Below are 72,089 nucleotides of genomic sequence, written 5' to 3'. Positions count from 1 at the left end.
TCTTTTGAGTTACATTTAGAGAAGGTAATAAAAAAAATAAATGTCACTTTCACAATCTTGTTCTACATTCCAAGAAAGAAACCTAGAAAATTCCTCAGCCTAGGCTATATCCAAATAAATAATATACACAAGGGACATGAGAGACACCAGAAAAAAGGCAGAGCTGCATTATCTCAGAACATTTTTATTAACATAATGTACAAACACTGCTCTTTCCCATCATGATCCCACATAATTCCAGTATTATAAAGCAACACATAAAAATGACTATCAGAAAGAAACAGTGGGGTAAATAAAACCTTTTTGGAATGACTTCCTACCTACTCTACCAACCTTCTTTCTCCAGGTTTGGTGTGATATGTGTGGCATGTAAGCAGAGGAATCTCTTTTTTTCAGTGCTATTCTGGGAGGGGTGTCAGGAGGTGATAAATCTGTGCAGGGTCAGAGCAGGGGCCCATCTCTGGTACACATCAAGGCAGGGAGAGGGTGCACAGCTGGTTCTGGGAGTCAGCAGCTTCCTCCTCCAGACAGTGCCACATCTCTGCACCCACAGCTGCCACTGCTTGGAGTGGGTCAACAAGGAGAGAGAAGACATCACCCATTTTCTGATGGCGTCTTGTTCATCACCCCTCAGGGCTGCTTTCCCTCAGGAATGTGCACAGACAGAAGGGATACCTCCTTATCCCATCCTGTTCTCTGCTGAGGAGGGCACCCCTTGGAACAAAACCCACTGAATGTGGAAGGACTCCAGTGTTTGAGCATGATGATTACCTGTGACATCTGGGTGAAGACTTGCATTACGTGTGCACAGTGAGGATCAATGGATACTGACATCACCTCTGTACCTGCTCAAAATGAACTAATTGCTTGGTCCAATTATTGCTGAGGCTTAGAAGAAAGACTTCTCATGATGCATCAATTTCAATTCATCAATTTCACCCATTATATGCATTCACAGACAGGTAAAACAACAAAATTAGTTAACCAAACATCAGAAGGATTCAGTGTTTCCCCAAGAGAACTAGATAGTCACCACTCCTGCAAATGTTACAGTCAAGGAGACTGATTTGGTTTCAAAAATGGTCTTGAGCTATGAACAAACTGTTTGAATTACAACTTTCAAGCAGATGATAAAGTTAAAGCAAAACCTGTGGTACATATAACACAATATAAGGCTGTGGGACTGCAGAAGAAACATTTATAAAATATTTTCTGAATATTTTTATATGGGCTGATGTTACACTAAGGATTAAAAAACTCCTTAAGATTTCACCATAGAAAAGTTTATGGAGTCACCTGACAGAGAAGCTGTGCAAGAGCAAATAATGGGAAATTGAGGCAGATAATTAAGGAAAATAATTCCTTGAGTTTTATTTCATCATTCATTAGAAATTAAGTCTACTTAATATGATTAAACCAGAATTTTGCAGTAGAGCATCCTGTAAATTGCAATGATGCATTGACTATACCCTGGTTTTGAGTAGTTCTGAGCTGAAATTTTTTTCTGAGTAAGAAATCCCTGAACCTTTCAATAGAGAATGTAGAGGAGAGGGCTGTTCAGCCAAATACAGTGAACAAACACTAAGAAAAGCTTATGTAACGTGGAAAAGAAGGTGCAACTACCAGGTCAGCGAGAATATAAAGATTACACTGCCTTTGTATTGTTTAGCCAGACACTCACCATAAAAGGAGCTGACCTAGCAAGTATCTAACACAGATCCAGTTTTGATTCCAGTTCAGCAAAGCATCAAAGTCCTCTCCTTAATTCTTATACTTAAACACATGCTTTAATACTTTTCTGTGCTTCAGCTATTTGGATTAATATTTTGTCCTGCCACATCTATTTCTGCAAATATGCTGACACCAACGCCACATCTTTTCCAAACTAGGCCAAAGATAGATTTGAAATAAGCAGTTTTGGTTTTAGGTTTAATAGCCACAGAGGTAGTTTTGTAGTCAGTTCCATGTTTGGATCTAAGTATCATCAATAGGCAGAAAAAAAATAAAGATTGGGAAACCATAGATGGCATGGAAAAAGGCAAAAATTAGAGTTTCTTGTTCAGGAGAAAATGTAAATAAGTGCTTAGTTTTATGGGCTTAATTTGGACAATACCAGTGTCTTTAAAAGGCACCGTCTTTGATGTATTTCTGGGTGGAAAATTTCTATGTGAAAGTTAAATTTCAGACACTTATATAAAAAATATTTTCACCCATAATCTGCTAGGTACTGGTACTTAATGTTTTCTCTTTCTTTGAAATGCACTAACGGGTCTCATGTCTAGACACTCTGTGCAGAATCCACCTATTTGGTAAGGATCCTGTGCTGTAATTCACATCCCCAGAACTGAGCTCAGTGCTTCACAAAAGTGAACTGTACCTGGTGGAGCCTCTGTGCACAGCTAAAATCCATGTTTATTTTCAAATTAAATTTTACAGTGCTGACATTTTCATTCTGATTTATAGCAAAGTAGTTCTTTTTAGAATTAAATCAACAATTCACCAGGTAGTACAGATACCTCTTTGCTTTATGCTATAGTTTTCATTGGATTATTCATTACACTGTTTCAGGAGCTACTCTGTAAAGCTTTTTGAAGCTTCTGCTTATATATGAAAAAAATCACTTAAGACTATTTTGTCTACCCACTCTCAGAATCATCTTCATTTCAAAGAATATTAAAATCTAACAGTAAGGACTAGGAGACACTGTATTTTTCTGAGCCATAGAATCATAGAATATTTTTAATTAGAAGGGACCTTAAAGATTATTTACTTCCAACCCCCTATGCTGTGAGCAGGGACACCTCCTACTAAATCAGGTTGCTCAAAGTGGTCTTACAATCATTGAAGAAAATCTAATTAAAACAAACAAGTGTAATAAGTAAAAAGTATAATCTCTGCATTCATTTTGACAGGTGATTTTATGAATCATAATATGGCAGACTGATCTGATTAAGGTATTATATATTGTGGGAATAGGAAGACAATGCTGTAGCAACTAAGGGTCATATTTAAGTTTCTATTTTTATGTGTATTTAAAAATGATTCTAAAAAATAGTAACCAAATAATTCATCTAGTTCAGGGAATAATCAGCAACAATTAATTTCACTGGATTCATGGTGAGACAGTGTCTCAGCCTGGGCTGCTGTTGACAGGGAGTTCTGCATGTTTAGCATCCATCCTGCTCACTCCCAGAGGTCTCCCCAATGGATGGGGACCAGCGGAAAAACGTGAATGTTGCTGGATGGTGGCTGCCTCTCCCCAGACACCCTCCCTCCCTGGTGTAGGCAGCACAGAAGAAAACCCTACTGCAAATCCAGCTCTGCTAGACAGCCTCAGTGCTGCAGCTGCCCAGAGCCCCAGGGAGGGGTGGCAGCCCTGCTCCACTGGAGGGACCAGCATCTGTGGGCATGGTCCTGCTCAGAGGGGACAGAAAGGAGCACGTGACTCTCTTCTGCCACTCAAAATGTTGATATTCTCTTGGTCAAAAGGCAGGCCATCACAGGCTCTGAGCATTTTTCACTGAGGTATGCAAAACATATTGCTGAGATTTGCAGCTTGGCATCAACAATTGTTAATCACTGATTATTTCTTTATAAATTATTTATAACCTTAATAATCCAAGTTCCTACCTCCAAATCCATGCCACCAAAGGAGCTTTGTCTGTAATGCACAGAAGAAAGCAAAGCTCTACCTACAGCTTGATAAACTTGGCAATCATCATCACCCTTCTCCTCCTCCTCATTGGTGGCATCAGGCTGTTTTTCATTACCATTTACAAAATCAGTATGTTCACAGGCTGTTACCAATTACATGGTGCTGCTACAACATCACCACCCTATACATATCAAGCAGATCTCTTGTTTTGGGAGGAGGTAAAACATAAAAAAGAGGCAGGGATGACTACTTGAACATAGTATAAATCTTTCCATCATAAAAGTTACTGTGGATGACCAGCTCTGTGAGACTCCATAAATTGTTTTAATGAACTGTCCTTGAAAGAAGATAGTAATATCTGTTATCATTTTCCAGTTAAAATGTTTGAAGACCTTGTAAGGAAGGATGAAGATATTTTGCAAGAGGAATCATTAAGACACATGACTATTTTTAGAAATAGACATTTATTCTGTTAGTCTTCTCTCTTTCATTCAGCCCTGAAGCAAAGATAATTCTTTAAAATTGCTGTATCTCACCGTACATATTTATTATATGGCTCTATACTTCATCAAAAATCATTGCAGGAAAGATTGACTATTCCAATGCTAGATGTGAATTGTCTCACATAAAATATCTGGTTAGTTCTTTTTGTAATAAACAAAAATCTCCATCTTCAAATAGCCCCAGTTTCTATTGTGTCAGTTGCTTGTGCCTTGTATGTACCCTGAGCAGCTTCTGAAGGTAAAACCATAAAACCTCCCATGTCCTCTCCTTAATTTCTGTATCTCCTGTCTAGTTTTCACAGCAAGATTTCTGTTATAAGCAAACCACTTTCAATCCAACCACCAAATTAACCTACTTATAGCTAACTTTAACCTCTGGTCCAGGCCTCTTTTACAAAAGAGCGTGCAGTGGCATTCTTTTGGTTTACAGACATGCCCAGTTAAGTCTTCTGAGGCTTTCTGAAACAACTGTTTGCGTTAAAATACACTAAAATGAAAAATGATAGAACTGGGACTAATAACATCATTTGGACCAGTTGTGCTAGAGTGTGATACCCAAAGGAATCAAGCATTCATTACTTTTAAACAAATTACTGAAGCTCAGAACATCCAGAAGTTAGAAAAGAAATTATGGCATTAGAGTACTTGCTGTATATAAAGACTGTTGTAACCTTTACTTGACTGCAGGCAGTACATTTGATGACTACATTCTGATTGCTTCTGGGTTTGAACAGAATCAACAGGAGAGGACTGCTGCCTGTAATGCTCTGAACAACTCTTCTGAGGAGGGAAAAAATAACAAATAATTAACAACTTGAAGATGTCAGCAGCCACAAGCACAAGTCTGTGCTAAGGGGGTCATTTTGCCATAAAACAATCTGCCTGGAGCTGCTGCCAGTTTAATAGCTGTGACTGAGCCTCTCTGCAGCACTGATGCTTTGCATGGGGCTCTGCACACAACATCTGGATTCCTGCAGGGTCATCCAGCCTCTGCAGCACCAGGAGCAGAGCCCATTGCCCAGCAGAGCAGGCACTGGAGCAAGGCTACTGCCTTCTGCTAAAAACAAGGAACAGCTATGGTGAAACCCCTTGCAATGCCAGTGGAGAAGACACACTGTTCCAGAAAGAGGGTAGGAACCAAACAGAGCAGCGAGAGTTTGGTCCCCCACTCATCATGAGGGAGAACTTTCTGCTCTCTTTCCTCACTTGGTGGCTTTAATCTCTCTGTTATCACAACTGCACAGTGAAAGCTCAACCTTTTAACAGCAGTCATTACCTAGGAGTTGCTCTCTTCCTCAGATAGGATTTCAAAATGGGGCTGTGTAAGGCTTGGCAAAGCCTGGGTCCCAACAGGGGTGAAAAACATTTAGAAAACATTCTCAAAAATTAAAATCTAATTACTTTCTCAGTATCTGAAGGCTCCTTTATTGTAGAGCTCTAGCATATGACTCAGCAACACAAGCAGATAATAGGGATCAATCATCAGTGTAACCAAGTGTTGAGGCAAGGTGCTTAAAGCACCATCCTGAGTCACACAGATGAGGACAATTCCGCTTTATTCTCAAGCTGCCATCATGGGTTGCAGCTCCCTAGAGAGTACAAAGCAAGCTGATGTCAGAAAAGCCTGATGACTGAAACTCCTTCAGCTCTCTTTATTAAATAAAAGATTTGTCGAGACAATAAAAGTGTCAAACTTCACATTCAGTAATGTAAAAGTCAGTTGGAATACTGACTAAAAGTCAAACTTGTTGACATGGTTGTATTTCTAAAGATATGCTGGAATGTGTGTGTCTTGGAGAAATAAAAATCAGGGCACTGAAAGGGGTCCATGCCTTAGCAGCAATTGGTATGACACCTTTAGAGTTCAGCCAGAAATTAAAAGAACTCAAAATCAGTTAAAAGTTAAGTGTGCCAATACTCTTTCCAATCCAAATTTTTCCTGATCAAAATATGAAAAATTTTTAAGTATGAACTGGAAAGTGTCAATTTTGATCACAGGGGTTTGCATTGCTTACCTTTTTTTTCCAGTGGGTAATTTATGTATTTTAGAAAACCAGTAACATCATTATGATGTGTCTCATCTTGGAGACTGCCAGCTATAATGGACTCAGACATCATATTAGAAGGAAAACACTTGTGAACTCCTAGCTATAAGTAATTTCTCTGTATTTTCAAATTCTATTAGAGCTATGAAAAGGTTACTCTGTTTAGTCCGGAAATATTGCACCCAAAGGAGAAGTTTAAGCAGCAAGAATAAAACCACTGGGATACAAAGTGTTCTTTGAACAAAGTATTCTAAACAAAGTATTCTCAAAAGCAGGTGATATATTATTTTATGGTGAGCAGAACAGTATGCAATAGTAATGTGTCTTTATGAGTAAGTTTGCAGAGCAAAAAATATCAATCAGACTGTGTGGCATGAAGTAAACACTGAGCAAAATGACCACAGGGACTTCTGCATTATTTTGGATAAAGTAGGAAACTTCTGTTAAGTTACTCTCAAAAAGCAGCAGGAAAAAGGATATTAAGAACCTGCTCTCTGTGCTGGCCCCGAATGATGTGCAGAGGCCCAAAGCAGATACATTAATGCATCACACGCAAGGCAGTGTAGACCCTGATCAACCCTGCAGAGCTGCAGGCCCCATGGCCAAACACTTTCCTCTCCTGTCAGGCTGCACAAGAAGGGAAGGTCAAGCTGGTGAGATATCTGCTGACACAAAGACAATGACATATCCAGCAAGATTAACAGGTGTCCAAAGAAACCTCACAGAAAATGAAGGGGGAAAAAAGAATTATTCTTCCTTCTGTGGGAAGAACTTCCCTGCACAGATCAAGTGTGAATGAACCAGTTAGCAGGCAGCAAACAGGTCATCAAACTTGCTTCTCTCCAGGCCATGGGCAGAGATCAGACACCCTCGGAGAGCAAATGAAAAAGCAGTTTTGTTCCACAGACTCTCAGTGGCACAGTCATGCGAGAGATTTTGTTAGTAAACCGAGTTTCTTCACATTCAGTCATTGAGGCAGTGATGCCAAACTCTGCTGAAGGTAGCTACTGAACTGTTATAACGTTTTGCCACTCATATATTCTCACATCCAATATTATTTTAAGATAAACAGTTCTTGTTTTTAATTGCTTAGATTTCACTGCTGATTTCAATACATTGAATACATTTCAATGTTTTTATATACCTACTCACTAATAAGAATAGGCTTTGAAGACATTCAAAGAAGTTGATCAGAATTAATTTTTAGAGTAGCTGATTAAACTAAACCAAATCATTTTGGGAGAATGTTCTTTGAATATGAAATAAGGTAAAATGAATTAATTTGGCTTTTGCATTGGAAATAGAATGCGGTAATTTCATTTCGGTATGACGTACATACATAGTGCATTCAGACTGACCCACTATAAATTCTCACTGTTACTCAGTACAGGAAAATTTTCCTAATTTGCTACTCAGTGCTAGACCCAGAGAACCTGATCCCCCTGTACCATCAATCACCAAAATGCTGTGTAGTTCTGAGCAGTCAAAACACAGGCAGTTGGTCGATATATCACCTCCTCTTTTTAAAAGGCAGTAAGTAGTACTAAAAAGTATAAAGTTCTCTTTCCATTCTCTGATTTGTCTAAAAAAATATGAGAAGGGTCATATTGAGCAGCAAGATTATTGTATCTTGGAGCATTGAGAAATGGAAGGCATTTAAAAGAGTATATTCTCTCTTCTCTGAAATATATATCCTTTATCCTGACCTTTAAACTGAAAAAAAGATGGAAATGATCATTTGAGACTGTAATTTACATCTTTTCATGGTATCACAAGAGTGCTGTCTGCACCCTTATTTGTGATTAGGCCAAGTTTCATCATCCCTCTTTTTCCTGGTTGTGGTGATAGAGGCAGGTGCAGACAGTCCCATTGAGAACCCTTACTCCTGTGGTCAGTGAGGTAACTAATTTCTTTTGTAGTGGCTCAGGTGCTTTTCCTGAGCCTTTGATACTGAATGCAAATTGAATCCTTTAGAAACTGCTTTTCTCTGCTGTAGAGGCTTAGATTTTCAGTGACTACACAAATCACCAAATACTGTCTGCACACCGTTATCCTGTAAGATAACTCAAAATTTAAGCCTTACTTATTTTGATAAGCACTAGCCAACTAATTCCATTCAATCTAACTACTTAGATTACTTAAATTTAAAGCCACTACTAATTATTGCTCTCTCTATGTCAGCTATTATGTCCGTTTGCTTGTCTAATTATAGAGAGAAACCTTATCTCATCCCACACAGTACTTAGAAATTGTAAATTCATACTTGTGACTACATATAGCTGAAAAATTGAAACTGTATATCCAACTGACTTTTTTTGTTAACCTGGGCCAAGCTACTTGTAGTGAATACAAACAGGGAGGTTGGTGCTTTCCCTTTTCTTATTGATTTATTTTATAAGTGGGCCCTTGTAAGAAGATAAGCTATCATCCTTTGAATGTCAGAAATAAAAGCAGCAAATAGTCAAATGACATACTGTCTCTCCTCATCAATTCTCTAACTCACCTGCATCCATGCTTGGATCAAATAAAACTGCAATTTGTATTCTAAATTCTGTATCCAGTGGGACTGTGCTTGCAGAATAGCCACTTGACCTTTCCACTGAGAATGTCAGAGCAAACCATACCTCTTAAAGATAAAAACATCCAGGAGCTCAGCTAGACCACTGTGTATTTACAGTAGAACATACAAACTTCAGACTGTTTCTGAGGTTTAATAAGCCTTAGAGACCTATTTAAAACACCATAGCAGTGTTGTTATCTTATTGTAAAAGCTCCATACCTTCTCAGTGATTTCTCATGGACATCTTGCAACACTTACTCCAACTTCTTCTTCACAGCACAACCAACAAATGCAAACTCTCCTCTCACACATTCTCTTGGGGCACAGTTTAACAAGCTTTTCATATCAACAAATTCATGCAAACCTCCATCTACCAGCTCCCAGCTCGTGCTGCTCTTCAGCCCCAGCCAGGAAGGGCATTGCGCTCACTGTGGGGAGTGGGCTGCCAGTGTTCCCTTCATGCTTGTAACTGGAAGCTGCTCTAAGCCCACAGGACAGCCCTGCTAAAGGGCTTTGGGCTATTATTATTATTATTTGGGCTATTTAATTGATTTCCTATATCAATTATTGTGTCCTTTTAAATGTTCAGGCGCAATTTTCTTCCTTTGTCCTCAATTTTCCAGAGCTGCAGAAAATGTTTGGAGCTGGCTTTAAAGTCCCAATAACAAATGATTGGTACAGAATTTTGCACATCTTGAGGCCTTTCCTGAAATTTCCACAGTAAGCTCAGAAATTTTCAGCAAGCTCTTTGTTCAAATCAGAGCTGGTCTTTCTGGTTTTTTTCTCTGGCAGTGCCTAGCACTGTGAAGATGAGGGTAGCTGGGAGAGTTGCTGTCAGATTGCAGACAATGCAGAACAATTATTCACGGTGCTGTTGAAGTAATTGTCGACATTTCAGCCTCATGGATTGATCTAAATTACCATCTGACCTATGTCATGTTCTACAGTACCTAGCAGAAGTGAAGAAGGATTTCCAGCAAATTGCCTGACTTCTGTGTGCTCTACTCCACTAAAGCAGCTTAGACCAACTTGTCCTCATAGCTGTAGCTGAAATAAAAATTATCCTCTTTTTATTCTTCATTTTTCTCTCAAGAAGCCCTCAAGTCATACATTTTTTTTTGGATGGGATGGATCAAACTTACATTACCAACTACTCAAATTTATTTCACTTGTGAAAATATGTGAAAACATATAGCTAAAATTTTAAAGCTTTCATTTCCTTGTATCTTTTCCCCTTTTTCAGGTGAAGGATTACAGCTTGATATCTATGAAGAGCCTCTACAATTAAGAGACAAGTCCTCCTCCTAGAAATAGCAAGTTATGAGCACAAGGAAGGTGGGCACCTCATAATTTCAAGATATGTTTCACTAATGCACTCTGAGAGATCTTTCAGTCTAACAAAATGAGGGTCTAGAGAGGGTCAGAAAAAGACAAGTGGTCTACAATATCCCTTACTGACTCTTATTTTACTTATGTCTGGGCCATTTCCAATACTGGGAGCATTAAGTTTGCAGCAGTTTCTTGCAGGCACTAGGAAACAGCACAACACTTTAATATCTTGAGAAAATTAAAGACAGAAACCCTCACTCCTCTAAAGCATTTTTTCAAAAGGGAGGTGTATATATAACCACAGCCTGATTACAGCCTCTACAGATTTCTCAAGTAGATTTTTTCAACCACCAGACTGGTTAGGGAGAGTATATCCTGTCTCCTTTTTTGTTTTGTTGTTCTTGTTTTACCCATCTTTATTTTACTTTACTTTTACATCAAATGGTTTGTATCTCCAGTTTGGAGTTGCTGATCCTTTTCTCATGAGGAGGAAGTCAGGCTGAATTTCCCCAGAGACGTCATTACAATCTAAGTAGGGGTTTTCCAGGCACAGCAACACCTATGGTGCAGCTGGCAGCAAGAGGATTGAGCTTAACCCAATGCCTCTGTTGCATTCCCAGTCCCAGGCTGGACCTTCCAGGGCTCCATGCTCTCCTTCAGCTGACTCCCAAAGGCTGAGTGCCTGTGCAGAAAGATGTGGCCACAGCACCACAGGCATGATCTTCCCAAGCCTTTGTTGTTGCTTTACTCCCTCTTAGGGAAATAGAGCTGCCCATCCTAGAGCTGGTTTTACCCTGCTGGGTTGGTGTGTACCCACTAACCCAGATGGTTCCATCCTTGCCTGCCAAAACTGGTGTCTGCCAAATCTAGTGGAGAAAGGAAAGCTGCATAGTCAGGCTGTGCAGAATCTACAGCACCTGAACCTCCAACATGGCATGGAGGCATGGAGCCTCTTTTCTTCTGCTTTAAGATTTCATCAGCCTGGCTTGGTCCCTAGAGCTTTTATGGCCTTTGCCAGCACAAATTCCTCATGGAAAAGAAGAAGAGAGATGTGAGGACAATGCTTTTTTAAAAAAAATGTCCCACAGTTTCAGGATTTGGGCTAGCATTAAACAAAATATTGGACTAAATATTAATCTTAATATTATTAATACAGTTTGGCATTTTCCTCAGAAAGCTTATGTAGCAGCAGAGGTAGGTAAGTCTGGTAGCCACAGTGGCTGCAGGAGGCTACAGCTAGCAAATTCTGACAACAGCTGACAATGACCACCAGGTCATTTTCTCCAGGCAACAACTGACAGAAGCAGAGGACGCAGTCTCAAGCAACACCAAAGGAAATATAGGTTGGATACTAGGAAAAGGTTTTTTACAGAAAGGGTGATAAGGTCCTGGAATGGCCTGCCCAGGGAGGTGGTGGAGTCACATCCCTGCATGCGTTTAGACAAAGACTGGATGTGGCACTTGGTGCCATGGTTTAGTTGAGGTGCTAGGGCTAGGTTGGACTTGATGACCTTGGAGGTCTCTTCCAACCTTGTGATTCTGCATGATTTTCATATCAAGCTGCAAACAGAATGAAGTATCCTAATTAATAGCCTTGTGGACCTTAGCACAAAGCACAATGATAATCCTTCTCAGGCACTAAAATATTCCCATTCATTATAAACATCTAAGTGCAAAAATACCCCAAACACTTTTATTTCTATCCTATTTATGTTGGGGTTTTGAAAAAAACCCATTCAAATTAGTGGAATTATTCTTCCTATGTGATTTTAAGGCCAGGATTTTAAGATTCACTCAGAAACTGACAGACACCTTGGTGCTTAGGTAACTCCTACTGCACTCAAGTAGTTGCTCCCCTGCGCCACCCTTTATGTGGTATTACTATAACAAACCCACATGTCAGTTAGGTTATACTCCCAATGATCTGCAGGGACAGGAGGATTTGAGGCCTTAGGAACACCTAGGTCCTCATTTTTTTCCTGTGCCACAGTATTCTGAGTTTCCTGTGATCTTTGGTAGTAAAGTACAAATGTTTGCATGTACAGAAGTAGAGGTAGGGGAATTAAAGTGTGCAGTAGTTTGTACTTCTCCTTGGAGCTAAGGACAGAGCAGATGTCTGGGACTTCACATGTTTACTGACTAGCAGAAGACACTTGTATTTAGCCACAGAAATATCACTGTTAGGGTCCTCTCTGCTTTCATGTTTCTACTATATAATCTTGTTATGTGTTTGCAACTGATTGTATCTTGGCATCTGTATCCCATTCCATCTCCTTTATAAGGACCACAGTCTGCAAAGGAAATTTATGCAAGAGTTTCTGGGGCACAGGAAGAGCAGTTTACATGCCCAGCTAGCAAAAATAAGGGGCTCTCAGGTATGTTTTCATCCTCTATAACTAACTCCAAAAATCAGATTCGACCAAGAGCCTTCAAAGAGCTACAAAACTGTTTCTTAAAACTGCAAAGTGCTGTCTCCAGACACTTTGTTTGGGCTGCCAAGAGAACTGCAAATTCATCTGAATGGCAAAATTTTGAAGACCTTTTTTCCCACCTTTTACTTTTGAATTATTTTTTATTTCAAAACAGAACAAGCAAACAGCAGAAGATAGTGCAGAAGAAGGATGTCAGAATGGGGGTTGAAAAATCACTAACTTTGAAGTTGAATGCCTTTGAAGTAGTACTAAATAGGAGCAGTTCATGCCAGTATCTAAATAATCACAGTTGTTTAACTCTTCATTCTATTTTTGCTAGCAAAATTAAGAATACAGGCTGCCAAGGAACATGCATGCAAAACTGTGCTGCTAAATACTGTTTTCTGTTTTTTGTCCCATCTCAATTCCCCTTAATTTCTCTTTTAAAATTTGAAATGATGCTATTGTTTCATGGCAGCTGTAATCTTTTCATGCGGCAATTTTTCCCTCCATTTTCCAAAGCAAGCACATAAATTTCTAGTTTTCCACTTTTTTTTCCCCTCTTTAGTTCATCAATATTTTGAAGAAAATACATTTTTACAGCCAGTATTTTCAAAGTAAGCTTGGACTGATAAATATGTGAATTCAGAGGAAGTCTTTAAGGACTATTGACAACCCCAACCTAAGTGTCAAATCAGATGAAACACTGATTATTGTATTTCTGTGGCAAAGTATATATATATATATAAAATAAAAATACATAATTTTAAGATGCATTGGACTTTTAATCACAGTCAGTACAGGTGAGAATAAAAACTACAATGGTCTAGCTATGCTAGACTTATAAATTTTATTCCTAGTACAAAAAATATATGTAGAATTATGCAAAAGCAGACCATACAAAATTATTATTGTGGCTTTTAACATTATTATTTTGAAGGACATATTACTGGAGGTAGCATCTTCATTCTTTCAGCAATATCATATAATGTTTATAAAGCCTCAGTTGTTGAATAAAGAGACTGCCTGATGATCTAAGCTTTCAGAGCATTCAGGAAAGATTACCAGTTCTATTTCATGAACATCATAGTATTTGAAAAGAAGAATTTGCAAATATTGAAATATTATAACCTATTGTCTTAGAAACTCAAGCATATAAAACTAACCCATCATTTTTTTGCTGTTTCAGACTCTTAATTTTTTGCATAAGTATTGATTTAGGTGCTTTATTTATGGATTTTTTTCTTCAATTTCTACAGGGAAAGAAACCCCTACAAAATATGACTCTACATCTCACTGTTTGGTCCAGGTTTCATGTTCTGTTTTTGATGAGATAGATGACACTTGTACCAGAACATGGTATCTGAGTCTTTTGAGCTTAGTAATAAACAGTTTTTACCTAATTCTGCACTAAGCAAATTGTACACAGTTCTGACAGCTTCTTAATTTGATTCAAGTATGCCCTTAAGGAAAAGATAGCAGGCTGTGCTTGAAAAATATGATTTAAAATTTATTTGAACATGAAAAGGCCTCATTATCTCTGACATGTGTTTCTGAGTAATAATGGTTAAATAATAAATCACTGAAGTAATATATTGAGTTGATACTCAATATCCTGCTTAAAAACCAACCTGTTTTCCTTTGTGAAGACATTTATATACATCTCTACTCTGCTTTTGTGAGACCCCACCTGCAGTACTGTGTTCTGTGTCCTCACACATAAGAAGGATATGGGCCCTCTGGAGTGGGTCAGAGGCTGGAGCACCTCTTCTATGAAGACAGGCTGAGAGAGCTGGGTTTGTTCAGCTTTGAGAAGAAAAGGCTCTGGGGAGACCTTAGAGCCCCTTCCAGTACCTGATGGGGACACAAGAGAGCTGGAGAGGAACTTGTTACAGGGGCCTGGAGTGACAGAACAAGGGGGAATGGCTTTTAACTGAAAGAGAGTAGGTTTAGATCGGATATTAGGAAGAAATTCTTGACTGTGAGGGTGGTGAGGGACTGGAACAGGTTGCCCAGAGAAGTAGTGGACACCCCATCCCTGGCAGTGCTCAAGGCCAGGTTGGATGGGACTCTGAGCAACCTGATCTAGTGGAAAGTGCCCCTGCCCATAAAGTGCCCCAGGGAGTTTGAATAGATGATCTTGAAGGTCCTTTGCACACCCAAATTGTTTCAAATTATTCTATGGTTACATGATAACCACTACATTAGAAATTATGCACATTTTCTCAGCAGGGTTTGTAAGATCTACTTCTCACTTCACTTAAATCTGTAACTAAACTTCATTGAGTTTCACAAGTGCAAGTCTGATTTTCAACCTATTATAATGTTTGATTCTTCTCTTGTTAGCAATTTTATGTGACTGGATTTCTTCCAAAAAAATATACAAAGAATGTTCTAAGAAATTGAACCATTTTCTTCTAATGAGAACCACTACTTCACTTCAGCAAGACTGCTGCTATTTGAAGAAAGGATTTGAACTTTGTTTTTTGTGCAAGCAACAGATATAACTTGTCCACAAAGGCTGAAAATCATCAGAATTAGTTTGGTTAGCTTGGACCTGCCCTGTGGTGTCAATTTATTTCCCTTCTTTCATTGAAGAGACAATTTAACTGAAGTCCTCATCTTTCAGAATACATAATTAAATATTAACAACTACTGCACAAAGGAAAAGTCTCATCTCCTCCTTGATTAAGGCTCTCTAAAGCAGGAAAAGTGTTGATTAAGTTGTCCCAAAGCTCGTTTTCTAGCTTGACCACAAACTGTCTGCAGCTCAGACTCCAAAGGAGGTTTATGTCCACCAGCCCAGCTCCTGAGCTGACTGCTGGCAGTGACAACTCTTGACATTTTGACCTTGGGGATAAGCTGCTTCTGCCCATTGAAAACCATCTGGAGATAAGTCCCCACATGGATTAGCTGAGCCTGTAGCTACACTAGACCCCTGGTCCTCCTCCAGGACAAGTGGTTTTCAGTGTCAGAAAGCCATGACAATATTTACAACTCCAATAATAGGACAGTGTCTGCAAGCATGCAAGTGTTCAACATTTCTTATAAGCAGAATGGCAAAATACAACAGCTCTGTACAGTTCTAGGCTTGTTTGTTGGGTTGAGGGGTCTAAATAATATTTTTAAAATGTGCCTGGTGCCTTTTCTCAGCATCTCCATAAAAAAATCACTTGGAACAGAGGCTGCAGAAATAGTGAAAGTTATTTTGTTGCTGGTAACAGAGAGAAGAGGAAAGAGCATACCCTTACCAGTTTCTCACTAAGAAACATCTCCAACTTTTATCAGCCAGACCCAGGGGTAGTTACATGAATTGGTCAAAACAGCTAAAGTTGGAAAAATATGTAGGTTGTGATAGAAGAAAATCCTGGGTGTCTGCCCTGGGTGTCTGCCCTGGCATTTGCAAAGACCCTCCAGCTGCTTCCACTGTGTGAACAGTGCTAACAATGGGGAAATTTCCAGTCTTGCCCTATTCCTACAAGTCCCTTTGACCTCAGATGTTCCTCCTTCTTCTATTATGTCTTTCCTATGCAAGCCTCATCAGCAACTGGGAGCCCAAAATGACACGGTTTTCTGTCTCCTCTGCCTTCTCAGCATGGTTTTCCAGGGGTTTACAGGGAGCCTCTCTGGGCTTCAGTTGCAGACTGGATATAAACTCCAGGTTTACAAGAAAACTAAGCAAGTTTAGTAAACAGAAGGGATTATTTATACCATCTGTGCCTTAAATGTCATTTTGAGTGTTTCAGGAAAGGTCACCTAGGACTGGCAATCCAACACCAAGTCTATATGTAGGTGAGCAATCAGTGCATATGTACAGGAGAAATCAGTGAGGCAGAAACAGCTCCTTCTCAGCTGCTGGGCTGGGCATTCAGCCCCCCAAGCTTTGGGGGGGATTTCCATACTCATTGCTTTTCTCAGAGCTACAAAGGCAACTCAGCTAACCCAGACTCAGCTGAAACTTCTCTCAGCTGAGACACAGCACCAGGACAAGTTCCTCAGCTGTCCTTGGGATCAGTAGCTTCCTGCCCAGTAGCCACAGCAGCAACAGAAATGGGGTAGGGGTGTGGGAAAAAATTTTTAGGAACAAAGAAACTGAATACAATTTTAAAAATATTTTTTTACAAATATGTTTGGCCCAAATTTGTGTCAGAAGAATATTTAGACTGACCTTTGCTGTGAATGGAATACTAAGGAAAGACTTTTTAAAATTAGTAATTACAATCAGCCCTGGATAAAATCTCACCAAGCATCAGACAAATGCACTTGTCTTTGCATAGTGGGACCACATATAGCAACCCAGGGTCACATCCATAGCTTTTCATTTTTCATCTTACCTTTCTTTGCATATATAACCAATTCCTTTGCCTTTGTTCAGCTCCCAGGAGTGTCTTTGCATATATAACCAATTTTATTGAGCTGAACTATTATTGGCCAGAATATGCCTTCTTTTTTCTCTAAGAAAAATCAATGTCAAGTAAAAATGAGAAATCTTGAAGCTGAAAATTCTGTCTGATATTATCAGCTCTCAGTTTGAGCTCAGCTGGAAGCTTGCATCTTCCTTGAGAGTGCTCTGAAAAGTCACAGAGGGCTATTGTTAGCATCATGTACTAGCTACATTAGTTTGTGTTTCATTTCTTAGCATGCTTCTTTCAGAAATAGTATGTGAAAATATTCATGCTCAGATTTTATTTTCACTATTGCATCTAAATACAGACATTAGTAATTCAGAAAGATGTATGGAGAAATTTTGCCAAGAAAGTTAGAACTAGTGATACCAGTTACAGTCCAGTACAGAAAATGTATCTTTTATACACTGAAATTTATCCATTTAAAATAACTTCAGAAACTTTTGTCAGAGACTTTCAGAGGCTTTCAAAAAGAGGTGGTAAAGAGCTCTGTTCAGTTCATTCTAAAGATGAAGTAAAGCAGCTGTTAATTGATGTCCAGAGACCACCTAGCAAAAGGAGGAGAGCTTTGTTCTCAGCATGTCTGGGGTAATCCAGAACAGCTCACAGCATGGCATCATTCACTAGCTGTGTTTGAACAGGGCTCATTGCAGCTAAATACACTAAATCCACAACTTTCATCTGAAAGCTGCTCACTTTGACATAACATGCCCCTGCTGAAAATACAGCAAGGCGGATAAAGGGAAATTTTTGTTTGTTTAGAAGTTGTGGGAATTGCAAGGTGGGTATCAGGGCGTTCTTTTTATCTTCCCTGATAATAACTAAGTGAGGGCTAGAGCTGCTTTATAAATAGCAACAGAAAAGCATTTGGTCTTGGTATTAACTAATATGTCTTTCTTTTTCTCTCTCTCTCTCGGATGATGACAAGATCATAGTTTCAAAGCACAAGTTTTAATTATTCAGTTGCAATACAGTGAATCTTAGTGGACTTCTGTCATTCCCCAAAGAAATCCATATGCTCTGAAGCTGCTTTTATGGACCAATTATTTCTGACATCTGGCAAGGCACAAGCCAAACAAATCCAGAAAACTAAAGCATTCTCTCACTTTTAACATTTCCAAGAAATGTGCTCCACTGGTGGAACCTGAGGCTAGGTTCTTTGAATATGTTAGAGTACATATTTCATCATTATATAACTATTTTTAGAAGATAAAGCTGCTGATTTTCCTTAGAGACACATTACAACTTAGAAACAGCCAAATAAAAAAGGGCTTGTATGCCAGAAGTTCATATTTTTTACCCAGCTGTCTAAAACGAGCTACTAAAAGATATTATTCCTCACAACCCAACCCCATATGATATGTGCATAATATCATAACATATGATAAATGCACTTTTTGAAAGATGCTCACAACCTCTACCTGCAATAAATCTTTACGCATACAGGCTATGTTAGGGCTTTTTGTGAGGGTACTTTGATCCTTCTGGCTGGTGTCTGTAACAACCAAAATAAACAGGGAAGAGGAGGACAAACTCCTCCTGGTTTCTAACAGTCATCTAGGGAGCCCCCAAACACCTTGTCATTTCTAGATGTCATTCTGGCATACACAGTCATAAGCCAATTATTGAGTTAATTATTCTACAGCCACACAGAACAGGTTGTTATGTGGAGACTGTCCTGATTGCTTTTAAGCATTTTTTGAGACAATTCCCCACACCCAAATTCATTTCAAGCATCAATTTCAACATTTAGGGTGTCTTTGACCGTGGCTCTGCAAGGTAAATGTCCTTTACAGGCTGTAAATTTACGTTAAATTTTCAAAAGCAAACAATAAAATCAAGTCTGATTCTGTGCACAACTGGTCCCAACAAATTTCTAAAACACTTTTCATTCAGATAGAGGCAATAAATCGATATTTTAATATGGATGGATGGATGGATGGATGGATGGATGGATGGATGGATGGATGGATAGATGGATGGATGGATGGATGACATTCTTGTTCTTTCCCTGTGCCATGTACCCTCCTCACCAGCTGCAGCAGAGGGTAACAGCATGTGGAGAAGTGCAGCCGCTCGTCACCAGCTGCTGCTTTCCATGCCCAGCATGGGCACCAGCCGACATAGTACAACATTTCATTGCCCTTTAAAAAAGTGGTTTTGGGAAGACTTCCTGCACCATAGATCCTTTTATCCAAACTGTACCAATGAGCATTGCAGGGGCTGGAAATCCTAGTGCAGTTAGGTGAATGGAGTCCCTTTTTAACATGTTAGAAAAACTTCAAAATGTGCTCATTGCCATCAAGCTCGAGCAGATCTGGGTTTTTTGAGGCATTAGAACTCAAAGTCTCATTTTTAAAATCTACTTTTCACTGTTTTCTGTTTATACCATAGTGTCAGCTGGCACTCAGGAAATCAGTATGGCTGAGGAATTGAAGAATTATCCAATAGCAGCATAATCTCCAAAGTGTACTTCTAAACTTATGAATCCAGAAACTTTATCCAACTAAAAAAATCTCAAGCTGAAATCTTATCAGTTGGTTTGGAGTTTGACACTGGGGCTGTCCTTTCCCTCCTTTGCCCTGAAATCATCCCCACAGAATTAGTTGCAGGTCACTGGCATTGGAAATGCTGCTGCATGCTGCTCCAGCAGCCCTATACTTGTCTGGACTGGCAAGAGAGCCAGCCAGCATCCAGCATATTGTGTTGTCAAAACAAAGCAAAATAACTGCAGTGAACAGTCTTCCCTGCTCTGCATTTTTTGAATACATTTGTACTCCAGGGAGCAAATGGTTTTGCAAGATTCATATTCTTTTGCATGTGTGTATCCAATGAAGTGAACAGTCTTGCTGGATTACTTGAGCGTGTGCTCTTACATGTATATATGTGCCATAAGCAGTCTCCCCTGCTTGTCCTGCCATGTAGGCAGCAGATTTCCACTGAGGTGCATGGCTTGTGCCGAATCAAGCAGCACATGTGGTGAGTGGAACTCAGACATCTGCACTCCAGGAAGATGGTGGCTAATGTTGCTGAATTAAGTTGCTAAGCACTGTCCTTGTTAATGACTGACTAGTAACACCAAAAGGGAAGTGTCCGGCTTTGGCAGACTGCCACAGGCTGTGTCAATCAGGCACTGAGTACACAGAGGGCTTTTAGGCCATGCCAGATGTCACAGGCAGCCCCCCCGCACTGCCCTGGTAATGGATGAAACTGTCACTGCATGGCCTGATGTAAATACCATGTGAACAGCAGAGCCCTCAGCACCAGGGGCCTGGGTTCAGAGCCCCTGGAGTCCTGGGGGTGACAGGGAAGCCTCTCTGGGCTCACCCCCCTGGTACAGTGTGATGCCCCCTCGGGCATCCCATGCCGGAAGCCTCGGAGTGGCCGGGCCTGAGGGAGGTGAGCCAGGGCCCCTGCTGTCATGGCACTGGGGAGTTGCTCTACTCCCTTGTCTCATGCATCTACTGAGGCATTTATTAGCACCATCACTCGCCACCTGCATAAAACTGAACAGACTATTTGCAACCTTCTGTCTCCCTGTGGCTGGCCATCTTCAGAACACAGAAGCCCATCAGACCATTTCCTTACTCAGTAGCCATAAATCTGCTGAGTGATGATGGCACACATCAAATCTTATCAGAAGAAAGCAGAACTGATACATGTTCTCCTCAAATGAAATTTTAAAAATATTTCTTGTGGGTGTAGACTCAGCAATTGGTGATAGGCTTTGGCAGCAGGGCTCCATCTCCTGGTTTGAGGAAGATATTGTCCGACATAAGGAAACAGCTAATTTTCAAAAACACTTGAGAAATTAGGAAATTATTGACACACTGGAGAGATACTGAGATGGGTTAAAGATTGATGCAATTTTTCATTTCTGAAGTACAAAAAACATTACCAAGATTTTATGATAATGTATGCTGCTGTATGTAGCTTCAGGCTTGCTTCCTTGAAATTAAATTAAAACACTTTGACCACTTAGGATACTCCTGCTGTCACTGAAGCAGTGTGCTAAGCTGGAAGGGACTTCATTTCCACCTGAGTTGCTGTAGCTGAATTTAAAGGTCCCTTCCAACCCAAACCATTCCATGAGTCTATGAAAACACCTCAAAGATGCATTTTGCTGTTTTTCTTTTTCTCAGACAAGGTCACTGGGGACATCATCTTAGATGTGGGAAGTGGAACAGCTGCTCCTCTGGGATGTACAATTTTCCAGACCACTGTCATCTTTCTCTACAGAATTCATCTCACCAGCTCTGTCCAGACATGCTGGAAATAATGACCTTTGACACGAGTATATCCTCACTAGCAGTCATTCACCAAATAATTTTGAAATGCTTTCTTATTGGGTTTTTATCTCGATCAAATGAAAAGACTAGGAGAATACTTTCACATATCTAGCATCCACACACTGCTCAGGGACAGACAGACAGCAATGTGGTCAGTTCATGGACCCAAAGCTGACTATCCGCATAGGAATTGTCACATTTCCCTGCACTGCCTCAAGGCAAAGCAATGAAAAACAGCAACAAAAAAAATCACAGCAGAGCAATTTGGGCAAACCTCTCTAACAACAATCCTTTCATGGAAGTGAGACCCAGCTTTACTTGCAAATACTATTTCCATACTAGCTTCATAAAACATACCTGGAAAGTAGAATGAAGGTCAAACCTTGAGGTGATCTATAAAGGGAATGTTAGTAGAGGAAATATAGCACTTGCAGTGAAATGAGTATGATCATCAGCTAGGCAAGAAAGCAGAAATCACCTCACATAAAAGTCCTGCTTATTATTTTCAATTATTGAAGAGAAAAGCTTTTGAAATACTGAAGTACTGCATTGAAAATGCAAATAATGCATTGAAATATTTTTATTCCAAGCTATGTATTTAAATAATGACTTACAGTGCAGTACCAGAGAAGGCATCAAGCAAAGTCAGCACTCATCACAGTCAGCATTTACAGTTACTATTTGAAACACCAGTCCAAAAGGCAGAGCATATCAAGGAAACACCAGATTCCTATCCCACAAACTATGCAGTCTGAGCTTCTCTGTTGTCTGTTGCTCAAACATCCAGAAAAATCTTTTCAGTTCTTCCTGTACAATATTCTAAGAGGTCTGTCCTTATCTTCCCACTCTCTCTGAAGTCAATGGAAATCTACTTTGCAGGGGTGATGCATGTAGTCCCAACTCTTCACAAATGCCACTACCAGCAGAAATTGTTCCTCTTCTGAGCAGATAATACTCCACATGGATCTGACATTTTCAAAGGCTGCAAAGGTAGACATGCAGGACTTAAGGACCCTGCTTTCAATTTACCCTGTCCTTTTCACTGTCTCCTTGTGAACATCACACATTTTTAATACAACAATAGGCACAAAAAAATCCTACCATTTTCTGTCATGAGGTGCTTTTTTCTCTATGTTGCCTCATGTCTTTTCCCCAAAGAACATTATACCTGTCAATGGAGGACATAAACATAACTGATGGTGGGATGTTGAAAGGCAATTTCAATGTAAATGAGCTTCATCACAACAAGATTTCAAACGTAGCAACTTTCTTGTGTCAGTAATAAATGACAGGTTGCTCTGCTCAGTGATCTCAGTATACACTGAGGAGTGTTGTGCCAGTGTTAAGTGTGTCCACATTTCGGGCATTTTGCAATGCAGTAAAGTGACCCTTAAGAAATACTCTAACATCCCCTTTTGATCAGTTTGTGGCATCTTTGATCCAGCCATGCAGCATTTTCTGCTGCATCATTCCCATAGAAACATGAAAAAAGCATGGGAATGAGTTACCATATAGTCCTTTTTTCTCTTCACTCTTTTTGTTTTGGAGGATAGTACTTGTGCATATCCAGGTTGCAAAATAATTTGACAAAAACAGTGATTTTGTAAAAATAAATTAGGCATAAGGCCAAATGGAGATAAGAGTTTGATAATAGCTTGAAATCAGACAGCCTTAGATTTGCCTGCATTTAAAGTGGCAAACAAGCCTCTGGGAACCAAATTCTCCCAGTTTTGTAAAGGCAACATTTTATTAACTTCACACCCTACACAACTTCCAGATATTAGCCATGAGAGTATTGTGCATGACTACCATGTTCCTCCAACTTAATCCTTTCATTGGAGCCTAGGCTGGTGGTTAGTGGCTCCTTGCTTCCGTGACTCTGGGAGCTGGCAGGGCTGACTTTAGCAAAGCTGCGGCTGAGAACACGGGTCAGCACCCTGTGGAGGACAGTAATGATAAAGCAAGTGGACAAAGACCCTACAGACAAAGTGGGTTTTGACCTTGGCTGCCACCAGCTGCCCACCACGCCACTTTCTGACTCCCCCTCTTTAGCAGGACAGGGAGAGGAAACAAAATGAAAAACTTGTGTGCTGAGATAAGGGCAGGGAGATCACTCACCAATTACCATCACAGGCAAAACAGACTCGGAGAATATAATTTAATTTTTTGTCAGTTCATGACAGAGTACGATACTGAGAAAAAAGAACAAATCTAAAAAACCCTTCCCCCCACCTGTCCCTTCTTTTGGAGCTTGACTTCACCCCCAATTTGCCTTCCTCCTTTGCCACAGTGGCAGAGGCAATGGGGGTTGCAGTTAGTTTATCACATGCTGCTGCTGTTGCTCCTTCCCCCTCACACCCTTACCCTGCTCCAGCACTGGGGGCTTCCCACTCAATAGTCTTACATGAGCTACATGAGCTAGTCCTGCATAGGTCTGTCCCTTAGACTGCAGTTCTGGAAGAGCTACTCCAGCATGGATCCCTTTCCATGGGATCAGTTCTCCAGGAACAGAGTGCTCCAGCATGGGTGCCCTGCCAGGACCCTTCACTGCACCTTCCTCCATGGCATCTCTGCCTGCTCTGGCATAAGGTCCTCCACAGGCTGCATGTGGATCTCTGCTCCACTCTGGACTTGCACAGACTGCAGAGGGGCCTCACCATGGTTTTCACCAAGGCCTGCAGGGGACTCTCTGCTCCAGTGCCTGCAGCACCTCCACATTGATGTCTGCAGAGCTGTTTTTCTCATTTTTCTCATTTCTTTCCATTGCAGCTCTTGCTCAGCATTTTTTTACTCTTTCTTATCACAGAGGTTCTGCCAGCATTGCTAATGGGCTTGGCTTTGGCCAGCAGCAAATCCCTCTTGGAGTCTGCTGACATAGGACAGTGCTGGTGTCTTCTCACAGAAGCCACCTCAGTGGCCCTCCACTACTAAAGGCTTGCTGCACAAATTCAAGAAAGAGGAAACCACTTCAGTAGTCCTCTGTCATGGTAAATGTCAATCAAGCCCAGAACCACCATACATAAAATCTGCTTATAATATCAGCTTTTAGTCAATGTTACTAGTCACACAGACCTGCAGCTGATGTTATGAACTGCACATCACTAGATACAGTGAAAAAAACAAGATTCAGCTGAGCAGAGAGCTGGAGACTGAATCCTGAATTTTCAGAGAGCAGTCCATGCTTCAAGACAGTAGAAATCAAATGTACCACAAATTCTCCCACTTCATTCCCTAATTATTTTTCTAATTCATTTAAAACTGAATTCAGAAAACTTTTCTATAACTATATAATGCTTTATGTAGCCTGTACAAAATACTGCTTCTTTTGTGATAATTGTTTCTTTCTTTACTTTTTCCCCTCTTTTTTTTTCCACACATTTTTGTATGCATCCTTTCTCTGTACAGCTTTGAAATGCATAATGAGATGCCAAAGAGCAGTGAGGTCACAGAATAATAACTTCAATTTTCCTGATTTTTTTTAGTATTGAATTTCAGAATGTGCATTTTCTGTTGTGTTGTGAATAATGAAATTCAAGAGAACTATTTTAAAAAGATGGAGAAATCAATAAAATGTTCTGGTTTGTTCTAAAGAAAGCTGCATCTGTGAATCACCAAATTTCCATTTTGTCCCCAGATTACCATTGCTTGCTTTTCCTCCCTACCACATATTACTCTTTGGTGTCTCAGGTGTACCATAAGGATCAGTATTTGTTTCCTGAAGGTGGGAGTGAACTTTTTAATCCTCAAGTTGCAAGAGGTGGTGTATCATTCATGCCTATGTTACCTAAACAGTGTTTCTCAAGCAAGGGGCAGGGTTGATAAGGATGTGTGTCAGTCCCCAGTGCAGATAGACAGCACCACACAGTAGCTGAAAGCTTTGAGTGGGTCTCTGAAGATTTCAAGGCAGACACCAGCCTGTTTTTTTCCAAGCATATTCCCCAGTGTGTCAGCTGTGGCACTCTTAAATATAAAGGTATGGATCAAGTTCTATTTTCTGTTTCCCCCTCCTAATAGCTGAATTATTATGGGAACACGTTGTGAAAATTACATCTTATTAGTATTTGGAACTTGCTAAAGGAATGAAATTATTGCCTATAAGCAGCTAATTCCACATCTTCCACTCTGAGAGTGGAAATGAACCCCTGGCCAGGCAGAACAACACCAGGTCCCACCTGGCAACAGTTCTCTCCCAACTACTGCATGAATTCATCTTCTCAGAGGGGATTTTGGTGTGCAGTAGTAGAAACTGAGGAGCCAATGTGCAGAAAACAACCTTGTCACAGAGAAGAGCACTCACAGGGGTTGCTGTCATTTTCCAAGCCTGACTTGTATTAAGTAATTTCAAAGGGCAGAATTTGTTCTTGTTTGCATTTAAATCCCTAGGTGAATTCCTACTGAGTCCCTGGATGGCTTTGTGTTCAGAGAGTCTAGATCTGGCCATGGCAGTACACTGGGACCAGCAGTGAACTCCATTCTCTATTTGCAGCACTCCTGGAGGGCGGCATCAGGGGGAGAGGCAGCACAGGCTCACAGCTGCCATATGTGCTTCCAAGCAATACCTTTACCACCATAAATAACTATTTAATGCTGATGAGCAGAGCCCTCAAATCTGGGTGTATTTAAGGAGAGGAGAGAACCTGTATTATTGCAAATAATAATTCAGCACCAAAATGAAATTAAAAATAAAATAAAAAGTATATTGTTGTAGACCCAAGGGAAATGGTATTGTCAGAACTAAGCTGACAACAGGAAAATACAGCTATAGAATGTGTTCTGTCACATGGTAGGTAGCATGTTTCTGCATGTCCAAAATCCCAATCACAAACAGTACCAGCTATTTCTGTTCCCCCACCATCCTGTTAACAAGAGGGAGCAAGCAAGGGCAAGTCTGCTCAGAGCCTTTTCTTGTGAAGGCTGCAGAGCTGCAGCACAGTGCTGGTTCAGTGAGAGCATGGCCTCCTGGCACAAAGCACCAGCAGTCAGGACAAGGGGGCTCTGCTTTGCTCATCTGGGCTGTCCATAGGCTTCCAGTGGGCAACCCAAAGAAAGGCTACTGAGGAGGAACAGGGCTCTTAAAACATTTCCCCTGCTCCGGTGGAGTATTTTTAAATTACTTCATGGCCAAAGGAACACCAGATGAGTTTCAAAAGAAGAGATGAATGTTTGGGGGAACACTTCCTATAACACTGTAACTGTAGCAAGAATTTTCTACTTTTTGGCAGTTGCTGACATTACAGGATGAAAACCTCATTTATATTATGAGAAGTCTTGGTTGGGTAATACTTTAAAATTAAAAGAATGTATATAAAATACAATAATTTCTCTCTTTGTTACCTTTCATAGTATTAAAAAGGGTATCTATTACATCATGGTGGATACCATATTAATTCCTCTTACATTAACATCAAATACTGCATTTTTCTTTAAAAATGACTGATGTCCAATTAAAAAGCTGGGGGGGAGGGGGCCAGACTCTGCAAAACTAAAGAAAACTTAAAGCACCATTACAGCTGATATAACTTGCAGAAGCTGAATAAAATCAATAAATAACATACATTTCTAAGCTCAAAATAGCTCAACTGCTGCTACAAAAGTATTATTAGTGCCTTCTGTTTAACAAAGGCACTAACTTAAAGATATTAAGGCTTTACTTAAAGATATTTCAGGCATTTTCTTCTTCACTGCATCACCAGTGGCTATGCATGCATTAGTCAAAACTTAAATAATCTTTCCCCACAGTCTGTATCAACTTCTGCTCTTCTTCCTCCCAGAGCATTTCAGTGCTGGAATGTTACATATGGTATATATATGCTGAGCTGCAAAAATTATTCTGCTAGAAAATGAGGAAACCTCAGATTTAATGAGCAGATGAATTTTGTCTGTATTTGAACTCTTCACGTGCAAATGCTTGCATGGGATTTCAGCTCATTCAGAAAGAGGGATGAGTGCCAGATATGTACCTCAGCTGCTGCATGAGATGCAGTATTTTGACCTCAAGCCCAGTTCCACTTGTCACTGGCTGCCAGGTCTTTTACACAAGATTGGACTTTAGAAGGTGAGTCCCAGAGTCATAGAGGTCCTACTCACTTCAGGGAAGACAGGATGCTCTTACCATAAGCCAGGCTGCAGTGGTAAAGTTTTGTCACTGGTGTGAGTCATGTGAAATTTAATTTATTTTATTAATTTCAACCTAAATATGTTTCTATTTTATCTTATTCATTTTTTGAGCACTTACCTCTGAAGCCTGTCTAGTGAATTTTCAAATGTCAAACTCCCAAGGCATCTTGAAGGCACATGGTACAGACCACTCAGGATCAGCTGCTAGGACCTTTCTAGTATAAGCAAAATATTAAGAGTTTAAATCAGACACAAATGATCACACTATCAAGGATTTAATGTAACTCCCCAGCATTTCTTGCTCAGGCGTGAAAATTATTGCTTACTTTCCCTTGTGTTCTGAAGACAAAAAGTTGTTGAAAACCTGTACTCTCACTCCTACTGCCTGCTTTATCTAAACACAAGAATGGCAAAGTCAGACGCATGTTCACAGAGTTTTCCATCATAAACAGTTACCTTCCTCATATCATTTCTAGACTGTGTATGTGATTAAAGACTGTTATTTCTAAGAACGTGTAAGTTATCAGCAGCTGAGATGAAAAAACTTTTATGCCCAGATTAAAAGGGGAGGAAAAATCCGTGAAGCTCCCAAATGTTTAGCAAAGTTGTTTTACATTTCATTTTCTCTTGTCAAGTTTAATCCAAATCTTAATATATTAAGGGTTATTAGCATTAATTTCCAGGCATGTGATATAAATGAGGCCTAATCAGTTTCTATGCCATGTCATCTAGCATTCATATGCAAATGTGCCCAGATCATTTAATCATGAGATATTGTCCCTTAATCAAGCTACTGAAAACAGAAACACTGCTAGAGAAAGGAAATTATCCTCACAGACAAAAGAGACATCTTTTTGATCACAATTTTTTTAATCTCTCTCTTAAGAATTCTTTAAGTTATTTTAGGAAAATTAGAACAGCCCATTTTCTGTGGCCTTCAGACTTTTTCCCTAAACATTTTTTAACCTGTTCATTCTTTTCTTTGGCCCAAGTTCCCAGATCAAAAGGGGTTTGATTTCTCCAGGCACAACTCTGTTTGCTGTGGACCCTGGGGTTATACAATGTGCAAGGGAGGTTATCAGTTACTGCTGCAGTTAAAATGAATTACCATTCATTTTAGCATTCATTTTTACCATTCATTAATTAGCTAATCCAGTTGTTAAATAGCTGCTGGAATAAAAAATAAAACATTGTTTAGTAAAGCAAAATGTTCAGAATTCTTTCTTAGTTTCCACAAAATTGAATTTGTTTCTAGACTTCATTATCAGAACAGAAAAGCAAGAATCACTATGGAATTCTATAGGCTTTGTTTTGGATTCATCTCCTCTAACCTTGGCCAACTCACATCAGCATTTACATCTGAGCTGGTTATGCAGTGTCTCTCTCTCTCTAGCAGCAAGAAACATGCATTCAGGGAATGCAGTTCATTGCAATTTATTTTATACTTGAGTGAGAGAGTGATATCCTAATCAGTAAATATTTAAAACTATATCAAAACTGTCTCTCACACAGACACAGAAGCCCTTCATATTAGAAAAACTAGGACCTAAAATCCAGAATAAGTTCAGATATTGAGTATCTTTAATCCACCTGCCATCAATGCATTTTGATAGATTCCTAATTGGAAGATCACATCCTTTTCCCCCATCAGATGCCTCCACTCCATGCAGGATTGATGGCCTTGCATTGAGTGACTGAGAAAGGGAATACAGGCTATGTGAAAAAGTCAAAATCCTTGGCATTATACAACATTTTGATAATTAAAAAAAAAATCAATGTGGTACACAGGGAATTATTTTTTTAAGCTGTTGAAAGGTTGCAAAACACATTTTTAAACAGTGAGATGCCATTAAGGGCATATATTCTTAAGGCCATGCTAGGGTCAGTTCTTGGCCTTTGCATTTTTATTAATGCTCTGGAAGAGATGAGAGAATCCTTACTGATCAAAGTGTGCATGTGACACATAAAGAGGGTACACTGAAACAAATGAGCTGATAAGCTGATGCAAGAAAACGGCATGTGCATCAATACAGATAATTGTAATTCAACAATATTCAGGAGTTACAGACATAAAGAGACACTGTTGGGAACAGTAACTGAAATGATTGGGGCATCATGTCAGTCAAATGGAGATTAGCTCCTTGTGCAGTATGAAAAGGGTATAACAGCAAAATAAAATGCCAATCATGTCATGAATTAGCAGAATACCAAAAAGCATTAGAAAGTTATACAACCTGGGACTAACAAGCCTTCTTCTGAGATGCTGGTCAGAGTCCCAGCACCCACAGCTGAAAAAGGAATAAATAGGGTCTCTCTGGTTCAAAGGTGAACCAGGAGAAAGATCAAAGGATTGGGGAAACTGCCATGGTGGAAAACTGAAATTCAGTCTTTTTATCTTAACAAAAAGGCTAAAGGGTCTCCTGATCACAGCTTCTAATTACCTCTAGGAGGAATAGAAATTCAATAATTGGGGCTCTTCTGTCTCAAAATCACAATCAGAACAAGATGAAGTGCCTGGACGTTGAAAGCAGAGACATTCCAAAACAGAAATTGCATGTATTAGTACTATGAAAATTAATCACTCCAATAATTTAACAAAATAATGATAGCTTGTTCATACTACAAATATTTAAATTGGGATTTTCTAACTTTTTAAAAGAGATGCTGTAGTTAAACTAAACCTAATTCTGAGAAGAACTGACCTATGCTACACTGCAGGTCAGACTAAACTACCATCTCTGAATTTAGGATCTAAAACACCATTCTTCATTTAATTGCTGAATGAGGCCTCCGTGTCTTAATTGCAGTACATTGTCCAAAACCTCATACAGTTACAAAATGTTCTTTTTTAATGGAATTTCTTTTCCTATATTGTTAAAGTGTGGCACCAGCACTAACCTGTACAGCAGGCCAGTTGAAGATGGATAAATGGAATTGTGGGTATTTTTGGAAAAGAGCATGAATATGAGATTAAATTTGAAAGTACTTGTTGATTTGGATGCACAATTTAAAAGTTTGCACTTGATCTTTGAAAATATCCTTCACTTTTTAGCACTTCACATATTGAAAGCACAGCTCATACCAGCATCAGTCATGGCTCTGAAACGTCAATACTCCCACAAACCAAACCCTAGCAATTCACATGGAAACTCAGAAATGAACATGACATAGTGACTACTTGTGTATGAAAACTTATTTCAAGTTATTCCTGCAATAGAGAACTGCAGGAACTCTGTATCCAAACCCACTTTGAGACAACATTCAAAGATTTAATTTTGTGATCAGTCTTTCCTATTCTGAAATCCCTTTCTACAGACCATTTTGTTCCTGTAGTGTAGAAGACAGGGATAATAAATAGCAGTCGCCTTCACTATACAAGCCTACTTAATCCTTGGAATACCCTGTCCCCACAGTCAGTCTCATAAAGGTCCTATGAGAAAATTATATATAAAGAGATAGTAAAGGTACAGTATAATGCACATATATCCATGATGCCACAGAAAATTTTTCTGCAATTCTGGTATTTCTTAACTATCAAGAGTTTGAATTAGCAATCTTGGTGGTTTTTTCCTGTTTGCAACAGCTCAGTTTTAAAAACATCAGTTCCCTCAGTTCTTCTATTATCTTTTAAGCAGAAAAGGTATCACTGTCATTTTACCAGCTGGTTCCTCAGTAGAGTAAAGATTTTTCAGACCCAGCAGACCCAGCAGAATTGTGCCATACAGGCTAGAGCAGGAATGAGCTCACCCTGGGCAGCTGACATCCTTCTCTATCCCCACATGCTTTCTCACTGAATTTCCTACACAACTGCCTCAGCAGAGTGCTCTGCTACCATAGATCACTCCCTCATGAAATGTAGCATGTCCATCCCTCACAACTCCTCTGGCCCAGACCTTCCCTAGTTTCACTCATGACTTCCTATCCCTGCATGTGCACGGAGGTAGGGATATAATAGTGAGCTCTTGCAGGTGCAGAAAGAAGGGGAAGGATCTTCTTGGCATGTGTCTGCATGCAAGAAAGGTAGGACAAAAAAGGGAAGTCCAAAGAAAACAGAGAGAGAAATCTGAAGAAACAGCTTCTCTGGACCTGCTGGTGCTTCTCTGCTACAGAGGCAGATCTAGGATCTGAATCAGAGACCGGCCACCAGAGCTTTGTATGAAAAAAAAAAGAAAATTCCTTTGGCTGTTAAGGACATTGTGATGCAGTGGGTGCCTGGAGCAGGCTGAAGGCAAAGCACAGAGAGCAGAGGCCACCGGGTGGCAGCCACCCCTGCAAGCCAAGCTCTGTGCAGTGTCCTGGAGCTGAGCAGCAAATGCTCCCCTAAACAAGCTGGGGCACCCACTGTGCTGGTGTGCATGGGCAGCACTGCAACAAGCTTGGGAACACCAGACCACCCCACCATGCTGGCTTCACTCTCCAGATACACATTCCTAACTTGACTACTTTACAGGGTACATAATTCTTTTAATAGCATAGGGATGCCTGGGAGAAAGAGATTTTCTCTAATATGCAGGGAGTATATTGTGCCTGACTAATTTATGCGTACTTATTGACAAAAGGTTTTATCTGTGTTTTCTATCAATTCAATTACAAATCTCTGTAAGCTTTGACTCATGGGGACCCATATAATAGTTTGATGAATGATTCTGTGTTTTCTGATAAGGCAATGAAATTTTTTGTAGGATGTAGTAATTCATTTCTTCATAATTAATGGTTTACAGACAACACATTACAGAAATAACTGATTGTTGATCAACAAATATATAAAGGTGAGGCAAAGCCTACATAAGCTGGCAGTTATGAACTAGACAGTGCCTTTGTAACAGTATCAAATCCAACACAATGTGTAAAATTAAATTATAAATTAATTTCCAAGCAGTCTTGGTCCTAGATATTTAATGCCTGTGGTATCCATTTGAGACACCCCTTCCTCCTTCTGTTCCCTGTGTACACTGTGGTGCCACCCACTGCATGTAACACCTGGCCTCACAGACTGTGGGACTGGAATTGCTACAACTGCCTTGTCCTTCATCACCACCTCACATGCTTGGTGATTTCCAAGACCCTTCAAGTGGACAGTACTGACTGGAGAGTTGGAGGGATGGCTTGGGTATGCATTTGCAAGGGAGAGGCAGTCTGTGTCAGGAGGGCAGACACTTCTCCCCAGAAACATTTCTGTGACATTGCCTATCTAATGAATATGCCATTGGGTCATTCCATGTTCAGTACTCTAGAAACTTGTATTTCACTTAATGACACTGTGAATATCAGTCATTATCAAAAGTTTTTTATTCTCTACTTAGATGCTCTCAAGGAGATAATGTTTCTTCATCTTATTTGCAGAAAGGCCAAAATTGTATTACAGAGCATCCTGCTTGTATTCTGTTTACATTTATTATCTATTTGGAGAAACTAAAAGTACAAACTGTGGCTGACAGGCTAGATAGGGCAACAGATGTTGATACCTAAAAACAAAACAAGCTCTCTATAATTGTGCCTTAAAGTATCCAATTGTGTAAATCTATTTTAAAATACTAATGTTGCCTAGTTTCCACCCAGTAGCCTAAGGTAGTACTTCTACAGTTTATTAAGAACATGAGCAAAAACAAATGAAGCCATTTAGAACCTTGCAGTTTCTTGCTACTGGAATATCTCCATAGAGAGTCTCCTTATAATCAGCATAACTATTTGAAATTTGTGCATAGCTTTCATCAGCAAAGATTTTGTGTGACTTGTCATATATTAAAGATGCTTTCCATGGCAAGTGTTTGGCCCCTGTGCCATGGGTCAGCTCCCACTTGTATTCTGAATATAATGAAAGGTTTAACACTTGAACCAGGCCAGAACTCCCAAAGCTTGGTGGTGCCCAAAGGAGATAGGATCACATGCCTGATGTACAGGACAAGCTGTAAACTCTGTGTTGCTGAGCTAGACACAGATAAACTCCACTGACCTCTGTTTCTCACACATTGGGTGCACACCTGCCTGTCTCCTTGCAGGATGTGCTTGCAGGTGCAGACACCACAGCTGCTGAAGTCACCTGCCTCAGGTACAGCAACAAAGTGACACGTGGCCATTTTATGCTGAAGGGTTAGTCAGTTTTGTCACCTTGGATCATGAGGCTATGGACATTCTGCTACGAAGAACAGCCAGCTCCAGAGATGGCCTCAGAGCCAAATTAACTGCTTCTGTCATAGGGTACTCCATGATGTGTGTCAACACAGGGGGGATTTGGGAACCTGTTCTAGGGTATCCTTACTGGCACCAGAGATGTGTCTGATCCTCTGTGCAGGGAATACCTGCCCTGGAGGTCATAACATCAGACAGTCCAGTGACACAGGTCCTTCCATGAAAGTCCCTGGCCACAGCTGCTGGAAGGGTTATTATTTGCAGGCAGTCAGGGCTGAGGCTGAATTTGGGAAGGATCTGTCTGGTTCTGTGCTCAGGAAGCAGTAAATCTATATACTGCTCATTTTCAGGGTGATCTGTCGAGGGCTGCAGACAACTTGACAGGGTCTTATCTACTGTGGGGTCTTACATTGTCTCAGTTAGTGACCTTTATCACTGGGAAGACACTTAACAAGGTAAATCTTTCATCTGATCCATACATAGGCAGTCTTGCCTTTGAACATACTGACTTTTACTGCAAGAGAGGCTTGCCCAAAATTTGATATCTATGAACTAAATTTGGAAGTAAAGGTCATATGTTAACATAAATGCCATCAGTGTAAGGGGAGGACGTGGTATAAGGAAGATGCTGGAAAGTAAAGTTTTAAATCTCATTCACTACATTATAATTACTTTTGCAATCTGCTTACAATAGTACCAAGACATAATAAATACTAATTTTAAGTAGAATAAATAAATAAGCAGTAAGATAAGTATTCTGGGGAGTTCACTGTAAAACTGTAATAAAAGGGAATTGAATGCCTGTGATGGGGCTTCAGTATCTGATTAAGAAACCTATCAGCAGTCATTAGGTCTCTGTCATTCCTCTCAAGACTAGAAAATAAAACCATTTATTTACTCAGTGGCACAATGACTTCTTCCCTAATGATCTTTAATGTGAGTCCTTTCTGACATTCTCTGATGGTTTTAGAGCATTAGCTGTGGTAACTCCAGGTCTTTTCTCCATGTATCATCACAACTGATTCAGTGACAATCAGTCTGTATCCCTAGTTAGAGAGAGTCTTTCTTTTTTCAATCTGAAAGCATTAATAGCCCTTATTTACACTGAAATTCATCTGCTATGCTGCTGTGCAGTTATTCAGATGGGGTCTTCTCTACCTGCAGCATATTGTGATGCATAGAAGAACCAAGCTAATCCTATTACATCTTTGTACAGACATGATGTAAAACACAGCAGAACCAAAGATAAGAATTTACAATCTAACACACACTATAGTCATTCAAAAGACTAAACATAATGTAACTCTAAGAAAAATATCTCTCCCTCTTCTCTTTCCTTTTTCTCTTTCCTTTTTCTGTTTTTCTCTTATTACCTGGTGGATTTCTTTTTTTTACACAGATTGTGGCAGAAAGGGATTTTGTATTCAAAAACATCATCAAGTTGTACTCAGTATTGCCAAATATTTCCAGTTTAACCAGCTGTATTCCTTCAGTAACTTCATATGGACAAAAATTAGAAAGAAACTCCTCTCTATTCATTGTACTGTTAGAACAAATATAAGGGATCTTCATGAGATACTGTATTTGAAATTAAAATCTCTATAGAGTTCTCAATGGTTTGGTTATATTTTTTTCTCTATAGAGTTCTCAATTATTCAGTAATATGCATTTTTTGAGAACACTAAAGAGTTCTCAAAAAAAGTATATTACTGAATAAAAATATAACCAAAACATTAATCATAATTGAAATGTTCAAAGAATTTTTATATTGGTTGCATGAATTTTTATGAAGAACTGTTATCTTGTTAATAAAGATTTTAAAATGCTCTAAAGTTATCTGAAAAATAAGGGAACAATCAGTCCCAGCAATGTGTGAAGGACACTCAGCTGAGCCCATACTGCCATGTCTCTGCCACCTTCAGGAAACTGCTGTTCCTGTTGTACCAATGCTGAATGCTGCTGATTTCCCTTATGCAGGTCATAACGCCCTAGAAAGCAGAACAGATATGCTGTTATTGGGATCAAGACACTGACTAGGTGATGAGTTTTCCCCTCTTCTTTTACTGACCAATAGTTTAACATAGAGAAAAACAAGGTGTTAAATAGATGAGAATAAATTCATGGTCACACTCATTATGATGTCTTAGGAGATTCAGTGCTAACACAGCCTCTTCCCTCTGCTATCTTGGCTGCCTAGCTTGTAAATTTGTTATGCAATTTTCTTGAATTTTGATAATTTAACTTCTTATGACAACAACTGAGCAGGTCTTTTACTAAATTTGCAGCTATACCATTCTCTGAAGTTCCAAGGACCTCCAAATCATGAAGCACTGGAAAAAATCCCTAAATGTATCAGATTAATCTGAGTGTCCCTCACTGATTAGAAATCAGTGCACAAACACTCACTCATCCTGTTCCTGTCCTGGTGGGTTCTACATGCTGGCTGTGTAGTCATTGCCTGTAGAAAATGAAATGGCTCTGCTGGAATATCTGAGCTCTCTTCACCTGAGAGTGGTATGATCTGAGACTGCCCTTGCTTGGGCCCAATAGTCTGGGTTGAGAATTTTACCTTCTCATGACAGTAGGTGGTGGATTCGAATTTAACTCTGGAGCATACACAGAGCATTCTCAGAGGACCTAAACTGGATTTCAGCTTTAGGAAAACTTAAGTCATTGATGTGTGGATATTTGCAATTTAACTCCTTCTTGAAGCCTGTAAAGATGCTCTCACTAAGATGTGGCCAAAAGTCTTCAAACTGCTAGAAATGTGGTAGTTGACTTAATTCAATCAGATCTTCTTGTCAATGAAACTTGAGTGACAAGTCTCACAGCAGCACCCATGACACACTTGAGGAAAGAGATCCTGGTATCTCTGGCCAGTACAAAAGATGCAGTGCTAAAAAATCACTACCTTCATCATGCCAGGGCATCTAAACAGCTTCAACGAGAGAACAGATTTGTTCTTCTGCTAGAGCATGCCCACCTGATGGACAGGCAGAGCTCCCATATTAAAAGAGAAACATTCTGTTCTGATTTAAATAGCTTCACTTAATCATTAGGGAATTGTGAGATTGAATAAATAGATGCCATTTGGAATATAAATGGTGGAGTCACTTTATTTGTTCCCTTGTGGCAGAGTACATCTGAAAGGATCATAAGTAAAGATAACATATCTTGAAATTCCATCCTAATAAGCAATAAATTACCATGCTGCAAGCAGGCTTTCAAAGTACAATTCACACAATTTCTCAGTTCAGCACACAGCCAGATGCCTTGAAGGCCAAGTAAGACACTTTAGAAGCAACAGTAGATGGCAGGCCATAAATGGCCAATAATGAGAGAATCACATGAATCTCTGAAAGTAAGAGTAAATTAATTTTAGAACAGTAAAAGTTCTGAAGCTAAAAAGCATTTTAAATAGTCTTCTGTCAATCCAAAGACTCTAAAAAAGTTTGCCATATAAATAAAACCTTTCAGTGGGATGAAAGAGCTAAATAGGAAAAAATCATATGCTCAAAAATAAAAAGGTGGCTTCAAAATATAAAATCATACTACTTGCTACAGCTTTAATTGTTAGCTTCATTTTTTAGTTTTCTCAACCCATTTCCTACTGGAATATATTCAGAAATCCTGGGGCTTCCATTATTTCCATGTCTAGTAGGAAAAAAAGACAAAAATTAGGAAGATAAAATAGACACAAAGGATTTGATTGAGACTGCACTTACAAGAAGGGCACAGCTGCACTTCCTTAGGTAATTCTGGTATAAATAGCTGAGTATAAATGCTCACAATCGCAAAAAAAAGATTAGTGTTTCAAAAAATTATCTTTGCTGAAATTAGCTGCTTCTCAGCTAAGAAGCAGTAAGTAACTGATTTTGTGTGCCTTCTTAAGACTTAGTTGGAAGTAACCTGGAATGTCTTAAATCTGCCTTCAGGTTGACAATTAACATGAAACCCAAACAGAGTGAAGATACCATGCTTAACGAAGAACAGAAGCTTCTTTTGGTTCATCTCAGAAAATTTCCTTCTGTTCTTTCACTACAGATAAAAAAAAAAAAAAAAAAACCCAAACACAAACAAACCCTAACACCATGATATCCAGCCTATAAACCTTTGAGCCTGAACATCTTTCACACATACCTGCTCTGTCCAGTGCTAAATCCCCAGACAGAGGCAGTAAATGAACTGCAGCTCACATGAACTGTTCAGGCAGGTCACTCACTGCTGCACTTGACAAGTGCCTTCCTTATCAACCATGTAACCACCATTTAAATGAGGCCTATACCCAAATATCACAGAAAATAGTCTGATCAAGTGCAGAAGTGGAGCTGTTTCTGTACCAGAGGGAACCAGAAACTACAGCACTAGAAATGCTCCATCAGAGATTATGTTGCTTGCCTTCCAGAAATTATTTTTTAAAGCGTTTCAGTGTCAAGTGATTATTAAATGGCACTGTAAACACCTCAATTAGCACTGCAGATTTTGACTGATACTTTGTTCCCCATGACACAGAAACTTAGATGAGTCACACCAGAGTGTGAAATGCTAATATAGTTTTATTTTTAAATACAGCCCAAATTCCTGCTAGTATAACACCTGCAGTTTATAATATTATATAATTCTGTATAATACTGCAGTTCTTCCTGTAAGAATATACTCTTTCCCTTTGAATCTGCTACATGACAGTGACATAAAAATATGTCTTTATGTTACTCATTAAGAACGGGGTGAGGAGATACTATAATCCCATCTCTCCACAATGAAATCATACATACTATGAAAACATTGAAGATCTATGTAAAAGGCCAATGTAACAATGTTGGGTTAATAAATGTTTAACACGTTTATCTGTCTTAGATTTGTACATGAGGTTGTGAAAGATTGTGAAAACAATGGTTCTTAAAAGGTGCATTTAGCCTACTGAAACAGCAAATGAGCCATAAAGTTTTTATCTGGGTGGGAACATCCAAAGAAACAGTAAAGGAGCAGACTTTACTGCCTTCCTTTATGATATACCAGCTTAGAAAAATAGTGGAGATGTGACAGCTCAGGGAACAAGAGGGAGCATGGTTAAGAATAGTTTGGTATGGTTGGTTAGGCATGGCTTATGTCAAACCCATTTCAGTTGTTGGAAACGTCTAAGCCAGTCCTGACACAGATATTAAAAAATGTGTAGGAGGTTTAGGAAACAGCACCTAGAAGTCCTTTCTTTCTGTGTCTCAGGAACGAGACACTGTGTTCTGAGAGACCTTATGCTTTGACAGAGTAGAATATAATGGAATAGTTACCACTAAAAACTTAAGCCTGGAGACACTCTAAATGTAACACATGGGAGGATTACCCTTTGTTATCTAAAAATGTCTTCAGATAGATATGTCTTGAATGTGAGAATGATACAGAACTAAGAATGGCAATTGGTTTGTCACTTCATTAAGCTGAAAAATTACTTTATTCTTATACTCCTGAAATGTATTACCTTCTCAGGAAAACTGTCCTCATCTATGAACTTAGAAGGCCACAGGTGGACACTGTCTTATTGATCCATCTGTACCAAATCACAAGAGCTTACTGCCTTTAATTTTTTACCCTCATCAGAAGTTCCCTACCTTGCTGCCTCAAGCAAAATGCTGTTGAAGTGACAGTTCAGCCACTGTAAGTAGTTTCAGGTAAAAAGGAAATCAGCCTGAGCCTTGTTCTGCCTGAAGGATGATGTCAGGGTGCACTCCTACAAACCAGAGTCAGTAGAAAGGAGCACTTCTATCAATCAAGGAGTAACGAGACCCAAAGACTGTTACCTCTCATCACAAGATCACCTCTGCCAAAGGCTAAGAATGGGCACTGTGATCTGCAGCCTCACCAGCTTTCCAGCTTTAATTGTCTTCTGCAGACTTCAGATTTTCATTCAGCCATGTATGGTACAGCCTTAAGAGGAAATTCAGGCTTTTGTAGACAAATTGTAACAGTGGCTGCCTACAACACTGTGCAGGTGGCACCAAAAAACCCTGCAAACTTCTTAATTAATCAGGACAGGACCAATAGAGCAGTAACTGAAGCTCAGTACTTTTCTGCAGGGACCCTGGCAACAACTGTCTTCATTCCATGTTCTGGTTAGATGTCTAACTGATGCTTTCTCTTGTTCCTAACTCTGCTTTAAAACCTAGTTCAGATCTGCCTATATCACATGTTGATCAATACAGCTTTTTAAAACTTTGCAGCGACATCTGCAATTCTAACGCAATAGTCAACGAACAGGGACCAAGATAAGAAGTTCTGCAAGAATTTTGTAGGAAAAACAGAGACCGAAGAGTAATATATTGTAGGCAGTCATGAGTAGTAAAAACAAGGAAATTCTGCTTTTATCATAATATGTACAGAAAAAGAATGCTTTTCATAAGAAAAAAAACCTTACTTTCTTAGTTGCTTACTCAAACTACCTGACGTACAGCAGAATGTATTTTGATTTAGGATTTCAGCAGCACTCAGTCTTCATTTTGAAATTCCAAGTTAATTTTCATTTGCTGTAATGAATTCTTGAACAGATTAGACACTTGTTGAAGGTACTTCTGTGCTCTTGTTTATTTTTTCCTGTCTCTAAACTGTTACTGAATCTGATGATAAATTTTTAAACTGTCTCCTAATTTATGATGAAAAGAACTTGTAAAGCTTAATTTATTGAGTAACTTTCATTCAAAGAAAGCTTCAATTATTTCGTATCAGCTAGGATTCCTAACAGTCCAAGAACCTCAGTTTTGTACATTTTACAAGGGGTCAGTTGGAGCCCCATGAGACAAAATAATCTGCCAGAAGGCCCTACAGCAAGCTGTCAGAGCTAAGAAAGAATCTAAGCCTCCTGATTTATCAGATCTGGGTTTAGGATTTTTCCAAGCCTCATTAGCCGTGGCTGTTGGACTTTTCACCCTCTCCTACATGGCAGGGCATGGCTGCTTCTTAATGCCACCTAGACAAACAATGATCTTGTGCTTGACACAGGTCTGAGACATCCCTGATCCTTTTGATCTCTCCTCCCTTCTTGTGACATAACATTTGGCTTTTGGTCTTCTACAATAAATCAGAGATTTGTTAGAGAGTGCTACAAAGGAGTACTCGCTAGGCTTTGCAGGCCCCTACAGGCATTGTGCATGAAATTCAGGCATTTCCTAAAATTGGTGCCTGTTGCACATTTTTCAACTATTTCAGGGAATACCCCAGTTAAGGTGCTTTTCCGATTTAATGTTTCTGTAAATTTTACTCCTGTAATCCCTAGACAAAGCTCCTACTCCAAGATCTTCATTCATGAAGGCATTTTGTTAAGTCCCTCACACATACACACACTCCCCCTTAGTACATTCTTTACATTATATTTTTGATTCCCACTTCCTTCTATGTGATTTGAGTTTGCTTTACAGGAAAACCATTTATTTGAGTCTGTCCTGAACTGGGTGGAAAATATAAAATTTTATAAAATAAGTACCTTTTTTTACATTATGTAGAGCTTTTTATATCCTGTTTTGCCCATGAAATGAGCCAATGCAACTTGCAAAATGTACAATGAGTTAGTAAGGGTAGGAAATATAAGACAAAGATGCTATGCTCGAAAGCATATGCTCTTCCTTCTCACACATTTTTAATTCTGGATTTGGATTTCTTTCCAAATGATCAGGCATTGCCATCTACTACAGTTGTTTTAAGACTTTGATTGGTATTGCCTGTTCACTTCACTGTGATTAGTATACCTTTTTTCTCTGCTATAAATAAACTACATTATCATCAGTATTGTGAAAGACTGTTCAGCAATAATCACTATTTCAAATCACATTAACGTTTTCATTTCTTATTGAAATGCATGCAAACAAATGCAGACTTTCAAAACACTATTTTTGAGATGCTCTATAATTCAAACTCTTCTTAGATTAATCCTTCTTGACCTTTTCAAGTCTCTTCTGTCATTTTTATAAGAAATAAAACTGCTTCTGTGTGGGAAGGAGACCTTTCTAACCATCATCCAAAGCAGCGAAGGTGTGCAATAGGCAGCCTGTGTTTCCAAATTATTAAAATTTTTCATTCTTTGCCCTTTGAAATTAATTTCTACTGCCATCTTATTTCCCTTTGGTTCTGGGTTTATCATACTTTCATTATCATATTCTGATTTAAATTATTCGTACAAAAATTTTCCCTAAATTTTAGCAACTCAGCACACAGATACAGTTATTGATATAGTCTAGAAAACATAACTGCAGTTAAAACTGATAATACTTTATTTTAATATTGACGACGACATATCATATTGCTGCTCTTCCCATAGTTTGTGGCTGCACCACTTCATTGTGCATTCACACAGATGCACTAAGCTAGAAAGGCAAGAGAAGCTCAGTCTTAATTTTGAAAGCATTTATGATAGGTACTTCTTCCCTAAAATTATAAATCACTGCAAGCAAAGCAAAGTGGCCATGAAGCCTAACAGGAATAAGTGTATTGACCTGCAATTCTGCAACAGATTACTAGTAATATTGACAACTGTTATTTGCGTTATATGTTGGGTTTTAATGTGTAGTTTCAATAAATAAAAGCAGCTTAAAAGAAAGTGATAGAAAAACTTTTTACCAGAGCTAGTAGTGACATGAGACAGGGCAGTGCTCCTTACGAGCGTGGTAAGACAGAGAAGTCGTGAATGTCCCATCCTTGGAAGTGACCCAGGGCTTTGAGCAACCTGGTCTGGAGGGAAGTATCAGTATCAGTATCAGTATCAGTATCAGTATCAGTATCAGTATTGTTGCCGACAGCAGGAGGAGTTGGAACTCAATGATATTGAAGGTCCCTTCCCACCCCAACAGTCTGTGATTGCTGCCACTGTGCATCATCAGGCTAGACTCATCGTTCAGCAAGTGTACAAGCAATAAAATCAGAGTAAGGATTTGGCAGCAGGCTAACTCTAAGCCTGTTTCAGAAGGCCTTCTAAGATTTCAGCTGGAAACAAGCAGTGGTCCGCTGAATTAGTTTTAGGTCAGGATCCGAGCAAGGGTAAAAAATTGATCAAGAAAAAACCCACTCAGACCCAGAGGAGGCTGTAGGGTTGCGCAGTGCAATACAATCTCTACTGTTCCAGACTCTTTCTTCTTTGGGTAGGTGAAGGGCACTGTGCTTTTGGCTACAATTAGGTCATGGCGCTTGTCTACAAGCTGGTACAGGCTTTACAGAAGCTGTAGCACCTAGCCTTAAGAAGGACTCGTGCATAGTCTTTCCATCTCTCTGTGGAACGTGACTCACTCTGATCAATCCAAGCTTTGCCCATTACAATAAAATTCCCATAACCTGACTCCGCTGTTCATCTCTCCGTTTCCAACCCGGTTACCCGCCATCGCACGGCTGTGCCGGCAGGCTGGGGGGCTGCGGCCAGGGGCAGCTCATGGCCCCGGCGGCTCCGCGCCTCCCCGGCGGCCCAGGGCCCGGCCCAGGCCGGCGGGCGGAGTCTGCTCCCGCCGCTGCCGCCTCCCGGCGCCCCCCGCCGGGCCTTCCGCCCGCGCCGGGCGGGATGCGGGGCGCTCGCAGGCGGCTCTGCTCCGCCCTGATCGTCGCGTACGGCCTCTTCTCCCTCTACGCGGCCTACACCGTGTTCCTGCGCCCGCGCCGCCCGGCCGCCCCCCGCTCGCACCGGGACCGCCACGGCCCGCGAGGTGAGTGCGGCGGCGGGGCCGCTTCGAGCCGCCGTGCCCGGCCTGGCCGCGGCCGGTGCGTCCGGGGCGGCGGGTTTGGAGCGGAGCCGGCCCGGCGGGTTTGGAGCGGGGCCGGCCCGGCGGGCGGGGCCTGGCGGCGGCCTCCGAGGGAGGAGAGCGGGGCCGGCGCCTCCCCGCTCCCCGCCGGGCCTGCGCTGGCTGCGGCGGGCTCCGCTGGGCCTCGGCGGGAACCGCGCGGCACGGCGGGGCAGGAGGAGGCGGCGGCGGCGGTGCTTGTGCTTGTGCTTGTGGTTCTGCTTGCTGTGGTGGTGGTGGTGGTGGCAATGGTGATGTGCACGACCCTGTGCGCATCTGTCAGGTGCTGCGTGAAATTACGAATTTGAGAAAATGAATCAGTTTTCCTACAGTTGTGAATTTGATCTTCTTTTTTATTTTTTTTTAATTTTAATGTAAATCACGCTTTTAGGTTTCACAGATCATGTTACCTTGGGAAATGAAGAGTGGAATCCGTGGGACGCGGATGAGAAAAATGAGCTGGCTGCTTCTCAGCAGAGATATGAAGCTAATCTTAAAATGATAAAATATGTGAGGTCTCACCTAGAACAGACCAGTCTTAGAGTACAGATTTGGGGCAAAGCAGCAATTGGTAAGCAGATGTAGTCAATCTTTACTGGTTATTTAACCTTTCTGGTATAGCACTTTTCTGTGTTTCCTGATGATTAAAATTTATGTATATGATTCCACAGTATGTATATCTGAACATGGGGAGTATTAGGGAGATGCTAGCTGTTACTCAAACTCATGGCAGCATAAGAGTAGTTGAACTCCCTTTGTATCAGTTCCTTTCAAGGCTCTTCTGCATCTGTCAAGGAAAATACCTCAAATGGCAAACAAATGCAGTTGCTTTTTTAATCCAGTCTGGTTTATAGTATGACACAAGGAGAGACCTCTTACTTGCCTAAGCAGATTATTTATTTTTGTCACATTTACACTTTGTGAAATAAAGCATCACACCGTGAGAAATAAAGCGTTTTCTGTAGTGCAGTGTACTGTAGTACTACTACCACTGATGAACTTGGAAATTCTTCTTTTGTGGAAGATAGAGTTTCCCCTCTACACAAACTGGGAACCAAGGTCTTCTCAACCTCTAACTACTGCTGAAGATGTATCACTGTTCTTAGCTTAGCTTTTTTTGGAAATGCCAGGCTTACAGTCAAACTTTCACGTAGCATTGTAGAATACATAGGTATATTGCCTGGTATATTACCATCATAAAAATTGGTGCATTTCACAAAAGCTTAAGGGAAGTATGCTTGTGCTTAAAATGCCAATTAATATTTGCTCATGGTACGTGTGCTGGAAAGAGTTGCTAACAGAAGCAGTAGTGTATATCTTCATCTGCTGATATTTTGTCAGCCAAAGAATCTTTTTAAATGCCAATGTGGGAAAAATTAATCTTAACTAATTCTAAGTCATGTTGTGCAAGAAGCTCTGACATTTATTTCCCAAGTTTCTTATGTTGTGATGCTTTTTCATTTTCCAGAAATAATTTTTTTAGGAGCGTAGAGTAGGCAAGATCTGTTCATTCAAATTCTCCATCATATCTTCATTTATGTAGGTCTTTACCTTTGGCAGCACATTTTTGGAGGGCACCTTGAGCCAGCTGATGTGATTGCACAGTGGAGAGAAGGAAGCCAAAATGCAGGGAAAACATACTTCAGGTATTGTTTATGATGTTGATTTCAATTGTGTAAACTTTAGTAAATAATGCATTGGAAAGGTAAACTGAATGATGCACTGCTCAGGCATTATTTTGGCTGTCTCAAAGTTGTGTTGTTGCAAGTACAGTTGCAAGTACAGTTGCAAGTACTTTAATTTTGTAATGTTTTCATAACTATGTAATACGCACATCGCTTCTCATTCAAAATTATAATTTATACACAAAAACACATACTTGATAAATCTAACTAATTCTAGACCAAACATGTCACTGTTAAAAAATAGAAAACTAGGGAGCAATTTAATCTGGTTTATGATGGTTTGTATTATTAAAAATATATGTAAAAACTTGCCAATTCTGAGAGAAAGAGCAGCCAAGAGACCTCGGTGGCAGGGCGAGGATACAACCCTGAGAACAGTGTAAAGAGCTGGGGCCTGGGGGCTCATAGCTGGTGAGATCAAGCATGCACGTGTGAGGCAGGAAGATGTCTCCTGCTCTTTGGTTTCTGCTGTATTCAGGGGAAAGGGACTTGGCTCATTCATTCATAAATAGGAATGTGTCAAAACCATGATTTGTTTATAACAAAGGCTACCTGTGAGACCTAGCTTCTGGTTAGCTACTTGATTTGCAAACCAAAATTTTGTATGGAAAGGAAGATTACACGTAAAGCACTGTTTGCTTTAACAGTGGTGTTTGATCTATGATGTATGTATGGTTTAAGACTGTTGTCAAATATTTTATATTATTCAGGGAATGATACAGGGCTTTTCTCTGAGTCCCTATTTAATACCATTTTAATGCTTTCTGTGAAGGTACATTGTCTCTTTGGCCACTTAGCCAGTCTGCAGAAGTAGGTCTCCTGCAGCATTTAGTCACTTGCACCAGGACCTGCCTGTTAAAAAAGTTTTCTTTTAATATATAAATTACACAGTTAAGTGAGCTTAACTTCTGAAACGTGTTGCTTCAGGAGGCCATTTTTTCCTTGCACAAGATACGGTTCTAGCTGAAATATTTGAAGGTAGTGTTTGAAGTACGCATGTGATTGTGAATTGAAAAGAGGTTTTAAGTGATCAAAAAACTTTTTAAAATAATTTTGAACTGTTTATGAAAGTATCTAACAGTGAACATGGTACAGGCCATAGAGTCTTTCCAGAAGAAATAGATGAATTTATGTATTCTTTAACAGAAAAAGCTATATTCCTTGTCTGCAAATAAAAGATGATCCTGATTTAGAGAATCAACTATGAACGATGCTTCTGCATCTTTGTAGTCTCCTTGACAGAGCAATAGAGTTTTCAATTCACAAATATAGAGAAAGGATACAGTCCTTCCTTTGAATATTGGACCAGTGCCTACAGTGTAGTTTTAGTGGCAAAAGGCTTTGTTGTTTCCAGAGTTAAAATCTTAGAAGCTATAGAAATCCATGATACTGTGGCATGATAGGTTATCTTCCTGATATTGACATAAGAATTTCTTTAGGCTCTTGCTTTCCACATTTATAACATGAAAATAATTTGCTATACTTAATGAGTCTGTCACTTGACTGATTGTGGTTATTTTCTCTCTAGTGTGCCTGTTTCAGATGATTAATAACTTCACATGTCTCCTTAGGGTATGCATCTCTCAAAGAAAGACTTCTATGCCTGCATTTAAATATCTTCTTGTTATGTCTAGATGTGCCAGAGATAATGGAGTCCCTATTCTAATTTCAACTTGGCTGCTAGGTCCTATAAAAATACAAAGCTTGAGTTTAGTACCAACATAACAAAGGTTAACTTTTGACAGGCTAGTGTAAACTTGTGCAAAGTATATAAAATTTGCAATATAACTGTTATTTTAACAACTAGGCTTCTGAAATAGCTACTTTTTACTCTATTTGGAAATACTAGTTCATGTTGTGGAGAAGAATTATGTGATTTTGGCTTCTCACTGGTTATTTTCTAGAATTGTTTACTGCCTGGCTGAGGTAAATTATCTTTTGATTACTAGATGAGGCTAGAGGGAACTAGCTGAGGTGACATATTTGGAGAATATGTGCTGTTCTGCAGTTCTCTCTGGTAAGTCTAATGATTGTTAAAAAATAGATGTCTGGTGAATGTTTTTAAAGAATAACAAATCTAAAGACACAAAAATGCCAAAATACCACTTGAACACAGTTACATGAATAAGCCCATTCTGTATATTTATGATGATGAATACACGTCTCTAATACAGATTTTGATGGGTACATATTTCCGTCAAAGAAGTTGCCTAAAAAAATACATGAAGTATCAGCTTCTCCTTAAAATGCAGTGATGCTTATTTAAAAACAGGAGTGGTGAAGGAACTTCATCGCTGTGGATTTTAGTAGCCTCTTGGCACATTCATAAAAAAGCAAGAGACCAGGATTTAACGCTTTCTTTGGCTTGAAGCAATTCACACCCTTCACTCCTGTCACCTAGGAAGATGTTGTAGAGCACAGAGTGCCAAACTTCTTACCTCTTATTTGGCAAGAGCTTTCCTAAATTTCTATTTCCCCCAAGTCACACTCTCTCTATTTGATAAACTTTCAGTGCTGCCTTGCCTCAGTCAACTAGGAGAGGTTTCTGTCTATCAGAGGATTCCACCTGGTATAGCTTCTGGCAATTTAGTTTTAATAAAACCCTGTAGTGAAGCTTTTTGAAAGTCCAAAACCACTGTGCCCACTGGATCCTCTTTATCTGTGTTCTTATTGACATGCTTCATCAGATGAATGAAACAGGATTAACTCATTCACAGCAGTGCTTATCTGTATATGTGCTCTATGATCTTACCTATTGATAAGATTCAGTGATCTTACTGTTTATTACAGATTCTTCCAGAGAGGGAATTAATACTGACTGTTCTCCAGAGTCCCCTCAAGTTGTTTTTGTAGATGGGAGTCACTTGTGGTTTGGACTGCTCCTTTCCAAGTTCTTTTCTTGATTTTCTCATTTTTATGTAATTGCTTTTTTGCATATGGGATATTTCTATGCTGAATGTATTTATTATTATTTCTATTACTGCAAGTGTTAAATTTAATCCTTGCTATTAAAGAATGGCTGTCTCAACACCTCCAGAATGGGCACTGTTAGACCCAGTCTAAAACAGCATCTTTTTGTATGACTGTCTATCACTAGTAAGGAAAACCAAGGACTTTGTAGAAAGCAAATCATGTATTTAGTCCAAAAAAGGTAATTTTCCCATATTATCTTTGCTTTAGCCTTCATGTGAGTGGTTAGTACTCTAAGGACTGCTCCCTCCATTTAGCAGCTTCTGTAGTGTCTCTTCCATTTCCCAATCCCAGTTGTGTTCTGATTGGGAGTTAATAGCACAGCCCTAGCACGGTGTTTTGATTATTAAAGTATGGATTTATGAGACTTGCACTGTGTTACTTTTTTTCCCCCACTGTAATTTTATGCTGTTCAACTACATATATTGCTACCCACAGGTCATTGCTTCCTGACCTGTACATCTGTTATTGCTGTAAAGCTGTTACCCTCAAAGTGCTGTGTCATAGGAAAAACCCTTTTCCCCAAGTCTCTTTGCAAGGTGATCACGTGTACATATTTAGTCTCTATTTGAGGCATTCCAAAGCTCAAGGTATTCTCTTTTAGGAATCCCTGTGATTCTGTTCTCATTGTCTGTTAAACTTTGGATTTAAGTCTTGATTGTGACTTAGCATTTAATGTATGAGAAGTCTTGATTCCAGGTCATGAGTCTTACGAATCTTGGCTCCAAAATACATCACTTCCACCAAGCCAGCAGCATGTCAGCTTAACTCAGGTTTAAATACACTTGTCTAAGGTCAGTCTGCCTCAGATAACTTCACTGGAGTAGTCTTTACAGTTTTTGTTGTGAGACCTTTTTTTACTCAGTAAGTATATTTGAACTGAAACTAGCTGTCAGTCTCAGCACTTCATGAGTTAAAACTCATGCTCACTCTAAATTAAGTTTTGCTGGTAGCTGAAAAACTAGTAATGCAGCAGATCTAGAAAATTATCACTTAACTGACTTTTATTTTTAAACAATGCTGTTTTCCCCCTCCACTTTTTCTCAAGCTGTGTAACTGCTACTTCTTTGCATTCGGTCAATAATCTGTTAAGACACCAGGTAACTAGAGCAGGGGCTGGCAAATACTGGTTTGTTTCATTGAAGTTCATAAATGGCTTTTGTCACATACTTGCAAATGATTAAAGAGTTGGTAGTTTTGCTACATGACTGAAATTCTTCTGTTAAATACATTGTTGAAGATCTAGAAATGACATTTTATAACAAATGTTCATGCTTACTACCTTGTATCAGGGCCTCAAGTTTGACCTGGGGCATACAGCCAACCTAAGTTGGATAGATGTTTATTGTGTTATCAATTCTACACAGAAGAAACTTAACCAAAATACTGAGAAAAGTGATATGCAAGACTAGCTAACTATCACTCTTAATGATACCAGATTGTGTATAGTCTTCAGGTTTTTGGGAGGGCCTCTTTCTTGTTCTAATACAGCAGTCATTGGTTATCACTGGAATTAAGAAAATATAAGCATCAAGGTGCACCCTTTTTTGAAAGGTGGTTGATTTACACACATTTTGAGGTTTGAGTATTGTACTAGTTCTGATTTATTGACAAAATACCTTATTCTAGTCAATCACCTTTTACCTGAATAAAAATGAAAGCAGCTTTACTCTGTGCTAAGCAGTACATACTAACAGCAGAAGTAGTTGTAGTTGCACGTTAATTTTGCAGCATATTGCATTTACTTTATTGAAGAAAATATAATCTCTGGAGTGCAGTGTAGTAAGACTAGCTAGAGGACTAAGGCAAATAATTAGTCTTACAAAGTCTTACTTTGTTTGATGTTGTATTTTGGCTTTCTCAGCTTCCTGACTGGCCCCTCCGTAGTTCCCGGCTATTTCTCGGTGGAGGCGGAGCATGTGGTGCTGGTGCTGAACGGCAGGGAGCCGGCGAAGGTCGCCTACGCCACGCAGTGGCTGCACTACGCGCAGACACTGATGGAGACCCACAAAATCCAGCACGTGGCCGTGGTGCTGCTCGGCAACGAGCAGTGCAACAACGCCTGGATTCAGCCATACCTGAAACGAAACGGGGGATTTGTCAGTCTGCTCTTTGTTACCTATGACTACGCGTTCGTGAATGAAGAAGATATTTTCCAGTGGCCTTTAGGAGTAGCTACGTAAGTGCTATAGACAGAAGTTGCAATTGATTCATTAATTGTTGTGCGTGAGGTATGGAAAATATGACTCTTAGTGCTTTTGCCCAAAACAATTTTAATAAATAAATTGCAGAACGTGATCCTATCAGTCATTTTCTAAATCAGGCATTGGAGTCTTTGAAAGTTGCATTTAGCGATTAAAATTATAACAGGAAGAGGGTACTAGTGTTTAGGAAACTTTAGGAAAATGAACCTGTGTCTCCTGAGATTTTCTGTTTATTCTTTCTTCAGAAGATTTGCTCTTGAGATTATCATGACTGCTGATGTAATACATACCAGTGATATGGAGATTCAAAAGATAATTATGTAATAAAGTTGCAGGTACTATTTGTTCAGAAAAGCAAAGTACTATTTTTAACCTCCGTTATGGCTCAAAAGGCTTCCCATTTGGAGTTGTTATACTCCAGTAACACAGTAGTGTAAACTTGCTTAACTGCTTGTTTAAAAAAAACCATTTTTGTTATACTTAAGTGCTCAAATTATTTATGTGGAGTAAATAAAGTTTTGGTTCAGCTACATGCATTTTTACTTCTTATTAACAGAGTTGATAGTGGTTTAGTGACTTACCAGGGTAATAGAAGCTGAAAGGAATACAGGATTATTTTCATACCTTGTGTTGAATTTGAATTCAATATCCTATATTGATCTAGTTTGCTCAACAAGCTGGAAAACTGTATAGAGCTTTTTATATACAGCTTGAACTTGTTCACAGTGTCTCTGACATATGCTAAATTTGGATTATTGATGATGTCAAAGAATCGATGGTATTGGAAGTTCCTAAGTGGAAAGAAGTTGAGTTTTGAGATGCAGAGATTAAGGTGACAGTGAAGAGAAAACAACAACACTTAGAACAACAAACGAGGGTGCAAAGCTGGGTGGAGGAAGATAAATTTGGTATCAAAATGGGGTTTCCAGACCTTGCATACAACGGCTGTAAAAAACAGGTTAAAGGCGTGAAAATTTGCTGGCTTTTCCAAGTAAAGAGGGAAAATGAAGATGTGGAATGATGCAAAAATATTTGTCATGAAGGAATAAATGCTTATTAGAAACTAAGTGAATTGACATTCATCATGCAGGAGAAGAATGAGAACAGGATGCAATAATGATGTGCATTATTGTCCATCAAATAATGCACAATAAGCTATTTAGTAGCCAAAAGATTTGATTATTGAGTTCACTCAGATCAAAGTGAGATTTTCCTTTGAGAGGTTACCAGTGGTATTTTCAGTAGAGGAGCATATCCAGAGATTAAGGTAGGTGAGACTTGCATGCCATAGTTACTGTTAAACTGGCCATTTCAGTCAAAACTTGTGGTTGCATCAAGAGCAGCTTCTTTGGAAAAGCATGTTGGTCAAGGACATTCTGTAATCTGCACATTTAATATTTCTGGTGTTGAAAGAAGATGTAAGTATTCCGGAAACTTTGTGAAGGTCCTGATGGGGGTAAAGGGAATAAAGACATACTTTTAGGACAGGATGTGACTTGGTTTACTTCTGAGTCTGTCTGTAGAGATGGATTGGCAATAAGCAGGTGGTTTTAGTCATAATATATGATGCACTGAAAATGAAATGCTGCAAAATGTTTTCCTTTGATAGGGTTGTCTAACTTACACATTTTTTTTTACAGCTACAGAAATTTTCCAGTTGTGGAACCCAGCTGGTCAATGCTACATGATCCAAGATCATATCTATGTAATTTCTTAGGAACAGTTTATAAGAATTCTTCTAGAGAAACCCTCATCGAAATTCTGAAACAGGACGGGCTTGACAAACTTTGCTGGATTGCAGCCAGAGAACAGTAAGACTTTAATTTACTTCATGAAAATATTGAGTTTTTTGCCTGGTTCATTATTATCAATCTTTTCTTGAGTGTTAAAAAATAATACAAATAAAGGTAATTAGTCATTAAGTCAGGGAATAGTGCAGAGACTTCATTTAAGTGAACATAACAGCATTTCTGTTATATTTTACATAAGGCATATTTTTAAATCTAGTTTAGAAAAGTCTCCTCTGTATATAACCTATATAACCATCAAAGACCATCTGCTTTTTTCTTACAAATATTTGATTATGAGAAGAAACATATTATCTTGTATTTTGTGGAGTTTCATGTCTTTAGTCAAAGAAAAAAGACAGCCATATTTTGTTGAGTTCCACATGAGAGTGGATTTAATCTGTACAGCACAGTTATTTTTTAACTAACAAGAGTAGGGTTCTGATGGTATTTCTTAACTTTGAAAAGCAACACCTATAAAATGTTGGATAGCAGGCAGAGTGGTGCTTAGGTAGACCTTAGCTGCCCTGATGAAGAGTCTCAGGAGATGGATTGTATCTGTGACGTAAACTCTTATCTCCCAGACATCTTGAGGCACTTCAAGTAGATGAATTCAGGTTAAACCAATTGCTCTGCTTCCTAGGTTTTGAAGAGCAAACCTCTTTTGAGGCCAAAAAAAAGTTATTAAAAAGCCCATTGAGCGTCTCCCTTTTTGTCTGTTTCTAAACTGTGCTGTGAAGTAAATTGACATATGCATCATCCAAGTCATGCAGAAGATTTGGAGTGGCATTTCAATTTGTTTCTTACATTTTTAAGTGTTAATAATTTCCAGAAAGGGCCACATATTACAATCTGTTTTTTAACAGTGACATTTTCAATAAATTTTTAGAAGATTTTTAAGAGCAGTTAAGACTAAAAATAAAAGTTAATTCACTGTGCGTGTAATACAAAATTTTTACACTAATAGCATTTTCAGTTTTATAACTAATAGAAATTAAATCATATCACTATTTTTTCATTGCAGTGCCTGTGAGGAAGATATTAATTTTCACTTTTTCCTTTCCTAGGTGGCAGCCTCAAGAAACAAATGAAAGTTTCAAGAACTATCAAGATGCCTTGCTGCAGAGTGATTTGACATTGTGCCCAGTGGGAATAAATACAGAATGTTACAGAATTTATGAAGCTTGTTCCTATGGATCTCTGCCTGTTATAGAAGATGTAATGACACCGGGTGATTGCGGAAATTCATCAGCCTACCACAGTGCTCCATTGCAATTATTAAAAACCATGGGGGCTCCATTTATCTTTATTAAAAACTGGAAAGAGCTTCCTGCTATTCTAGAGAAAGAAAAAAAAATGAGCTTACAAGAAAAGATTCAAAGGAGAAAAAAGCTTTTAGAATGGTATCGAAACTTCAAAGCATGGATGAGACAAAAATTCATTAATACTTTGGAAAATTCATTTTTGCCCAGTGATAAAGGATAAATTGTCTCGTTTGAAAATCTAGAGTAGATGACAGTTTAATTTCCATTAACCTGAGGCAGCTTTTATTTAAAAGTAACCTCACAGGACAGATGCATTCCTTTTAAAGTCAGTGGAATTGCTCTAAGCTTGGCCAAGAGCTACATTTGGCCCTCCATCTTTAATGACTTTCTGAGAGGTTGTCGACATAATATGATGGTACAAGGATGACAACAGTTTCGTTACTATTTTCACAATTTTTATATTGCTTTGTGACCTGGTAAAAATTTTTAATTGTAATATTTTAAAATTTTAAGGATAATGTCTTTGAGCATGTGAATTTGGTAAAATCCAACCTAAAAATATCAGTTGTGTTTGAAGAAAAAAGAATGGAGGCTGTATGGTACAGGGTAATTTATTAGGGAAACTAAAAAAGAAAAGTATTATTACAAAATTGCCAGGTTTAGCATATTCTGGTAATATGTTTTGAAAATGTGAACTGTTTTGAAAATGTGAACTGTTTACTTGGTTGACATTTCATTTCCAGCAAAGTGACCATAAAGCTAAAGACTGTGGAATAAAAATGTGTATTTCAAGGTAAAAATAGAGAGCTCTTTCTTGAAAATATTTGATAGCAATATATTTCATCTGAAATACCAAAATTACTTTCTTTCATTTGTTTTTAGTCTTGGGCCATACCTTTCTGTGTTTCTGCTCTTTCATCACCTGTAGTTACAGCTGCATGTTCAGAACCCTGAGCCTTAGACACGAGCCTACCTGTAGCTTGTCTGATTGCTCAAAATCTGCTGAAACTCATCAACGCCAAAAGATGGCAGAAGTGTAATACTGCATGGTTATGGGACTGTGTGTACCATAAACAGTTTCAATGCTTTTTTGTTAAATGTAGCCAAAGGGATCCATTCCTGTTCTTGTGTGTGTGCAGTTCCCTCCAGTCTGTTCTGCTGAGCAGTAGGACTGCACACACACCACTGCCATACCAAAGGGCTGTAGTAGCCACTTGTGCCTGACCACAGCGTGACACGTGGGGTCATTCTCATGCAGCAATTCAAAGGCTGTACAGCTAAGTAGTAGTCATTTGTGTACTGATTCTGCCTAGTTCTGGAGCATGTGTCACACAAGGGCAGTTCTGTGGTAATGTGAATTGTCTGTCTAACATGAACTGCTGTGACTTATCATCCACCCGTTTCATCTGAAGTGTCCTGCAGTTGCAGTACAATGCAAACATACTCCATTCAGCTGAGACTGGAAGTACTGCAGTGAGTTGATGAGAACTGCTTACAGGTTGGCATTGCTAGACCAAATTCACAACAAATGTCCAGCACACTTAGGATTTGAAGCCCATCAGCAGTACACAGCACTCGAGGGTTAGAGGAGGCTTGAGTATCTGCAGTAACCATAGAAACGTGGAATGCTTTAGGTTGGAAGATCATTAACCCCCCTGCCAGGGGCAAGGATGCCTCCCACTATCCCAGGTTGCTCAGAGCACCAGCGAGCCTGGCCTTGGAATAATTCCAGGGATGAGGCCATCCATATCTTTTCTGGACAGCCTGTTCCATGTCTCACTACTGTAATAATGTAATCTCTGCTGTATTTTTCCTCTAGTAGAATCTTTATCTCTAAACAAGCTACAAAACTGCAGAACAATCATTTGGAGCAGTGTTTCTCAACTTGTCAGCAAGAGATTCCTTGGCACTCCTGCAGGATTTCAAGAAACTGCAGAAAACAGCTCTCATAAGTCTTTACCAGTTAGGCTGAGGTTCTTATAAAAGAGGCTGCAGCTCCTAAAAACCTGTAGTGGTATGCAGGTTGAAGTCTGCAAAACAGTTGAGTGTGTAACTTGGTTCATCAGCAAAAGAAAGATGCTGCTATTGATGTGGTCATTTCTAAGTAATGTGTGAGTTTTTCCAAACTCACAGGAGTTGTATGTTAAGGGAGGCTAACACATATACCAAAATTTTAGTAGAATTTCACTTTGCAGCTGCTTGCCTGCTTTGGGAGTTCAAAGGGAATTATTTTATCTATTGAACCAATTCTTGACACTTCAAATTCACCTTTTTCCAGCAGGAGCTGGCACCAAGAGTTTTTTCTTGTGTAGTATTTCTAGTGCAAATGGAGCAAAACATTTTGAAGTCAAGGAAGGGATTCCTAACACATTAGGCAGGTTGTTAGTGTTTTAATTGTTCTCTCATTCCACTGTCCAACATGTGGAAGAAATTGTCAACTCTGCTGTATTTAGATCCAGAGCTGAGCAAGACCACAAAAATGACCTTGGTAAAGAAAGGATGAGACTGATGAAGGAAAGACAGTGGGGAATGCAAGAAATCAGAGATATTTTACAATGGTAGAGAAACTGGTTAAAACAAGGGAAGTGGTTAAGCCACTGGCAAAAAAGATGGCATGCCACATCCATGTAGGAGCAGATAGTATCTTCTGTCTGTGGGAAGATGACGAATCAGTTCAGTTGTTTAATGCTAAGAGGTGAAAGCACCCACTGGTTTTGTGCTCAGCCCTCAGGTTTGAGACTGGGATCATGGAACATCACTTTCCAGGCACAGAGCAATGCCTCTTGTAACTGTGCCTGGTGTTTCTTGGAGAGATGCACAGAACTGAGCCTGTCTGGAGTTGGAATGCCAACTGTAGCTCCAAATGTTAGACAGATTGCTAATTATGTGGTGTTTTGCATCACGCTTACATTGGTGTGTGGAGTATATAACTCTACCAGTTTCATTATCAGAAGCATTTCCTGCTGATGAAGACTTTACAAATTAAGCTGAATTGCCTTGTTATAAGAAAAACAGATCCATCTTTTCCAGACCTTAGTGTAACTCCCTCCTACATTATTCTGAGCCCATTGAGTGGCTGTGAACATATGGCATAAACGGTTTAGAAAATCAGTTTCCAGAGAGCAATATGATTCCAAAGAAACATAACCAGTCTTCTTAACTGTTTGTAATCCTGTAGATAAGGATGTGGCTTGCAAATGACCCATCTGCCATTTGCTTACTATTCTTGGATATTTAAGTTGTGATAGTGTATTTCAGTTGTTAGGTTACCATCTTTCCACGGCTGAAACTTACAAAAGGGGTGATACAATGGAGAGTTTTCTAGAAGCCTTTCTCACAGCAATTACTGAGTTAGGATCACTGTGTGCTGGAGCACCAGTTTCTGTCTTGGCTTACTGCCCTCACCAGAACTCTTGCAAAGCCACAGAAATTCTGTTTCTTCTTGGCAAATGCTGCATGTTAGTAATAGCCACTAAGAACTGGGCAAACTCAGGAGCAGCTTCCATGCTACTGATTCCTAAAATAGTTCCAAGAATTCTTCCTGCTGTGATCAGAAAAATGAAGAAGATTGAAGAAAATTATGCTTATTTTGGCCTGTTCATAAAGACTGATGTTGGGAGAGGCAAAAAGTATTTCAAATGCGGTTTCAACTGTGCTGTAAGAAACTGTTGCTTCCAAGAAAACTGCTAGCATAAGGCATGTTGGGACTGCCATTTCCCAAAAGCTAAAATGGGCTTTAATGTTTATGTAGTGCTGTGAATGCTACACAAAGGGTTTGATGAGTAAGATGAAAAGAAGAGCTGACCTGATGAAAATGTGCCTGAAAGGATGATGTGCAGTTTGCATTGTATCCCAGGACTCCATGTTGGTTGGGATTTTTTGCTTTCTGAGTCCACAAAGTTAAGTTAAATAGTTTGTATTATAAACCCTTCAGGGATCACTCCAAAGTGATGCTATAAAAACCATGCTGTGCAGCAGAAGTGACAGTGGATCTAAAATCTCTTTCCATCATTTTATGCAGTTACACAGAATTACATAAAATTCTTACTCCTCAACAGTCCATGAATCATAACTGATAATCCTCTTGATAAAGAAACTGTTGCAAAAGGTCACATTATCAGTCCATATTTAAGCTATTTGGGTGGGTCAAATATCAGGATTTCTTCAGTGTCTCCTGAACAATAAAAACCAGTTAATGTTTCAATATATCTTACCAATGTAATTTCCTTTTACTACTAACCTGAGCAGGGATAGCTGCTTTGAGTGTTAAAATGTCTCCACATGACTCTAGTTTTAAAGAATTGAAAGCTGAAAAGGCACTAGATGTAAAATTTGAGGACCAAGAGGAATGCTCAAGAGAAAATGTTACTGCCTATATACATGTTGATTTTGTATTTATTTAATTCAAGGGTTTAAAGAGAAAATCCATCTTAGACTGGAGCTACATGGCAGTAAGATGGTAAAGTGAAGATTTTTAAAACACACTGTGTGTACCATTCACCCCCCAGGGTCTGGTTGTTCAATTTGGCAACTATTTTAAGTGTCTCAATTCAAGGTCCAATAAAGAGGCCTCAGTCTTCAGAGGAAACTGCTACACATGTTGACAATCAAGAATCTGTTCAAATTGCTGTAATTCAGTACCCAAAAGCCAGTGCCTGGTGTTGAGAAGCTGGCCACCCAGCCAGGTAGTGGTACAGTACCATCTTTTACCTCCTAATTGTATCAAGTGCCCTGGCAGCACAGGCATTGGAATTCTCATTTTCTTCCCTGAGCACTCCTGGATCCTGAGTGCAACTCCATGGATGCTGCTTTGGTAGAATACAAGATATTTCTGATCCACAGTCACACAAGATGTATTTCATATTTCTGATCCACAGTCACACAACACAGATGTGTTTCATCAAGCAGGCCATGAAATAACATGACATTCTCTTAGCCAGTCTTACAGCAGCTTAATCACACAAGGATTGCCTGAGGTAAGAATCCTCAAATTGCTTCCTGCATTCAGCAATCCCATTTGACAGTGCAAAACTTCTGGACTTCACATGACAGCATTCACCATTCCTATAGTCTTAATTTTTTTCATCTTCAGGAATATATAATTTGTAGCTTGGGGTGCATTTTAAAATAAACAGAACTGAAGGTATTACACACAGTTTCATTGAATATGTGCTTTCAGAAGATATGAGATGCAAAGCGAATGCATCAAACAGAAATGAGTCATTCACTAAGATCCAGATGAAGACACAACCTATTGAAAGACAGCAAGTTATGCAGGTGGCCACAAAGAAAAATAAATCTCTGAATGACTGGAATTAGCCTGATTCTTTCAGATTAAATTATTCAAGCAGCACCAAACTGTTAAATGTTGTATTTTGAGTTTGCTGTGTCAAAGGGGTTATGTTCAAGGCTCAAAATGTAAGGTTTCTACATAAGTGTTTATTTTCATGTTTTTTTTCCTCTGCAATGGAGTTCTTTTCTGAAGAATAAACCTAGTCTGTGGTCATGAGTGGAGATCCACTTTAAGTAATATTTTCATAGCAGATGCTGAAACATATTCCTCTGTGGCTGCTTATTTAATACACGAAGGTGTTTGTGACAGCCCTTGTCAGCAATGGGGCTACCACGGTGCTGTATCTTATTGCAGGGACTTCTCTGGGTTGTGAAATAATCTTGGTTCAGGCCTTCCATCCAGCCTGGCCACTGCCACTGCCCAGCTGCCATTTCAGAAACACAACCACAGGGAGCCTCTGTGTTGAATCTCATTGCTCCTGGTGGGATGGGATGGTAATGGGTTCCTGGGGGGAATGAGGCTACCCTAATTCTCACTGAATATGGAAATGGAGAGTTAGGAGCAGCTCTGTTTCCCCTGAGGGGAAATAGAGTGTAATGATTAATTGCTGTAGGAGTTTAAATGGTGCTTCACACTTCCTTCAAATGCTAGCATAGCTTTGAGATAGCCAGTGATGTGTGTTTTGTGGTATGCAGTCTTTAATTGCATATCCCTTTTTGCTGGAGGGTTCAATTTATTAATTTAATAGTCTTATATCAATCTCTGTCTCTTTGCTGGTGATTGTGGAGTATCATGACTGTTTTACAGTGAAAACTAAATAGTCTTACTAACGCTAAAATTGAAGACAATATTCCATCTGATGAGTACATAAGCAGAGATCTGTACATTATGCCATGTGGTACCAATTTTGCTTCCTTCCCCTCTCTAATCAGGTTCTGACTGTTTCTTCTTCTGTGTCTCTTTTCTTTGCTGACCCTCTTTTCACATTGTTATTTTCAGATTAGAGAAAATTGCTTTCTGTCTGGTAGGGATATAATTTCCTTGTACCCATGGAGAATTTCACTGGGTACCCAGTCTCAGAGTAGATGTAATTAGGCTTTTGCTGAAGTCCTGCTGTAGCAAAACTCATGTTATTTCACAGCATGCTGCCAAAATACCTCTCCATAGGATATTATGTCTTCTGAGTGCTTGTTTCTTAAACATTTGGTCTGTAATTTAAGATTTTTGACTGTCTGTATCAAGAGTTCAGTAAAAGGATTATGTTTGTGGGAGAAAAAAGAGGACTAACTTGAAACATCTCTTTGGTTTCCATCTTACAGCAAGGAATGCTCCTCATTCCCTGAAATTCCCGGACTTCATATGCAACTATAGATACCTGAACACAGCTTATGGTATTTGACACCAAAATCTCAGACACTGGCTCATAAGTTCTGGAATCTGAATTTGGTTCCCCACAACATAATTTACCAAGGGCCAAATCCACCAGAGATATTCTTATCCAGGGTAAAGTCTAGGGCAGGGCAGTTCTGCTTAGATTGACTGTCCAAAGGACCAGTGTTTTCAAATGCTGCTGGACAGCCTGTGGTGCTTGGCCTGCTGGTGAGCTATGCAGCACCATGAAGTGGTATTTAAAACTGTTCCTTTTTTTGTGTCTCCATTGCAAACGCACATTCCGCACACGCAGGCAAAAAAGAAGCCCCCCAATCCTTGTGTTGGACAACAATACATTTTGAAACTTGGGGAGTTTGAGTGTGCTTTGCTCCACTATCCCAGCCATTTCTACACTTGATTAGCATTTTCTGATTGTGATTTTTTATATTGTTTAAAAAAGCCTTTGAAATAATTTTTCTTAAGCAGCTGACAAGTGGATGTAATATTTTTCTGTTTAATACTTAAATCAAGCACTTCACCTGCTTCTGGGTATATAATCAAGAAGACATTTCTACTGTGTATAGCAACTACCAACCTTCCCCTGTTTTCCTGTTGACTTTAATTGGGAGTATTTCAGTTACTAACTGAACCTCCTTTGAACATCAAATTGTTTTATCAAAGGAGCATAGCTTCTCTCTGTTGAATTCACAACTACCAGTAACACCACCACCCTCTAGCATTTTGATTACTCTGATATTTAATTAGAGATGGCTCTTCTCCTTCAGGGTTTTGACTAACTTTTGTTCCTCAGACTGCAAGACCAGTCATCATGGCTATCTTCTACTACCTGCTGCTACAAATAGGGATTATTACAGATGATCCCGAAGAGAGAGATTTTTTGTTCAAATCTGATATCTTGGAATGACCACACATCACTGTAATATACCTATGCTCTATGAGAAGTATAAATCTTTCAAAAACTTTGTAACAATTTGTCAGCTGCTTAATGTAGCTGACAAATGTGAAGTGTGTGCTGAATGGCTGACTTAAAACAGTTCAGGAGGTGGAGGAGCACTCACTGAATATTATATGAACTTGGAACTACACTTGACAGAGAAACATATAAGTTTCTAAGAAATAAATATTACGGCACCAAATTAATTATGAAGTTTTTAAATAACCCACAATCAAACAGCAGTCTGAGTTTTGGTGACCCTTTTTATAGTGTTTAGTAGCTTGCATTTCACATGGATGGGTCAAGGTGACAAGACTGAGGGAGGAAAAGAAGGACAGAAACCTGAGGCTGCAAGAGCATGGGAAAAACGAGGTCTGGGCACAGCAGTAGCAACCTCTGCTTCAAACATCTTGAAGCACTGCCCAAGGCAGTAGCTTCACTCCCTGCTGTAAGAAACACTGTGCTGTGTGTGATGCTTGCACTACCCCCATAGAGTGTATTTCCTGGAGAGCATTGTTTCAACAGCCACCTGTGAAGTGACTCAGTAACCTGGTGTAGATGCACGCTTGCTAGAGACTAAAGACTGCCATGGTTTGAGCAGATTTTACCTGGGGTTTATCCCAGAACAGCTTGACCTCCTGTGTTGTGCTGGCTGATGCTGGGTATGTAGGCTCTGAAGGGAGCTCTGCAAATATCTAAAGGCAAAACCATGTCTCAGGTAAGCACTCTTCAGATACATCTGCATGAAGAGAACTATAGACATGGAGGGTTACTGTGTGCTGACCATGGGCTGCAGCTAAAGAACCCACACATCCTTATCAGAACAAGAGAGAGAACAGGAGTGAAAGCAAGAACACTCATAGGCTGAGATGAGAGCAGCTTAATAAGTAAGGGAGGAAAAAACAAGTAACACGACAGCATTCATTCACCACCTCCTACAAGAGAGCAATGCCAAGGTAGTCTCAGAGCAAGAACTGATTTGGAAGAAAACCCTCCCATTTTTTAGTGCTGAACATGGCATGATATCACACGAAATACCTTATGGCCAGCTTGGGTCAGGTATAGGGTCAGATTTTTACCCAATCCCATCCTGCTCACTGGGGGAAGGGGGCAGTGTGGGAAAGAGAGACAGAAACAACACTGCAAGCACTGCTCATTAATGGACATAATATTGGTGGTATCAACTGTTTTAGTCACAAACCCAGACCACATCACAGGGGCTGCTATGTTGAACATTTACTCTGTCCCAGCCACAGCCAATACATCTTGCTGTGTACCTTTCCCAGGCATCCTCCTTTGCTCTAATGGTCAGTGGCTGCTTTTCATGGCTGACTGCTATTCATGTAATTCCAGGCAGACAAACTTGAAGAGCTTTTGTTTCAATGCAGTTATTATGTGAATTTCACCTCTGCCAGATGTGATTTCCAAGAGATTCCAGGGAAAAGCCATACTGGAATCATTCCAAAAGTGTTTCTCTTCACCAGAGTAACTGAAGACTAGTCTTACCAAATCATCCCTTGCTGTTCAGTGAAAGCTGAATCCACTGAGGCTGGAGCGAACCTAAAGGCATTTAGAGAAAGCCAGTGATCCAGAACAGACATTACTAACTTATCATAGCACCCTCTGTGCAAGAAATTTTGACTCAATTAATGAAGAAGTTCTGCACCACAAGTCCAGTAGCGGGTCTGTTATAATTTAAACATCCCTGGTAAGCACAAGAAGGTCAAACTACACTTGGAACAACAAAGGAAAAGCTAGAAATTTCACAACACAATATCTTTAGATTAATCTGTCCAGATTATCTGTCAGTACATGGAACAGATGGACAGTTTGTCACATGGGCAGCTCTGAATATACCACAGGCTTCTATGTCCTTCACAGCAAGTCTCTGAGGGAGCAGTGTGACCTCAGAGAAGATGCCAGCTGTGCTCCTACATCCATTCCCAGTTCATCATCCAAGATTCTTGTTCCTGTTGTATTTATGGCTCGTAATTCTGGTCCGTGTTTCTCCTGATAAAAGCAGAATCACAAATGAGGAAAGAAGTTCTTAGAGGCTTCTTGTTTAAAATCACATTTAATTTCTTTCATAGAAAGTAGATTAACTGCTCCTTTCTTACCCTGCCCTGCTGAGTTTTCACAGAAAGAACTGCTTTGCTGGAGAAATAAAATAAAAACAAACTGCAGAGATCAGAGCTGTAACTATTTTTTATTTAAGGAATAAAAAAAGCAATACTCCAATCCTTAATTAAAGCAAGTTGAGACAACTATGTGGTTTAATGATCTGGTAGAACCCTTTTCATTTCAAGAAGAGGTACATTTGTCAAGACAGGAACAATCAGGGCACTATATTGTGTTTATCTCACAGAATGGCTATTATCTCCTGAAAATAGCAGAGTTCTCCATTTTAGGAAGTGCAGTTAGAGTCGGCTTCCAAGTCCCCTCTTTGTGCCCCTCAGTAAATGCATATGGGAATTTTTACTCAGGAGTACTCTCAGAAGATGTGGAGCTGGCATCACTGCTTGGTAGCACCTATTCTCCTTCATCACCCCATCCCAATAAGTTAGCAATGCCAGTTAATGAATTGCAGCACTGTAAAGGAGTATGGCAGAGGGCACTTGGCAATTCTGGACTACTGTTCTGGGTTGTTACAGGACTATCTCTCAACCCCTCCCTTTCTCAGCTCTCTTCAGCTCCTTATCCCCCAGGTCACACATGAATGATTTGTTTCTACACAGCAAGGCATCCTCTGCCTCCACACTGGTAACATATTCTCTATCTCAGGTCCATGATCTTTCCTCAGCAGCAGCTTGCCATGGGAATGGAAATGGGAACGGTCTTGCAGAAAAGCAACCCATGTCCTGCTTTGTCCAGAGGTGCTCCCCTGAGATGTCCCGAGAAGCTGTGACAAGTCAGAGTGGTATTATGCTCAGTGAAGATCATGCACAGACAGGTAACAACTGAAGCAACCCCTTGTGTCCTTAAATGCTGTTTTGTCCTAAAAGATATTTGAATTTGTCTCTTTTATTAAGTACAATGGCTTCCTCAAAGCAGCAGGTGGCTGGAACCATTTAGTCAGGTTTGTAATTTTCCTCTGATGCTCACATTTACCAGTGTTTAGCTCCTGGGAAGCTGGTGAGACACATGCCCACGGTATCAAGAGCACTCTGCCAAATGCTGGGAGCTATGTTCTCTGTCTTCATGTTTTTAACAAACACAAACACAGGCCAACCCTGCCAGCTGGGTCAGACAGGATAAGGAGAGGCTTATTGCTGGAACCACTCTAGTTCATGAAGAGTATCTTTAGAACTGTTTTATGAATAGGATGTAAAAATTGGAAAATACACATCAGGAGAGAATTTTCTTTGTACTAATCTTGTCCTTTTGGGAATTCCCAAAACTGCTAGGATATTGGACTACAGGGTTTTCTGTATGGGATGAGTAGGAAAGACATACTTTCAATGGTTACAAACTGGTATAAGCTAGTAATATTGAAGATGATCTGGGTTTCTTTTTAGATTTTCAAAGAGAGTATTTCTATTATGAATATTTAGAAAAAAAGATGTGTAGCCAGGCCAGTTTTCATATGGCACCTCTTCACAGAGGGAAATAGCACTTTATGATAAGGTGCTTTTCAAAGGAAATTTTTTACATGTCTTTTTCTGGAAAGCCTCTCTCCGTGCCTATTTTGGTGTAAATCTTGTTTGTCTAATACATATTTAGATAATAAATTCAAGCCTTTTATTTCAGAAGGCTTTTGCAGATATCGACTCAAAGACTTGACCAGATCTGCTGGGTCTGCTCAGGCAAGGCCTGAGATTAACCCTCATTTCTGAAAACTAAGCAGTTGAATTAAACTAACCAGCAGTAAGGCTGAGCAGTGGCTGCACTGCTGACCAGGTGTGCTCATGAGATGGGGCACGATCAGCCATGGGGAGAGGAGAGCAGAGCCCCTGCCTTGCCGGATGCACACAGGGTGCCCAGCACAGACACTGGAGCTTGACACTGTGAGAACATTGCTGCCAGTCAAGCAGGAGAGATCTTCTGGGGTATGTGTTCTGCTAGGAACAGCAAAGCACATCCTCCCATATGAGGTGAGCAGATACAGGAGGGTGCTCAGGGGCTCCCAGGGCTGGCAGAGGCAGGGCTGAATGTATTTTGAGCTGACAAAAGAGGCTGTGCTGGTGGCTGTGTGCCATGGCCTCCCGCACAGCCCATGCCCTTGGAGGAGTGTGGGAAGCAGGGGAATATTGAGACCACTTTGAAACTTCCTCTGTGACTCTGTATCAGAGAAAGATTAAACCCATTCACAGTAAGGCCTCGAGGAATGTAAATTGTTGGTGCAGCACAGCCAGTGCTGGGGACACTCCTGACTCTTTACTCCCATCCCAGTTCCCACTGCATCCTGGCAAAAAAGTAAAAATCAGCACAAATTTCAGCTGAACTCAGGATGTCAAGAACAAGAACTGACCCAGATGCCAAGGAATATAAATGAAACAAAGAAATAATTTTCAAGAGGAATTGAAGCTTTAAGAACATAAATTCTAGCTCCTTAGTGCTTTTCAGACCTGTAGGATGATTTGGATGGTAAGACTAACAGTGTCCCACAGCCTGCTGAAGAAATACAGAGCAGGCAAAAAGGAAAATTATGTAGGTTTCTGTGTCAAACATCAAATCACAGAACCACAGGATATGCTGGGTTGGAAGCAACCCGCAGAGTCATCAAGTCCAACTCTCAGCCCTGCACAAAGCACCCCCAAGAGTGACACCATGTGCCTGACAGCATGTGACCATTTCTCTCCAAGCCACTAACAGCTTGAAAATAAATATCCATGGTTACATCTGCTCTGTGAAGGCAGAAAGAGCCTTGCATGTTGATATTTGCCACAGACGAGTATATCACTTTGGTAAACATGAGCACCAGTACATAAACAGCTGTTGGTAACATGCAGGGAGAAAAATCAGGATCACTGTGAGGGATTTCAACATCAGTAACTTAAACAAAAGACTCATAAAGACAGAATGAAATATCCTTGAAATTCTTCAGCATTGAAAATGATGATTTGCTAACTAGCAAAATACTGCATCCAGTATTGTAGTCTTGTCAAAACTTCATCTTGCAAAGGAGAGAAGTCTGTGCAATAAAAAAGCAATAGTTGTTTAGGTTACACTGACTGTTTTGGCCATTAGCAGCCTGTTTGCTGTGGAGAAGAATCTCAGCCAGCTCTGTAGACCTTGGTGACTGCCCCCAGAAAAAACCTGTCTGGGTTTGGGGGGCAGTTCTAGTACTGCAAATATTTAAATCAAGATTGGATCTTTTTCTGAAAAAACACATTCTGTTTCATTTCGAGCTATGAGACCTGAAGCAGCCATTCCTGAAATCTCTGCTCTGTATAATGCAGCAGATCACCCTGGGAGATCCATAGTGACTTCTTAGTAACTCAGACTTAATAACTATGACAAGTAATGTAGGCACATAATTTAATGGCGATGCCATATGCCCAAGTAGTTGATGTTCTCAGTGGAAACACTACAAGCTAAATTTCAGAAATGCAGTTTAATTGGAATGCTCAAAATTTTTTATGTACGTTTGCCCCTAGAAGAAGGTGTTCAGTTCCCATTTTGCTGTTTATGCTCCATTTTACTTAGAGAAGAGCAATCTTTTCTAACACCACATGATGTGACATATCATGGCAAAAAAAAGGAGAATTGTTTTCATTTAAATAAGACTAATGAAAGGAATTATGCAGGGAGTCAATACTTTACTGACAAGTAATCCCAGGGGCCATGAGCCAGCATATTTACAAAAATAAAGGAGGAGCTGGCACGGTGTTGAGCCACTCTAGAACATACATTCATCTGTTGCTTGCTTTTCATTGTCTTCTTTCGACAGCTTTTATTTTTTATTCCTGGTCAAGACAGAATGTCAGGCCCCCAGAGACTTAAGCAAACATTTAGAAACTATGTGCTCTGTTAAAAAAAACAAACAACTTTAGTCTGATACTGTAGGTTCAGCATTGTGACGATGAACTAATTATCATCCTGGTTGGGCACTGAGATGTCTAGATTTTATAGAATATCATTAAATCAACAACATGTGATCTTTAATGTTACACATGAATATCAAAAGGAGCTTGAAATGTTCATAGAGTCGGTGGTTTTGTTCTGCTGGCAAAACAGGCTCCTGTATCTATCAATCAACCAGGTCAGGTAGTCAAAACTCCAAATGCTCTTTTATTTGTCTGTAACTTTTGAACCATTGTTTTAGAAGATACTATTGTGCTACTCAGTGCAGTCAGAAATACTGCTTTGACTCTTGTACAAACACCACCTATATTGCTCATCAATTCCACTTCCCGAGGCATTTTTATCTTAATCTGGTCACAGAAAAAAAATTAAAATAAAATTTTTTATGAAACACTCAGTTTGAGCTGTTTGAAAGAAGCAGGACTGTATTGATAACGGTATAAAGAAAGTGAGCTTTAAGCTTTTGTATTCAGATTCAATTCTAGCTCAGCAGGGTCTCTTGAATGACATTCATGGGAGGAAAAGTCAAGTCACCCTGAAATGGAAGAAAAAATATAAAGTCCTTTCTGGAGAAACTTTTCAGAAGCATTTCTTGTATCTTAGCAACAGTATGCGTAACAGTGCACTGATTTTTTAAAATTTATTTTTATTTTTTAATCTTGTTTTCTGCTGGTTTACTAACTGGGCTTAATGGATGAGATCAGACTGTGCATAGGCAGCTGGAGGAAAAGGATGCATCTCTGGCCCAGCCGTGGTGCTCACAGCATGTTGCTCTCAGCCCCTAAGGAACCACCACAATACCTTGCTGTTGTATGTCTATTGAGGAAAAGCTGGCTGAAAAGTCTGTTTATCATTACTATTTTTCAGCTGTATGTGATTTATATGATATAAACAGAGAAATTCAGTAGATTTCCTTGTTTTACAAATATTCCTCATGCTGTGTATTCTTTAGAGATTAATGCTCTAAACCTGCTAAATGTGTAATCTACCAGTGACACACTTCAATGTTTAGAAGTCCTTGGCCTCCAGCCTTGGCCATATCAAGGACCAAGCATGCTTCTCTTGGATCATCCTGTTCACTTCCTCATGGCTCACTTCTCGAGAGCCCAAACCTGCCCCCATTGAAGGAGGAGGCAAAGCTCCAGCTTTAATCATTGTGTGCAAAAACTTAAACCTTCTCACAATGGAGACATTTTGTTTCACAAACAAGGTCAAATTAAGCATGGGGGTGAGTCTTGTAGCTGTTTGTGAGGAAGACTGGGATGATGGAGAGAGACCCAGATTTGGCAACAGTTTGGGGTTCTGCCAAAGGATCTCCATAATTTACACATACCAAGTACAGCTGTACTACTAATCCAAGCTGGGCTGTCTTGTAGCTGTTCAATTGTGCCAGCTCTCTCTCAGCTTCTGTCATCAAGACAGCTAAATCTGCATTTATGTTATAGATGTTGTTCCACAGCACAACTTACCACATGGCAGCTGGTTTTCTAGTGAGATGACATTTTGTTCCTAATTAAAGTATGCAGTTCTTTGCTCAGGATAGGTGATCAAAACAAGCCATGCCAAGACGAAAGGAAAGAACAACTCACAGCATGAACACTGGGCCAGCTTTCCTAACTATTTCAGACAATTAGTTCTGAAGCTGATGTAAAATGTATCTTTCCTTTCTGTTCCTGGTACATCTGCTAGATTATGATTATATTGCCCTCCTCAAGATTGTGGACAAGTTAGACCACTGGAGAGCAAGCTGTTCTGGGTGACTGTAGGTGAGGAATCCTCCCTGTTCTTCCTTTTCTTCCTCAATGAATTTTCATTCTTGTATCATGAAAATTAATGCTGAGCTGCTGTGTATCATCAGAGAACTTACAAGTCCATTCATGGAAAGGAGATTTTGAAAGAGGATAACCTTTCCAAGTTATCCTCTTGGATGATGGGAGCTAGAAGATAGTAGGGGGCAATAGATGCTGGCTAAATCAGCAGAGTACTGGAAAGGCACTGGAAAAAAAGCCTGCATCATTTAGAAGCTGGGAAAGTATAATGTAACATTTTGCTTACCAAATCCTGGCTTCTAACTCTGACTTTCAGATGACCAGTGTGTGGCTAGGTGATTTTTCTTCTTAGCACTATTCCTGTACAGCCCAGTGCAGGTTGCTCATCATAAGCAATAGCTTAATTTTCTCTCCAGGAGCTCAAGGTCCACAAAGCAAGCTGGAAGTGGCTATATTCAGACATATGATCTGGTATATTTTGAAACTGAAGTGCACATCAGACTGCATGTGTGTAAATAAAGCTATCATTCACATGTGAGCAGGCAATGTGACTCTGGTACAGCCTCTCTCCGAGCTTGTCATGAAAGAAACACAAAACACCAGCACAGAACCAGGGTATCCTCATGCAGCATGAAGGCAGCTAGCCCCATCTCTGCCAGGTACAGTGCAGGCCAGTAAATCATCTGAGCCATGTTTAGATTTCAGTAGAGCAAACAGGATACAGCCAGGCTGACAGGTCCTGGTGCAGGCAGAAAGCACACAGTGACAGCTTGCTGTGCTCCTGAGGCCAAAGCACTAACTAACTGAAGACAAGACTTCTGTGCCTCTGACTGCTGCTCCTAAACAGAGCATTGAAGAACTCATCTCTTGTCACCAGGCCTCAGCAAGGACCACCACTCAAAGAGCTTCAGAAGCCCAGGAGGTGCTCTGGCAAGGGCCTTGAAAATACCACAGACACAAAGTATCTCCATTGCTCCTTATGTTCAAAGGTTTATTGCTTCCTCTGAACTCTTTCTCAAATGTGGAGTTTGCATTAATCAACTGGTTAGCGCCATCACTTCTCAGTAAAGACAGAAGGCCCTGTGCCCCCTTCCCTGTCCTCTGATAAACAAAGCCTGTGCCACTCTGCCTCAGTGCTTGTCATTCCTAGCCAGACAGTTGGAGGACACTTGGGTACACCTGCATTGTCACCTTAACTCAGAGCATCAGCCTGCAGCTAGCCAAAACTCCCTGCTCCCTATCATGCTCTGCCTCATCTGTGCCATAGACCAGAGCAAGTTGACTGCTGTGACCCTCTCTGCAACTAAGGTAGCCCAGTAGAGAGAAACACTGGTCCACAGGTGCATTCAACACCCCTGGGTTGGTGGATGCTCTGGTTCAGCAGATTTGTACCTGGCAGAGCTGGCTGAGCCTCTGCACACCAGACCAGCCAGGCCAGCAAAGCAGCACAGACATGTTGCCCTACTCATGGCTCCTGCACTGTTGAGGCAGGAACGGCAGCTGCTGCAGTGATGGATTCAACTCAGTGCAATTAGCAGGAAATCTCATTTACCCCTACACAGTGGGACACACTTCCTTTCCTCCGAGGGGAGGATGGTCCTTTGTAACAGGCAGTGAATGAAGAGGACAAGGTACGGGTGTGGTTGGAGAGATATGGGCCAGAAAGAGTCAGAAGAGGGATTGAACTGACTTTACAGACCTGGTGACTGGGCTTATCCCATACATGGAGAGGTTAAATGGCAGGTGAGTGCCCATGGAGGGGCAAATGCTCTGCAAAAGGGAAAATACATAGAGAGGAGGGCAGCACAGGAGGAAAGTGAAGGGGAATTGTTATTTGTTTAATGCTGCAGCCTCTCCTCAAATGTTGTTATTTTTCTTTAATTCCTCACACTACAGAAGGAAGTTATTAAAACATGAAAAGATGCTGGAATAAAGCATATACATCACTGTATGCTCAGTTTTAAAAATCTACACCAATATCCTAATGAACTTTTAGCTAAGGCACCGCAGTCTCTTCTTCTTACCTAGTACTGTGAGGAAAATTATCTTATTTATCCTCAAAGTATGAGTCATCAACAAAAGGGGAGATTATTATGTGTATTTGCCATAATTAATGACACCCACATAGAATGAGACTTTTGCCCCCTCTGTGAGCTGAAGCTTAACTTTCAGAAGGAGCCTTTGAACACAGTGGCGCTAAACTTATCGGCGACTGAGCACAAAGCATTTGTATCTAGCTTTGAAGCCATTTATGAAGTTCTTGCAGAAAGAGAGAACAAAGTTACCTTTCTCTCCTACATGCTCCTTCATTACAAGCTCCCCAAGGATCATGGACAAGCAAGAAACATAATGAATATTCATTTCCAAAAGTTCAGTTAATACTTGTGCATGAAGACTTTCAGCAGGCTTATGCAAAAGCACACTGGAGACTTTGCTGTATGTCTGTACATAAAGCCAAAAATATCAAGAACTCAGAAGCAGTCATGACTCTCTCTTTCTATAAATTGAATTGCAAGACTTTATGCCTCGTCTACTTCATGTTTTTATCATCAGACAACTTTCATCTTGAGAACATTACAGGGTACAGTGGACTGAATATAATATGCAATAAGCTTTAAAAACTTTGCCATAGGACTATGGGTGGAATTGCCTCTCTTTAAATATTTTTTATACTTGATAATTTCCTTCTTTAAAGCACATGTGCTGCCTTCTTCATTAAAGTTAGTAACCATGCTGAATCACATTTCTTTTTCTTTGTCATATATTATGCAGAAGAGATTTTTTAAAATGTGGCTTCTTATTCAATGCCTGCCTGGGTTCAGTCCAAGTGTCTGAGCAGTACAACTTTAATTCTTTGCTGTCTTCTTAAAGTCAATTCTAGTTTCTTCTTTATGAGGACTAAAAAATAAAAAAAGAAGAAAATTACAGATTTTGGTAATTTTTACTGGTTTTATTACTTTCAATAATCAAGAACCTTCAATTCTCATCATCTAAGCCACTTTCCACAGCACTGCAAAATTTCAGACAAGGCAGCATTTTGAGCTGGGCTTCCATGACATGCCTACTACCACCACCACCTCCTTCAATCTTACCCATGAGGTGGCTGCTCAGGCAATGGAACTTCCTGAAGTCCCCAGCTGGAATCCAACCACTTGGCCTCCAGCCCTTTTCTCTTCCAGCTCCCAGACAGGCAGGAGCCCTGTTCCTGGCTGAAATGAGGGAAGAGAGGTCTGTGGATATCTTGTGTCAGTGTGACAGGTCCAAGCTACAGGCAGGATTCCAGAAGGATGGCAAGACTGACTCTGTCTTGGTGCTGGGGTAATTTCTTGGGGCACAGTGTGACAGGAAGGTTTAAGGGTAGTGTGACATTTGCACAGGTGCAGTAAAGGGGGCATGGAGCACTCCCTCTCCATGGGCCAGAATGCTACAGCCAAGAGTGCTGGAATTGCCACTCCTGGGCTCTGCTCCTCAACAGGGTGCGTGAGGGGGAAGGAAGGGAGATGGATCAGAGTTACAAGAGCTACCTCCTGCCTTCTCTTCCTGGCCACCCCAAGAGCTACACAGCTTTACATCCAG

At 39.9% G+C, this 72,089-nt stretch overlaps 1 protein-coding gene across 3 annotated transcripts; it reads left to right on the top strand.

Annotated features, from left to right (window-relative positions):
- The first annotated feature begins 42,948 nt into the window (after positions 1-42,948).
- RXYLT1 (ribitol xylosyltransferase 1) lies at positions 42,949-53,959 on the top strand. 3 transcript variants are annotated; one of them, XM_058023584.1, is made up of 6 exons: positions 42,949-43,115; positions 43,582-43,761; positions 44,734-44,836; positions 49,710-50,024; positions 51,690-51,860; positions 52,904-53,959. In XM_058023584.1, exons 1-6 carry the CDS (start codon positions 42,974-42,976, stop codon positions 53,319-53,321), a joined length of 1,329 nt encoding a protein of 442 aa, XP_057879567.1. In that variant the 5' UTR covers positions 42,949-42,973; the 3' UTR covers positions 53,322-53,959. The 3 variants fall into 3 exon arrangements, with proteins under 3 accessions (XP_057879567.1, XP_057879568.1, XP_057879569.1); XM_058023585.1 differs by lacking the exon at positions 42,949-43,115 and adding an exon at positions 43,417-43,473; XM_058023586.1 differs by lacking the exons at positions 42,949-43,115; positions 43,582-43,761 and adding an exon at positions 46,825-46,892 and having other exon boundaries at positions 44,756-44,836.
- The last annotated feature ends 18,130 nt before the right edge of the window (positions 53,960-72,089 follow it).

Source organism: Melospiza georgiana, chromosome 4, assembly GCF_028018845.1.
Source record: "Melospiza georgiana isolate bMelGeo1 chromosome 4, bMelGeo1.pri, whole genome shotgun sequence".
Taxonomy (NCBI): Eukaryota; Metazoa; Chordata; class Aves; order Passeriformes; family Passerellidae; genus Melospiza; species Melospiza georgiana.
The sequence above is the reverse complement of the archived record's forward strand: the minus strand, read 5'-3'. Positions and strand labels throughout refer to the sequence as shown.

Bases quoted from the DNA above. Each gene is read 5' to 3' on its own strand.
- RXYLT1 (XM_058023584.1), top strand. From the start codon at position 42,974: ATGCGGGGCGCTCGCAGGCGGCTCTGCTCCGCCCTGATCGTCGCGTAC. The intron at 44,837-49,709 runs GTATTGTTTATG...TGGCTTTCTCAG, and splicing joins GCAGGGAAAACATACTTCAG to CTTCCTGACTGGCCCCTCCG. The intron at 51,861-52,903 runs GTAAGACTTTAA...TTCCTTTCCTAG, and splicing joins TGGATTGCAGCCAGAGAACA to GTGGCAGCCTCAAGAAACAA.